The sequence below is a fragment of the Patella vulgata genome, chromosome 5 (assembly GCF_932274485.2).
Source record: "Patella vulgata chromosome 5, xgPatVulg1.2, whole genome shotgun sequence".
Lineage (NCBI taxonomy): Eukaryota > Metazoa > Mollusca > Gastropoda > Patellidae > Patella > Patella vulgata.
Genome location: NC_065883.2, coordinates 6,015,962 through 6,088,050, shown reverse-complemented (window position 1 = coordinate 6,088,050; position 72,089 = coordinate 6,015,962). Strand labels below are relative to the sequence as shown.

Genomic DNA, 72,089 nt, shown 5'->3' with positions numbered 1-72,089 from the left:
TCATTTCATATCATACTTCTACCTGCAAATCACCTGTTCTTGAATTCATTTTTAAAAAAATTGCTTAACTCATGCAATCCCTTCTCGTTAACGCATTTCATTAATTTCAACTAAAATTCTGTTAATTGTAGTTTGATACTGTAAAATAATATCTCTGTTACAAATAATATTTTTATGCCTACAGGCGAAGAACTTATATTTTCAGATAATAATCGGTAAGACATGTCACCAAGAGAAATCAACACAGTAGGTCAAAATATAAATTAGTAAACAGGTCAACTTAAAGGAGCTGAATCACTTAAATTTGGGACCTAGAAATTGACACAAATCGGTCGTAATGCATATAATAGTGTAATATGAATGTATATAAATTAATCGTTTCTGTTTTTACTCTATTTTCAAATCAGTTATGTTCAGCGAAATACGCCAGTAGTCTCAACCGAATGGCAATCTCTAGTGTCTGGTTATTCCAGTCTACACCGATAGTATTTGTTGTGCATGCTCTCCAGATAAGAATATGGCGTCAACGTTTGACATGACTTGTGGAATATGTCTAGCCTCATTCTTCAAGTCCTTTGTTACAAATGGCGCTGAAAATGCATTATGGTATACGATTCGTGTACCAATTGTAAAATGTTTATTTTGTCTTAAATATTGGATATCAAAAGCACATCTTTTCCCGGTAAGATCACAACATCAATGTTGATTTAAATTGACAAATAATTTGTGTTTTCAATGTCGAAGACTTTGGATGATATTGAGTTAGAGACTTGGCTACTTTAAGTTTAATTCTTAGAATTAGAATCAAAATTTGAATTCTTTAGACTTGACCCGACACTAATCAAAACAAAACATCAGATCAACAAACTTCCTGGTTTTGGATCGGGGGAAAACCCAAGATCGCGTGCACAAATTTACATTTGCATATAGCAACCCTTGACAGTTGCAGTTTTACTTATAGTTGAGGAAACACTGCTATGAGGTGAAAAACCAAGATCGCGTGTAACATTGGCATATGCATAAAGCAACCCTTGACAGTTGCAATTTTACTGATAGTTGGTTGAGGAAACACGCTATGGGGTGAAAACCAAGATCGCATGCACACGTTGGCATATGCATAAAGGAACCCATGACAGTTGCAGTTTAATTGATAGTTGAGGAAACACACTATGGGGTGAAAAAACAAAAGATCGCATGCACACGTTGGTATACACATAAAAGAACTTTTGATAGTTGAGGAAATATGACTATCCCAACGACTATCCCGGCATAATATTTGCTTCACTGCACAATGCAATGCATATACACATGTTTATTAACTTGGTCCATACAGAATTGTAAGACATTAGATCCTATTTCATTTTATTTCATTTCTAATAAAATCCCACGTTTTTTTTATAAGCACTGCATAATTTTCTTTTTATCAAGATCATAAACTAAAATTATTAATTTTATGCTTTTGTTCACCACGTTTTAAAATGCATTTTTAGGTTATTTTGGGGGATAATTGAGATGAAAAGATTGACATATGATAAGATTTATTCAAGGAAATATCCAAATTTACCTGAAATACGAAATAAAGTATAATATATCTGTAGGTAGATATAGATTTAATAGATTTATTGCAATATTTCACCTGTTGCTCAACCAGGTATCTATATTAAAATCGCACGGTGTTAATGGGTTAAGTTTATGATATCATCTATTAATATAGACTTGACCTAGTTACATGAGGAAATAACAATCTGATTAAAACACAGATCCTATTTCGTTTCTTTGATCCCTGCATTGGCTGAGAAAGTTCATCCCAATTTTCTGGCGTGGTTTCCTTGTCAGTGATGCAGGATGGATGGCCTGACACGGACAGCTGTCTAGTCATTCGGATGGGACGAAAAACCGAGGTTCTGTGTACACATTGGCATGCACGTAAAAGATCCCTTGACAGTTGGAATTCGATATAAGAGTAGGCCATAGTGCCACTGTCCGGCCAAATTTCCCTCATAGCACACTGTATGGCGGATGCCCGTCTTCATTAGCCCAGTTCGGAGCAGAACAGTAGGACGTTAAACCCCATTTCATTTCATTTCATTTCCTATTTCGTTTCATTTTTTATAGTTCAAAATTTTGTTTTACTTGCCTTCACTACACTAGGATGATGTGAGGGATTAGCAAATGAAACGATCTGTTGTGGTGAGTTGTTGACCTCATGGGTTTTCTCTGGGTCCATCGGTTTCCTCCCACTGCTATAGACCCCTATGCACAAGCGAATTATTGAAATAAATTTGAACCATGTGTTATTCCCAAAATGACCTAGTTTGTGTTGAATGGATGTTAAGCCCTATCTCTCTATCTCTCTGTGTCTGTGGTGCAAGATGGTGAGTATAAAGATAAGTGTCTAGTCCTTCAAATGGGAAGAAAAACCAAGTTCTTGTGTTTATCAGTTGAAAATAAGAGCAGACTGAAGCGCCGCTGTCTGGGTTAAATGTCCATCATTGCACACTACATGGTGCATGGTCGTCTTAATTACCCTTCCACCTGTCCAACCTCGTGGGTTTTCTCTGGGTTCTCCGGTTCCATTCCACTGCTAAAGACCCCTCCGCGCAAGCAAATTATTGAAATAACATTGAACCATATGTTAGTCTCGAAATTACCTAGTTTGTGTCGAGTGAAAGTTAAACCTCATTTCTCTCTCTCTCTCTCTCTCTCTCTCTCTCTCTCATATTAGCCTAGTTGCTGCAGAACAGTAGGATAGAAAACTACATTTTATTTAATTTCATATAAGACATTCATAGACAAGTTATGGTAAATTTTAATAGTACCCCTCCCCCTCCCCCTATACCAGCACCTCCTCCCCATCCCTTCCCAATCTATATCTTTTTAAGAAGCCACAAGCTTTTCAAGATTAGTGTAAATCTGATAATATACCAAAGATTTCGTCAAGATATTGTCATTAATTCCTTCGTTTAATTAAGGGCTGTTAATTAGTAGGACCATTGTTTGTCAATTAACAGGACCTGATGTCATCTTAGCCTCCTAGGGGCACAGATTTACAGAAATATTAATCTGATTAGGGACCTGTTGTCATATAACGCAACCAATCAACCCTTTCATATCAATAGATTTTTTTGTCACATCTTTAACACAGGATTTAGGTGGTCCTGCCAAAGTTTAATTAAAGCACAGTTAGTTATTTAACAAATCCATTGACTTTTCATTTGTGCTTTTATTGAAGAACAATGGACTAATAATGTCGCCCTGTCAAACTCCACAGGGAAAAACACACACTTCTCTAATGAATTAAAACCCACTCGCTGTCCTTAATAACGAAAATGACATTTTGAAGAGGGTGCCATTTTGGGCTATTCTTTTCTTACAAAATATTTAATGAAAAAAATTCATATCGTTCTGAAAGCATGTTAGTTTTTCATTTATGGCAACAAAAGTTTTCGTTAGTTTTACAAATTGAACAATTTATGTCAGTTTTTCATTTTATTCATGAAATAATTTGCGTTGCCCATAGTTATATTTAAATTAAAACTTAAGAATTTGTAAGAGTTTACATTGTAGATCTATGGGAGCTTCTCGTTTTTATTCACAAAAACTCAAGAATTGATAAAAAGTTTTTAATTTGTTGCAGAAAAGTTTACATTGTGTAGGTTTCTCATTTTTGTTCATAAAATAATGTTTAAATTGAGCTCAAGAATTGATAAAAGTTTTTAATTTGTTACAGAAAAGTTTGCATTGTATACCTATGTAGGTTTCTCATTGTTGTTCATGAAATAATGTTTAAAATACAACGAATTAATAAAAATTTTTAATTTTTTTGTGAAAAGTTTAATTTGTAAATCTGTGAGTTTCACTTTTTTATCTATAAAATAATGTTTAAATTAAAACTCCAGATTGATAAACATTTTTAATTTGCTTGCGAAAGGTTATATTGTAAATCTATGTGAGTTTCTTATTTGTATCCATAAAGTAATTTGTTTAAGTGGCATTTAGTAACTGAGAGAGAGAGAGAGAGAGAGAGAGAGAGAGAGAGAGAGAGAGAGAGGGAGAGAGAGAGAGAGTAGAGAGAGAGAGGGAGAGAGAGAGAGATAAAGAGAGAGAGAGTGTAGAGAGAGAGAGTGGAGAGAGAGAGAGAGAGAGAGAGGGAGAGAGAGAGAGAGAGAGAGAAGAGAGAGAGAGAGAACCAGAGGAACCAGAGAAAACCCATGAGGTTGAACAGTCGACCCTACTCCTTATCACATACAACTGTGGAATCGAAACCACGTCAGTCGACTCAATGAAAGACCTTATAATTAAACTGCTAAAGACTCCTAAGCGCAAGCAAATTATTGAAATAAAATTGAACCATATGTTAGTCCCAAAATGACCTAGTTTGTGTCGAGTAGAGGGGTTAAACCCTCTCTCTCTCTCTCTCTCTCTCTCCCTCTCTCTCTTCTCTCTCTCTCTCTCTCTCTCTCTCTCTCTCTCTAACTTTACCAAAGTTTTTAATATTGTCTACAAATTTATGTAATAAATCTTATTTTTTCATTGTACAGTTTATGTATAAAATAATGTCCATATTAAAACTTAAGAATTTATGTTAGTTTTTCCATAAAAATAGATGTTTAATTTAGAACACAAGATAATGTCAGATTTTTGCATTTATTTCGACATGTATAAACTCTCTGTTTTTGATTTAGTTTGACAAAAGCCGCGCATTTTTCAGATAGATATGTTAATTTATCCAGCTGAGTGTTTGTGATTTGTCTCATGAATATTCATCCAATGACAGGACGATTAAGTTGATGGATGGCGATATTTAAAAAATTTGTACGCATAAATATATATATATATATCTATAGGCAATATTAAATATATATATATATATTACTGTGGCAACCTGTAGGTGTCTCTACCTCCGGCCATGGAACAGTGTCTTACACATCAATTGAAATAGGGTCGAAAGGTGCGTTATATAAGATTTAGATAAACAGCTTGCCGTTCTTGATATAATAGGATAAAAATATATAAAGAATATATATTGAAAATTTCATTCAAATTATTTTATTCTGAGCGAAGTTATCACCGTTTGTAGTTTTGACAAGATGTATGCATTGTGGTAACCAGGGCACTGATATATTCAAGACTTTGACTTGCTTCCCCATTTTTAAATTAAATCATTAAATGGCCAAACCTTTCTAATTTAGTTAAAATCTTGAGTATCCAATGGCATCGAGAGGATCTGGAAAAGTTAATTAATGTGTAATTAATAATTTAGATATCATTTCAGGCCTAGAAAAAGACCTGCAGTAGGCAGCAGATTAAACGCTTGAATAATGTAGGTTTAATAATCTTTATTTTTAGCACCGACTGGGCTAATGAAGACGGGCATATACCAGGTAATGTGCTATTACCGACTGGGCTAATGAAGACAGTGCAGCTCAGCGCCATCGAGTAGAACAGTTCTAGATGAGAGGCGCTATACAAATTCATTATTATTATTATTATTAAGTGAGAGAGAGAGAGAAATGGGGTTTAACGTCCACTCGACACAAACTAGGTCATTTCGGAATTAACATATGGTTTTTAAATTTTATTTCAATAATTCGCTTGCACGTAGGGGTCTTTAGCAGTGGGAGGAAACCAGAGGACCCGGAGAATACCCACGAGGTTGGACAGGCGACCCTACTCCTTGTCACGTACAACCGGGGATTTGAAACCACGCCAGTTGACTCAATGACAGGCTTTATGATACAGCGCGCACGTGCTAACCAATCGGCCATCCAACCCCCCTTATTAGTAAGTAATGTGCTATTAGCGACTGGGCAAATGAAGATTGTAAAAACTTATGATTGTAAATTAAAAATGAGAATTAGGCATAAAGAACGATATATTATCAAATATCGATATAAATAATAATAATTGATTTATATAGCATCAACAATTCAACTCAGCGAGCTGCTCTCGGGCTCTTTACGTAAGTACAACTAATATAAAATTACAACAATCACAACACATTAATCCTTAAAAAAGACATAAACAGAAAAACCGAGGAACATTATTTAGTACACATGGCAAAGTTTGACACAAACACAGCTAGCACCGTATTCAATCAGTTGTATATTTGATTAAATAATTTGGTTTTAAGATACCATTTAAAACCTTTAATAGAATTATTGTCTTGTAAGCTGAAATAATGGTGGATTTGGGTAAATCATGCTACCCGCCATTTTCTTACTTTCCTACCCCATTGACAAAGCAAAATCACATTAAAAAAAAACATTGCTTATCTTTTTTTTCCTTAGAATACCGTCTTATTGAAATGTTTGTCGTAATAGAGGAAAAGTATGTATTTTGGGTGATTTGGGTAAATCATGCTACCGGCCATTTTCTTACTTTCCTACCCCATTGACAAAGCAAAATGTGTTAAAAAAAAACTTTGCCTATCTTTTTTTTTTCCTTAGAATATCGTCTTATTTAAATATTTGTCGTAATAGAAGAAAAGTATGTATTTTGTATTTATTTAAGATGGGTTTCTATTCGAATATTCATCCAATTATACAGAAAAAATAAATCTTATATTTATTCATGAATGTAAATACCGACAGTGGAAGATTCCTTATTAAAAAAAAGATTATAGTTAAAAACAAAATAAAACAAGAAATGTAGAAATGAATGAAAGTATATTTCTTTCAATAAAGCTATGTAAACACGAACAGGTACGATTCATTCAGATGTTCGCTTTTCAAATTTGATCTTTTGATCTTCTGCTAATCTTCAGGTATGTCATTTTTCATGTTTTAATTCAATACAGGTAACACATCTTTTCATGTAACACATCTTTTCAGGTATATTTTGCATTAGACAAAGAAAATGAAAATGAAATGGGATTTAACATTCTACTTGTCTGCACTAACCAAGATAATAAAGGGCATGGATCATAGGATGTGCTATGGTGGGAGGGGGGGGGGAATTCTGGCCGTACAGCGACACTATATGGGCCATCGGTACTCTTATTCTAGACGGAGGGCCTGATAAGGACAGCTGTCTAGTCGTTCAGATGGGATGAAAAACCGAGGTCCTGTGTACACATTGGTGTACACGTCAAAGATCCCTTGACAGATGGAATTCAATATAAGTAAGAGTAGAACAGTAGGGCGTTAAACCCCATTTTATTTCAAATTCCAACATTCAAGGGTTCTTTTACATGGATGTCTACATGTACACAGGACTTCTTTTTTTGTCCCAACCGAATGACTACACTATGTAACCTGCCGGGGTGTGGATGGCCAAATGGTTTGTGCATGCACGTTGTATCATAAGGTCTGTCATTGAGTCAGCTGGCGTTGGTTTCGATTACCCGGTTGTACATGACAAGGGGAAACCACCCTGGAAAATTCTGGGGAACTTTCCCGGGGATTGAACCCCAAACCTTCTGGCTAGTGAGCCAGCACATTACTCACTGAGCCATCGCGGCTCCCATAGTAAAAGGAACCTCTGTCTCGAGAAGACTTCAATCAATTCCATGGGATTGCATCCTATTTCCCATTTAAATACCACTGAAACAAGTTAATTGATATATAGTGGCCACATAAAATCAATAAAAATATGAAATGAAAGTGAAAAACCGTAAAAGTTTATATCCGTTGGTCACCGTCCAAAGAAAGATGTCTGCTGATCTGATTGATATTAAAGTTTTATTACGTACTGCCGAAATTTTTTATTTAAATTCTAATAAACCATGTTTAACTTTGTCCCCTTAGACCTGAGCCCCTCCCCAACAAACGTTCATGGCAAAGGGTCTGGGTTGGACCCTAAAACTTCATTTGTGAGAGAAATTTATTAATGTGCCCTCCTAAGACCTGGGCCCCTCTCCTTCAAACATTCCTGGCAACGGGTCTGGCTAGGACCTTAAAATTCCATTTGTGCTCTCTGCCTTGTAGAACATCCCCCCCCCCACACACCCACCCAGAAATGAATAAAAACCACAGGATGATTGGTGTGAAATGTCATTTATTAAGTGACAATTAAAGCATGAATTAACATATTTTAAATCGGATGGAAGTTTGAAATCAGAGAGTGAAGAGTACATATTCAAGGGATGAGTGGTAATCAGAACAATTTTTTTTCGCATCCCCAAGTAATTTGACCAAATCTCTCAATAGAAAAAACAATTTTGTTAATGGAATGCTGCACAGATTATTGGCAAATGAACATAATATAACACAACACAGCAGAGAGGAAGGGAGAGATGGAGGAAGGGAGACAGAGACAGAGAACCATATGTTAGTCCCGAAACGTCCTAGCTTGTGTTGAGTGGACGCTAAACCCCATTTCTCTCTCTTTCTCTATAAACCCCATTTCATTTCATTTTATTCGAAATTGTCAGACATAAGTTTCATTGTTTAATTTTAACATAATCATTTATAGTCTCTCATTTTAAAAAAAATATATATTAATGTTTTATGTAGATATAAATGAAATGAAATCGGGTTTAGTATAGTTATTGTGTTCCATATTATGTATTTGGTGTGACTAGGCCTAATAATATAGTGTTGGGTTATATTATGTAATATCAATGTCATTTTAAAAACAAAATACCAAGAATTTTAAACACCATGATAAAAACAATATTATTCTACTCACCTACTGATATTAATTAAAATATTAATTATCAGTGGACGGCCATATTGTACTAATTAAGACAACTCTTAATTGTTTTTAGTTCATTATCATATTTCATCATCTCATCTATAAACATTTTGTATTAATTTGGACGACTCTTAGTTCATTGTCATCTATAAACAGCAGGAGTTTGACACCTGAAAAACCTTTAATTAACTTATTTCTTAATTGGCATATAAAAGAAAATGATTTAATTAGACAATCAAGGTAACACCTACAAGTTACAAGTACCTGCTACATATATTATTGATTTAATTTACCTGTAAAATAAAATGATTTAATTATGAAGTCAAGGTATTAATGGTACCTGTAATTTCATAATGAATAACATGCATATATTTTTACTTGATTAACAAATAAAAACCACAATAATTCTATGAGAGGAAGCTCTGCAGGCTTATGCTTGTTCTCCACGGGGGTTGGGTGGCTGAATGGTTAATTCATGCATGTTCAATTATAAAGTCTGTCATTGAGTCAACTCCCGTGGTTTTGATTCCCTGATTGTACGTGACAAGGAGTAGGGTCGCTTGTCCAACCTCCTGGGTTTTCTCTGGGTCCTACGGTTTCCCCCCACTGCTAAAGACCCCTACACGCAAGCGAATTATTGAAATGAAATTTAACCATGTGTTAGTCCCAAAATGACTTAGTTTGTGTTGAGTGGACATTAAACCCATCTCTCTCTCTTTCTCTCCCCACTGTCCCTCATTCTCTCTCTCTCCTCACTGTCCGCCTTCTCCCTCCCCTCTCATTCTCTCCCACTGTCCCTCATTCTCTCTCTCTCTCTCCTCACTGTCCGCCTTCTCCCTCCCCTCTCATTCTCTCCCACTGTCCCTCCCTCTTTCTGTCTCATTCTTCCTCTCCCTTGCTCTTTCTCTCCCACTGTCCCTCCATTTTTCTCCCTCTTTCTATCTCTCTCTCTTTCTCTTTCTCTCTCTAATTCTTCAATACAGTGTGGAGACAAAGTTTATTATGTCATAGATAATAAAATAACAGGAAACAGACAGAAATGTCAGGAAATGAATTCTTTAAACATAATTTGAAATAGAACTGTAAGGAAAAATTTAAACAAAGTTTTCATTAAAATTGACAGAATTTAAAGACTATTTTTATCACTTAACCTATTAATTAAATTTCCATTTGATTATATATAAATATATATACTTTTATGACTTTTGAATTTATGACATCTTTTATCGCTAAATCTATTTGTTAAGGCCCGCTCAAGTTTTGTTAAGGTCGCTGAGATGTAAATAAGGTTAGGGCACGTGATTGTTGGCGAGATTGTAGGTTACGGTTAGGGTAGAGTACGCATTGGGGCTAGGTCCAGGGTTAGGGTTAGAGTTAGGATTAATGCTAGCCCTGTTTACATCTCATGACCTATGACGAAAAAATTGAGCTGGCCTTATCATTTACCACTAACCCATCTTTTATTGGCAATGATTATGTAATATCATGCCATTGTTAATCAACGTACAGCTCCTTCACATTGTTAGTGGACAGTCCCTTATTAAGCTTTACATCCAGAATCCGACATTTTATTAATTTTACCCTGACATAAAAATTGATAATTTTAATGTTTCTAATCTATGACATGGTTTATTGATGAAGATTATATAACTTCATGTCCGAGGACAGCCTTTTATTGACCCTTATATTACCATAATTAATTCTCCCGATATAAAAATATAAAACTTTATGTCGCTAATCTAAATATGACATGTTTTATTGTCCGCATTATGTCATGTCAGTGTTACTAGACAGCCCCTTTTAGTCCCTTATAGGTCCTTTGTGTACTATTAATACTAATGAAGTAATAAAATTTACTAAAGAGGGGGGTCGTAAAGATGGTTGTTGTGCAAGGATGAGGTAACTCCGGATATAAAACTGTCGTAAAGTTATAATGAAATCAGTATGGTTATAGTGGCTGACATGTTTATGGTTTATTATGATGGTGTTAATTATTAATTAGATTTTAATACACTCAATGTTTAAATAAACAATACTTGTTCCCCCCCCCCTCCCTCCTTGAATAATATTATAGAAGTTTAGTATGGGAAGACAACTGTTCTAACCTGTCACCGGTTTCCTCCCACTGCTAAAGCCCCCAACGCGCAAGCGAATTATTGAAATAAAATTAAAACCATATGTTAGTCCTGAAATGACCTAATTTGTGTCGAGTGGACATTAAACTCCATTTCTCTCTCTCTCTCTCTCTCTCTCTCTCTCTCTCTCTCTAACCTGTCAGGTTGTTTACGTTCTGGGGAGTTAGGTGGCCGAACGGTTTAGCGCATGCATGTTAGATCATAAGATTTATCATGGAGTCAGTTGCCATGGTTTCGATTCCCTGCTTGTATGTGACAAGGAGTAAGGTCGCCTGTCCAACCTCGTGGGTTTTCTCCACGTCCTCTAAAGACTCCTATGTGCAAGTGAATTATTGAAATATAATTAAACCGTATGTTAGTCCCGAAATGACCTAGTTTATGTTGAGTGGTCATTAAACCACATCTCTCTATCTCTCTCCCTCCCATTTCATTTTATTCGAATTTGTCACATGTAAATTTCATTGTTTAATTTAACCTGAATAATTCAAAGTCTCTCATTTTAAAATAAATATTAATGTTTTAATTGGATATAAATGAAATAGGGTTTAGAGTCCCACATTTCTGCACCAACTGGCCTAATGAAGATGGGTATTTTTGATATGTGAAGGCTATTCAATAATTAATTTGTATATAATACAGCAAGTGAGTGGTACAGAACCCATCTATCTGTCCGCAATAATGAAAACAATCTTTGAGATGCATTTAGTAACTGGATAGAGCAATAAACTATGGAAAAACAGCTACTTCTTTATTTGGGCGACGTTTCGAAGAGTATTCGTTAATGAAAACAGCTTTAGACAAACTGATCAAGTTGTTGTTGAGAGAACCTATAGTTAGGACTATTATTATTATAATATGTCCATATTTCATGTTTTCGCTACTTGTGGTGACATGATGTTTAGTTATTGGTGAGGAGACAACAAGTGTCATACTGTCAGTACGTTTAGTTAGGACTATATTAATAATTTGTCCATTTTTCATCCATGACAACCACTTGTCAGTTCATTTCACCTAAAACAAGTTGGCAACGTTTGGTGCAGGACGGAGGGACTGACAAGGACAGCTGTCTAGTGGTTGGGATAGGACAAAAAAATGAGGTCCTGTGTATACATTGGTGTGCATGTAAAAGATCCCTTGGCAGTTTGAATTTTATATAAGAGTAACCTGTAGGTTAGGGGATGGGGTAGGTGTGTGGTCTAGTGGTTTAACGAGTGCACATGTAACCAAAAGGACTGTCATTGAGTCAACTGGCATGGTTTCGATTCCCTGCTTGTATGTGACACCTCCAACTTTTCCCCAAATTTTCATTGGGCTGAATGCTTTTCACTACAGACAGAGGAACAAATGGTAATGTCTTTGCACTAAAATTTTTATGATATTGACCACCAAAATTTTGAGATACACAAACTTGAAGAAGCATACTAAAAACATGTAACTACTTGCCGTATGTATCACCGCAGCCAACCTGATAACCCCATTACCCTCCCGCCTCAAAATCTGGAATATTTACCTAAACCTGGCAGAAAATGTTAATTCAAACCCTCTTCATCCATTCTAGACCAAAAAATCACCAAAAAATAGGCATGCAAAAGGGGAGAAAAGAGACAGAGAGAGAATTGCTATAAATAGACGAACTACAATTTGTGGGTACCAAGATGGTCTGCCTCTGTAAGATCTGAGGTACTTCCTCTTGTCTACGATATCACCCCAGGTGGAAGTCGACGTAAAACTCTAGGAACGAACGAAGGTACTTTCTCGGCCAGCACTGGGATCGAACCTGGGACATCCACCTCTTTACTCACTGATTCACAGTGGCTCCATGACACTGATTGAAAACATTATTAATTTATTTTATTACATTTCTAAATGATATTTTAATCGTGTTTCGATTTGAATCCTTAATGTGATGTATTTTTCTCCAATGAATATATTTAAAGAACATAAAAGCTTTATTATTCATACATTAAGTTAATGAAATCATTCAACCAGTTTCCTGTTTTCATAAATATTTATGAAATAAGCTATTAATCCTGGCCAAGATGTTTAGCCATCCTCATCATGTCCTGATAAACATCCACATGCCAGAAAGAAATGCATGTCAATTAATGGACCAGTAGAGAGAAATAAATAGAGAGAGAAAGAGAGAGAGAGAGAGAGAGAGAGAGAGAGAGAGAGAGAGAGAGAGAGAGAAAAAAAAAGAGAGAGAGAGAGAAAAAAAACAGAGAGAGAGAGAAAAAAAGAGAGAGAGAGAGAGAAAGAGAGAAAGAGAGAGATGAGATTTAGCATCCACTCCACACAAACCATGTCATTTTGGCACTAAGATATGGTTTAATTTTATTTCAATAATTTGGTTGCGCATAGGGGTCTTTAGCAGTGGGAGGAAACCGGAGAACCCGGAGAAAACCCACGAGGTTGGACAGGCGACCCTACTCCTTGTCATGTACAACCAGGGATTTGAAACCACGCCAGTTGACTCAATGACAGACTTAATGATACAGCACGCACGTGCTAACCACTAAGCCACCCAACCCCCAGAGAGAGAGAGGACTAACATGGTTTAATTTTATTTCAATAATTCGCTGGCGCATAGGGGTCTTTAGCAGTGGGAGGAAACCAGAGGACCCGCAGAAAACCCACGAGGTTGGACAGGCAACCCTACTCCTTGTCATGTACAACCAAATCAGTTGACTCAACGACAGACCTTATGATCCAACGCATGGAAAGTAGACAGTAAATGAAATATTTATGATTTGTGGGAGGTTTGGATGACCAAATAGTTAACGGTTGTACGTGAAAAGGAGTAGGGTCACTTGTCTAACCACGTGGGTTTTCTCTGGGTTCTCCAGTTTCCTCCCACTGATAAAGACCCCTATGCACAAGCAAATTATTGAAATAAAATTGTACAATATGTTAGTCCCGAAATGATGTAGTTTGTGGAAAGCAAAGTCCCTCTCCCTCCTTCCCTCCCTCTCTCTCCTCTCTCCACTCTCTCTCTCTCTCTCTAATGGGGTTGTTTGGATTCCCTGCTTGTTGTGAGCCTGTCCAACCTTGTTGGGTTTCTCGCTTCCTCCCTCCCTCCCATTAAAATTGGTGGTAATAATCAAAAATCTATCAACCAGAAAATAAATTATATTTAGGTCTGTAGATATTGTTAACATATTTATCCTAACGATAATCTTTAACACTAACAGGTCTGTTTCCACAAAATTTACAAGTTAATGAAGCAAGAGACACAGGCTCTTTTTCTCATCAATATACCATATCTTAATATCATTTCTATCAAATCACCGTCGTGTTCAGCTTCTGTGGTTTTCTCGTTTTACATATTTTTTACGCATCCCAGATTGTTTTGTTGTGTAAATCCCTGGTGGTACTTAAAACACGACCATCATCAGTAGGACTATAATCCTCTATTGTTGATGAAGTTTCATGGACCGCCGAGTTGATTTCTCAAATTGTGATGTTTGATAAATCCCACCTCACTAAAAAAAAAATAATAAATAATAATAAATAATAATAAATAATAATAAAAATCTATGCTCTCATGTTATTTAAATTTTTACCGTGATGAGTTGAGTTTCAAAATACTCGTAAAATAACAGGGTGGAAAAAGTAAACTGTTTTTTTTATCCCTAAAAACATAAAAAAAACATGTTATTATCGTAAAATGATTCAAATTGGTGTGATGGTACGCAGACCACAAGAACCACACAATAGTTTGTTTGTGTTTTCGGGTTTGTTATTAATTTAATGGAAATGATGTTCATTCTACAACAAAAAGGACAATACGCTATTAGATGGGATAATAGTTATTTGGACATTTCACAAAGTAAAATGTGTTTTTTTGTTATTCATTTTATTTTAGATAAGGGGTGTTGAGAGAAATGAAATAAAATAGGGATTTAACATCATACTGAAGACAGGCGAGGGGTTGGTTAGCCAAATGGTTAGCATGTCTGTCAATGAGTCAACTGGCATGGTTTCAATTCCCTGGTTTTACGTGACAAGGAGTAGGGTTGCCTGTCCAATCTTGTGGGTTGTGCCTGGGTCCTCGTACTGCTAAAGTGCTAAATACCCCTACCCACAAGCCAATTATTGAAATAAAATTGAACCATATGACTCCATTTCTCTCTCTCTCTCTCTCTCTCTTGCTCTCTGTCTGTCTCTCTCTCTCTCTCTTGCTCTCTCTCTCTCTCTCTCTCTCTCTCTCTCTCTCTTGCTCTCTGTCTGTCTCTCTCTCTCTCTCTTGCTCTCTCTCTCTCTCTCTCTCTCTCTCTCTTGCTCTCTGTCTGTCTCTCTCTCTCTCTCTTGCTCTCTCTCTCTCTCTCTCTCTCTCTCTCTCTCTCTCTCTCTCTTGCTCTCTGTCTGTCTCTCTCTCTCTCTCTTGCTCTCTCTCTCTCTCTCTCTTGCTCTCTGTCTGTCTCTCTCTCTCTCTCTTGCTCTCTCTCTCTTGCTCTCTCTCTCTCTCTCTCTCTCTCTCTCTTGCTCTCTGTCTGTCTCTCTCTCTCTCTCTTGCTCTCTCTCTCTCTCTCTCTCTTGCTCTCTGTCTGTCTCTCTCTCTCTCTCTTGCTCTCTCTCTCTTGCTCTCTCTCTCTCTCTCTCTCTCTCTCTCTCTTGCTCTCTGTCTGTCTGTCTCTCTCTCCATATATTATTACATCCCATAATTTATAACAGTTAATCATTTTGTTGACAAAACACCAACATTTCTTTTATACAAGTGCATCTTTTGAGTCAGAATTAAATATGCAGAACATTTTCTAGAAATAAAAACAGTTCATGTAAAAGACCATGATGTCGCATTCAATATATGAAATCTTTTCCATCAAGTTTTCATTATTCATAAAACCATTGTATATATTTTTTCTCTTGTTAATACAGAGATGAAATTGTGTGACGATGTTTACTCAGACATAAAAAGTCTTAGTAAAGAAATTGCGATAGCTTCTTTACGTCTCTCGATAGAATCACAGCAGGGATACGCAGCATAATAGATCTGTAAAAGCTTTTGAAATATGAAACAACGTGAAATACAAAGACGGTGTATTCGTGTTTCAATTCAATAGTCTTTCTCTTCATCCACAATAACTCTTCTTCTTGTCATAGGTATGTGGTTATTAAATTGGATGTAGAGTGACTCTCCCTCGTAGCTTCTATATAATTACAACCTGTAGATCCAGAGGTGTGCTCAGGAATTTGATGAGGAGAGGGGGGAGGGGTGGTCTGGGATGGAGGGGGAGGTGGCGGTCTGAGGGGGGGGAATACCTGAGACAATATTTCTGCGGATTTAGATGGATACATGAATAGGATTAGAATGGATTGAGGCCAATGCGGTGGCAAAGCTTCTCGCGTTTGTATGATGTTATTTCAATGAATGAAGGAGAATAAAATTCGCTCTGCACTAGCAGGTGGGGGAGGTGCTGGTAGGAGGGGGTCGACCCCTCGGAATCGCTCTCTTGTCATCCTGTGGTTGGTGGCGGAAACAGGAGGGGGTCCGGAGAACTTGGCTTTCCTTCTTCGAGAACATCTTGAGTAATCAAAGATTTAATTATGATTTGTAGTGCAGTTTCATCAGCTACAACCCCCCCCCCCCTCAACCAACAAAGAGATCAAATTTACACATTTCATATTAACAGATGAATAAGTGATTTTTTTATACTTTTATTTAGAGGTCCCTGGTCCCTAAGGTCCCTACCTGGATATGCTAATTTTCTTTATACTTTTATTTAGAGGGGTCCTGGGTCCCTAGGGCCCCTACCTGGGGATGCTACTGTATGCGGTAATTTTCTTTATACTTTCATAGAGGTGTCCTGGATCCCTAAGGCCCCTACCTGGATATGCTACTGTATGCGGTAATTGAATTGGATATTGAAAGTCTATCCTACTAGCTTCTATATAATTAAAACCTGTAGTTCTTCTGTATACATAAATATAATAAAAAGGTTTTTTATCCATTGTGTTCGTGCCGTGTAGATATACCCGTACGTTTTACGAGAGGAGTGTAGGCTTTCAGTTAACAGTACGTTAAAGAAAAGAGTTGCCTCCGAGGCATTCGTCCAATCACTGTCAAAAATATAAACCTGAACGAAAAAATATAAAAAAAAAATGGTGATGAGCAGGCAGACTATATAATGGTGTGGAGGTTTTGTGGAGCAGAAATAATCTAATCTACTTTCGTTTCATCAGAGGCAAATAAAATCAGTGAAGCGTGTTGCAGTCTACTTGTGATGTCACCTAAAATACGGGTTAAAGTGGGAGTAAGTAGTAAAATGAAGTTTGTTATGAGGAGGATGTTGCCCAGGCAGCAGCTACTTGTTGATTTTCAACTGCCAGGGGTTCTTTTGCATCTAAAATAAAACGCAATGGATTTAACGTCCTAATTTTCTATTTTATCTAGGCTAATGAAGACGGGCCTACTCCATACAGTGTTCTATTATTTCAAATTCCAACTGTCAAGGGTTCTTTTACGTGCACAGCAATTGATTTTTTGTCCTATCCTACTGACTAGACACTGTCCTTTGTCCTGTACTATGACACACAAGCAAGTTAAAGTAGAATGAAATGAAATAGAGTCCTGTACCAATAAGACTAATGAAGCGTGCATTGAAGGAAATTTTGGCCAGGCAGAAACTACTCCTTGTTAAAATCCAACTGCCAAAGGGCAATAAGCTTAATGCCAGTCGGAATAGTTTGTCGGAATAATTTAAGAGTTGGGGTTCTGGGTATACCCCCCTCCCCACTCCTCCGCCCAACCCCTTAAAAACATAATTTAATGAATGGCATTGTTATCGAAGGATTCTAACCTTGAACATGTTGATCTGAACAGTTAGATTGATTTATGATCAAAATAAAAAATAAATTATCGACATTTTTTTTTATCAAAAAATACCCCATAATTCAATATGTTTTGGTATGTCACCTGTAATCAATGGGATCAATAACAGGTATTTTATGATATATCAGTTTCCTGATTTATTGAACCCCGACTCTTTCAAATTTCTATTTTATGGTATTTTTTTGTAAAAGGGGGGAACATTGGTTGGAGGTAACTTGAGTAAAATGTAAAGAAGTTCTAATGATACGGTACACACAGGGGGGTTCATAGTTCGTACATCTTCTTTTGAAATACGATCTACCTGTGATTTACCTGTGTTCTACCTGTGTTCTACATGTACTATCATAACATGTTTATCAGTGGCTATCTCTCGCTTCGTCCAACCTGTCCATTACATCCCTCCCCAGTATATTAAAAAGGGATAAATTTTTAATGGATCTATAATCCCTGAAGATTTACAGGTGTTTTTGTACAGGTAGATTGTTTATTGTATGTACATCACACAGCAGTGATACCTGCGTCATGGTCACATCATATCATTTTAACCAATCTCCAAATGACCAACCTCACTCTTTTCTTTTTATTCTTCATCCAGGGTGCAAAAAGTCAGGCAATAATAGGTTTCATATGTCCATCAAAAATGTTGTTCGTTATTAATGGCCTAACCTCGTCCAAGACATAAAAACTTGAACAGATAAAGGCTGAACAATGGGGATAAAGAAGTAATTGTCTTGGGCCGTTATCAACGATATTACATCAAATTCACTGAGAGAGTCAGTGGTCATAGTTATCTTGAAATCTGGCCAGCGATACCTGCGGTAGATGGTGATTTGTCACCTTTAGCCATTACACAAGTTCACTTATTGCCAATTTTCGTTAACCCTACGATGAGACAATACACATTCAGTTAGGTCCATCAGAAAGTAAATGATGTCTTGTCAAAAGTGACCAGGTCAAATATTAGCCAATGGTCAGATGAACCTTTTTGAAGATGACACACAAAAGATGCCTCCTTTCTCCTTCCTAATTCCTTACGAACAATGCATTTCTTAAATATAAAAGGTAATGGCTTTATGTTGCAAATTGCATTCGTCCTATTGTCCGACCTTCATTAGGCTTCCACCATTTTTTTTCTGATCACCAACACTTAAAGGACAAAAAACTCTTTTGATGTGCATCAATGGGGGGCCATGATGGATTCAGAGTTTTATGTGGTCCAACTCAGTGATTCATTTTCCAAGTGACTTCATTAGAAAACTGGTGTCAAGATGACGAAGTTGAATATCTTTGAAGGTGGATTATAATGCAATTATTAGCTATTCTATAAATCTCTAGACATCGGACCAGCCCCTATTGCGACTCAGTAACTCCCTATATTTGATTTTACGCCTGCCAAAATTTTAAAAAAGACATTGGTTATGTAAACAGAATAAGTGTCGCAATTTGATCAGTGGCCACCTTGGAGCAAGGTAATGACATGAGGTTCATCCTTTGGCAATAATTACACCCAATATTAAATGAACTTGTAACCTATAATTAAATGAAATCACCTGTTCAGATTGAACTGTGTGTTATACGATTCTCGTAAAGTAGTAATAATATTATTAATTTATAAAAATCGAACATGTCCAGTTTTAGCATGGAATTATGGCTAACTATAAACATATTTGAATTACCAAGTATAATAATAATATGTACATTCCATGCTAGTATGCTTGCTCAAGGCACTAAGTATAACATTTGAAAACTCTTATTCTTAAATTAGTAGACTAGTACCACAATAATAACTGTCGGTTTCTAATTTAATATGCTTATTAATCGATTAAAGCTAATTTATGAGAGAGAGAGAGAGAGAAATGGGGTTTAACGTCTACTCTCGACACAAACTAGGTCATTTCGGGACTAACACATGGTTTAATTTTATTTCAATAATTCACTTGCGCGTAGGGGTCTTTAGCGGTGGGAGGAAACCAGAGGACCCGGAGAAAACCCACGAGGTTGGACAGGCGACCCTACTCCTTGCCACGTACAACCGGGGATTCGAAACAACGCCAGTTGACTCAATGACAGACTTTATGGTACAGCGCACACGTGCTAACCATTCAGCCACCCCCCCCTGATTTATGAGGACAAATTATAGCATGAGTGGCATTCCCATCTAGTATTTGTTGAATTGTGACATGAGGAAAATTTAGCATGAACGCAGTCATGCTCTTTAAAAGATGTTCTTGCTGTTTTAAATCAAATTAACAGTATGCTATAGCGCCACTGCTGTGCCCGAATTCCCCTTATCTGTGTATTTGATAATTCTAAATAAGAGAGAGAGAGAAATGGGGTTTAACGTCCACTCGACACAAACTAGGTCATTTCGGGATTAACATATGGTTTAATTTTATTTACATAATTTGCTTGCGCGTAGGGGTCTTTAGCAGTGGGAGGAAACCAGATTCTAAATAAGTCTGGTTGAAACCTTGTTTAACATAAACAATATCGTAATTTGTCAGTTATTTGGGCGGATTTATTTAGCCCAACAATTAATAGTTAGTTTATCATCATTAAAAATTCTTGTATGCATGTATGTTTTTATTTATCTTGTATACATGTATGTTTTTATTTATCATGTATGTGTCTTTTACCTACGTGACAAGGAGTAGGGTCGCCTGTCCAACCTCATGGGTTTTCTCCGGGTCCTCCGCTTTCCTCCCACTGCAAAAGACTCCTACGCTCAAGCAAATTATTGAAATGAAATTGAACCATGTGTTATCCCGAAATGACCTAGTCTGTGTCGAGTGGACGTTAAAACCCATTTCTCTCTCTCTTTGTATATTCTAGTAGTTATTGGGATAGGGAACACTAAATTTATTCTTATTACCAAGATGAAAGGTAGTCATAAACACAGTGCTGCCTTGTCAAAAACCCTGTATATTGCAAACCTAACCATACAATATGTTAGTCTTAGAATGTCCATAGATTTGTTTTAATTAAATACACCATATGTTAGTCTCATGTATATCACATACCTAGCTATACAATAAAACACTATATGTTAGTCTCATCTATATCACATACCTAGCTGTACAATAAACACTATATGTTAGTCTCATCTATATCACATAACTAGCTATACAATAAAACACTATATGTTAGTCTCATCTATATCACATAACTAGCTGTACAATAAAACACCATATGTTAGTCTCATCTATATCACATACCTAGCTGTACAATAAAACACCATATGTTAGTCTCATCTATATCGCATACCTAGCTATACAATAAAACACTATATGTTAGTCTCATCTATATCACATAACTAGCTATACAATAAAACACTATATGTTAGTCTCATCTATATCACATACCTAGCTGTACAATAAAACACTATATGTTAGTCTCATCTATATCACATACCTAGCTGTACAATAAAACACTATATGTTAGTCTCATCTATCTCACATACCTAGCTATACAATAAAACACTATATGTTAGTCTCATCTATATCGAATAACTAGCTGTACAATAAAACACCATATGTTAGTCTCAGATTTTACGAGCCGCAGTGGCTATGTGAGTAAGACGCTGGCTCGCTTGCCTGGAGGTTGCGTGTTCGACGTGGTTTCCCCTTGTCAGTGGTGCAGGACGGATGGCCTGAGAAGGACAGCTGTCTAGTCCTTCAGATGGGATATAAAACCGAGGTCCTGTGTATACATTGGTGTGCACGTAAAAGATGCCTTGACAGTTGAAATTCGATATAAGAGTAGGCCATAGTGCCACTACCCAGGCAAAATTCCCTCATAGCACACTGTATGGTAGGAGCATAATAGTAGGACGTTAAACCCCATTTCATTTCATTTCTCTTCTATATTGTATACCTAACCATACAATAAAAGGCACCATATGTTAATCTCAGATAACTTATTAGTCAAGCTACTTTTAATGACTATATAGCATTACTAACATTTCTTTTTTAATTTTTTAGTCCCGAAATGAGCTAGTCTGTGTCGAGTGGACGTTAAACCCCATTTCTCTCTCTTTTCTTTTAATTCGTAGCATTCTGACTCAATCGCATTTTAATTGGTGATGGGCCGATGCTTCGTCTAATTTAATCGTCAAGAGGCCGATACTTCCTCGAATCTCTAATCATGTATTTCACATAATCATCGTGAGAAACTGGATCAACTAAACATAAAAATAATGTGTCAAATATTAAAACGTTTTTCTGCGTTAACGGCCTGTCGTCACCATTTTGATTTATGATTCATGGTGATACAATAATTTGATTACGGAGTAGAATACGAGGAAAGGTGTCGGTTCCTGCTGATTAAACATCTCCGACACAAAGCTGGGAACAGACTTGCCTCCCCTTTCTCTGACCTTCTGTTTTAGATGTTACGAAAATAATCAGTCAAATTACAACATGTAAATGAGATAATAATTCCTTTATCTAATTATGCAAGTTTACATGGATGAACGATATTAAATTAAACAGTCGAGCCCCCTTTTCTTAAACATTATACAGTGCTGGTGGAAAATTGGCCCATATGGGCCGCAATATAGAATTCATTTAAGATTAGCCTGTTTAATTAACAGCAATTAACACGATCCAATTAAGCTTTGAAATTGAGACGGTTGATATCTGGGTCCTGGAGAACAGTTTAAAGATAACTGGAAGGTTATAAAATGTATCCAGTCTTTCCTCTTTCATAGTTGTTAATTAACCCCCTTAATGAAGCTCTTCAGTTTCTGCTACCACCTCTTTGAGGTTGAAGTTTTGTTTTGTTTTTTTTTCTCTTCTGGGTGCTGGGTTCTATATCATCAACCACCTGTCCACATTAAAATGAATTCAACAAATCTGTTCCTTTCCGAGACCTGCTTTTTATCTTCTCTCCATGTTTGATAATTCTTGTGTGTTTGCCTCTCTGCTATTGTCACACATTTCATGCTCGCTTATTGAAGCCCTTAAGTGATCATGAAAACGGGTTTTCAAGGACAACAATAGAACACCAAACCTTTCTCAATAACTGCATAATTTATTTTACCGCAAGCCACTTGAGGATAGAAATGTGGGCTATTACCACCAAATGTCTTCTCGTCTTAATTAAACGTCCGCGATGTAAATCATTTATATTAAAATTTTAAATTTTAAAGCGAGTGATGTAGGGAGAGAGAGAAATGGGGTTTAACGTCCACTCGACACAAACTAGGTCATTTCAGGACTAACACACGGCTCAATTTTATTTCAATATTTCGCATGCGCGTAGGAATCTTTAGCAGTGGGAGGAAACCGGAGGACCCGGAGAAAACCCATTAATATAAAAATGTTAAACTTTAAAGGGGATGGTGTAGCGCTATCACTTCAAAATTTGAAAATAGACTGATATAGTGAATTTTAAACTTGACACACATAAAACCGGGGAATTGAAACCACGCCAGTTGACTCAGTGACAGACATTATGATACAACACTTACCATTCGGCCATCCATCCCCTTGACAGTTAAAAAGAGTTTAATAAAAAATAGGCAAAAATGCCACTGTCTGGGCAAAATTCCCCTCATAGCCCAGTCCATGGTATATACCCGTCTCCGTAAACCCGAGTGTGCAGAAAAGTAGGACTTTAAAACCCCAAAATTTTGGTGCATTCAAAATTCCCCTCATAGCCCAGTCCATGGTATAAACCCGTCTCCATAAACCTGAATGGTGCAGAAAAGTAGGACTTTAAACCACAAAACATTCACACAATGTTTGAAGAAAGTTTATTTAATTTCCATCATAATTCAATTACTGGTGAGTCTGAATAGTTTGCTTGACTTCTGACCTTTTAAAATAAAATTATTCACACTTGCTTGACCTTCTCAACAGAGCCTTTGATACATTCAGAACGTTCACGGAAAGTATTGCCGGTAAATAAAGAAATGCATTCATCTTGATTTAAATTCAGAGAGAAAAACTTCTATGGACAAAAATCATCTTTTGATTCAAGATTTGCCTTTTAGAATCAAAAAAAAAAAGCGAATCTTTAAATTCAACAACATATTTTTTTATTCAAATTCACAGAGAAAATAAAATGAATATTGCTAGAAAACTATATTTAATTCATTTGAATAGTAAGTCATCTTTTAATTCAGCTCATTCGTTCTAAAGACCAAAAAGAGAAATTTCGAAAGTATCCATTTGCTTAAATCAATTCCAATATTTTACTTAAAGTAACAATGCATGATTTGCAATTTTCAAAAAATATCAAAATTCTGACAGCTTAATCCAGGCTAATATGAAATCAGATTGATTATTTAACAATTAATTAAGAAAACACTAATTAATGTCCCGGCTTGGATTTAATCAGTGTTAAACAGGTCCATCAATTTTTTCACAAACAACAAAATGAGCAGCATGGATCAATGGATTTTCAATTCAATATATCTTTGTAAATTTAACATCCACTCAATTCAAACTAGGTTATTTCGGGACTAACATATGGTTCAATTTTATTTCAATAATTCACTAGCGCGTAGGGGTCTTTAGCAGTGGGAGGAAACTGGATGACCCGGAGAAAACCCATGAGGATGGACAGGCGACCCTGCTCCTTGTAGATTGCATGGAATTATATACATGTAGTGTTAAAATTATGCATTGAATCGAGTAAGAGCTAAATCTGCCTATTGCAGGTCTTTTGTCTGTCTTCAAATCTTATATAATAAACTATTATTAAGGCATTTATTTACATGACAAGCCAATCATCCACTCTCTTTAATTTTTAAATATTGAGCTTAGCAAATAATCCATTAACAGGCAACTCTACTTGAGGTAACAACATACAAAGCCACAAGAAGATTTACTTTTTTTAATATGAAAAGCGATGTTACATTTGTATGATGTTTTGTAATAACAAGTACAGGTGAGCACAGGTGAGTACAGGTGTATGTAAATTTCATGTAAATCTGGGATGTATCAGCGAATTTAACATTTCTAAAAAAACCTGTGAGTTTGTCATTTCTGTTGATTTACAAATGTGACTAGCTGGGTTGTTCAATGAATGAATGATTGATAGAATAAATGAATGAATGAATGAATGAATGAGAGATAAAATAAATGAATGAATGAAAAATGAACAAATGAGAGATAAAATGAATAAATGGATGAATGAATGAATGAAACAATTAGGATCCCCCTATATTATGCATATTCCAATAGAGGTTTGTGTTGTATGAATGAATAAATAAAGGATGGAAGAATAAAGGAATGAAAGATTGAAGTAATGAAAGGAATGAATGAAAAGATTTGGATCCCCACAAAGCCATAAATTTTACATTTCTAAAAACTATAAGATGTCTTTTCTTTTGATTTAAATTTCTGACTGACTCAGTGTTTGAATGAAATGAAATGAAATGAAATGAAGGAAGGAAGGAAGGAGGAAAGGAACAAATGGGTGAATGAATGAATGGGTGAATGAATGAATGGGTGAATGAATGAATGATGATGGAAGGAAGGAACAAATGAATGAAATAAAATGAATGAATGAATGAATGATGAATGAATGAGTGATGAATGAAGGAACAAATGAATGAAGGAAGGAACAAATGAATGAATGGTGAAGGAAGGAAAGAATGAATGAAAGAAGGAACAAATAAATGAAGGAAGGAACAGGAAGGAACAAATGAATGAAGGAAGGAAGGGACAAATGAATGAATGAATGAAGGAAGGGACAAATGAATGAAGGAAGGAACAAATGAAATGAATGAAATGAATGAAAATGAATGAAATGAATGAAAATGAATGAATGAACAAATGAATGAACCACTGACTGACCAATGAATGAATGAATGAATGACAAATGAATGAATGAATGAATGAATGAATTAGAATCTGGTTATATTATGTTTATTCCAGTAGAATTAATCTAATAAAAGAAAGTTTATCTGTTAGAATGAAATGCCGGTGGTGGTAGTTATTCTCTACTATAACTGGTTGAATTAAATTCTAGAGTACATATTTACATAAGTTAACTGTATACTTTATCATATAACACCTGTATGTAAAAATACACATTTCTATACACTGTTTTTATTTTATTTTGTCAACTTGCCCCCACACTTTTGAATAAATTTTCACCTTGAGATAAAGTAGCAAACTTTATTTGTTAATTATGTAAAATGAAATGGGGTTTAAGGTAAGCATCTTGATCCATTTTCAAACAGGTGTGTTATAAGGCACCCCTAAATATTTGTAAAATGGGGGGCACATTCAAAGAATTGGGCATCTGAATTTGTTACCCTCCAAATTTGAATATCCCATTTTGGAGAGCAAACTGTGTTATGGAGCACCCCTAAATATTTGTAAAATGGGAGTTGGGGAGTTGGGTGGGGGTTGAGGGGGCAAATTCAAACAAGTGGCCATCTGAACTTGTGACCCTCCAAATTCGGATATTCCATTTTGAAACAAACAGTTGGATCACTCCTAAATATTTGAGTGCCCACACTTTTTTTTACATTGAAGACTTTTTGTAAAATGGATGGGACGGAGAGTGGCAGGGGTCAAATTCAAACGATTGGGCATCTGAACTTGTGACCCTCCAAATTTGAATATTCCTGTACGCCTATAAATTTGTTGTCGATATCACCACCGTGGAAACTATTTGCCAAGTACATATTAAGACGATCCAGCAAACGAATTACATCCAGTGACGATACATGAACAGAATCACACGTAGTTAGTCCGTCTGCCCACTCAGTTCATATTTAGTTTTAAAAAAGATTTAAAATCAAAAAGGTATTTCTGTACTTTAAGTGACGAGATTTTCTTTGATCCTCATTGAGAAGTGGAGAAGACGTGAATCCATTGGGCATGAAGTCAAACTTGACGAAACAGAACTGGACTCCTGTTCGCTAATGATAAACAAACATTACAAATGGCCGTCCTGCTAATTACATATTTACAGAAAATGCCAAAATATTGATTTAGCCAGTTGACTAATGTTGGTATCGTTAGTTTTAAGTCGTGACGTTATTTTTCTTTAAATTCGTGAAAGCTGTGAATCTGATTTGTTAGGTTTGTTAGGTTTTTTATTGGTTGGTTAAATCGCTAATATTTGGGACCCAGAAATTGACACAAATGGGTCCCAATGCATATAATAATGTAATATGAATGTATATAAACTGATTTACATTCAATTGTTTCTGTTTTTAATCAGTTATGTGCCGTTAACCTCAGTTAGCATATGCGTGCTGTATGATAAGGTCTGACAAGGAGTAGGGTTGCCTGTCCAACCTCGAGGGTTTTTCTCCGGGTTCACCACTTCCCTCCCACTGCTAAAGACCCCTGACATGCAAGCAAATTATTGAAAAAAAATTGAACCATATGTTAGTCCCAAAATGAGATTGAGTGGAGGTTAAACCCCATCTCTCTCTCTCCTGCTTGATGTGTTTCTATGTCTTGAGATTATTGACGCAGCACTGTTACAGAGTGTACTGTCCGGCTCGGCCCTGACACCAGACAAATTGTTTTTCAGTGCTAGTTATTCTATTTTAGCAGATTGTTAACAAGTGCAATGAGTAAAATTTAACAACTATTACACCTGTAACAGACCAACGACTACACCTATAATGTTACACCTGTAACGATACACCTGTAACGATACACCTGTAACAGACCAACATATTTTATTATCATGAATACTTATTACTTTATGATTATCAAATATTCAAACTTTCACAAGGGGCCTTCAAATTTAACCATAGCCCGAGTGTAACGGCAAAGTTTACATACCCTTGTGTGCCGATTGGCATGCACTTAAAAGAAGCCTTGACAGTTGAAATTTGATAAAGAGTAGACGGTAAACACATTGTCCGGGCAAAATTTCCTTCCTTGAACACTGCCCGTCTTCCTTAGTCCATGTCCATCTGGTGCAGAAAAGAAGGGAGAGAGAGAAATGGGGTTTAACGCCCACTCGAAACAAACCAAGTCATTTCGGAACTAATGAATTTGGAGCTAAAAGCTCTTGAACAGCACAACTAAGTTCTTTAGTTTCTTCTCCCAAATGAAAAGGAAAATTTTAACAGGTTTTCCCAAGAAAGAGAGAGAGAGAAATGATGTTTAAGTTTGACATCCACTCGACACAAACTAGATCATTTCGGGACTAGCATATGGTTCAATTTTATTTCAGTAATTCGCTTGCGCGTATGGGTCTTTAGCAGTGGGAGGAAACTGGAGGGTCCGGAGAAAACCAACAAGGTTGGACAGGCGAACCTACTCCTTGTCACGTACAACCAGGGAATCGAAAACCACGCCAGTTGACCTAATGACAGACCTTATGATACAACGCGAACCATTCACGGCCACCTACCCCCTCTCAGAAAAGAAGCACATAGCACACTGTAGGACATTATATCTTATAACAAATTCCAACATGCACGCCAATGTTTACACAGGACCTTGGTTTTTCATCCCATCCGAACGACTAGACAGCTGTCCTTGTCAGGATCTCCGTCCTGCACCACTGACAAGGGCAAACCACGTCGGAAAATCCTGATCAACTTTCTCGGGCCAATGCAGTGGTTTGTATGCCCGTCTTCATTAGCCCATCTGGTTCAGAAAAGTAGGACGTTAAACCCCATATCATTTTATTTTATTTTATCAATGTGTTTACTGCAGCTGTTATATAAACTATAATGACATACAGTATTGGGTAGTGTTGTATAATATATACTGTTCAATATTATAAATTTATTATCTATTAGGTCTTATCTACAAAATATACATTGATAAGTAACCATATATAAAATATGATGAACTGTTTTAAAAGGCCTTATCTATAATTATATTTATACTTTACGATAAGACAGGTAAACAGGTAAGACAGGTAATCAGGGGTTTACTTTTCCGTACTAAACAGGGATAATGAAAACATGCCAGGTAGTGTCTGCTAGGGTATATCTGTTCTCCAAGCATATTTCATAGCGGACACCAGGGCCGTAACTAGTTCAGGGGTGCTGTAAAATTGACGGAAATTGTATATCTAGAGGGTCTTTATGGTCGACCCCTCCCCCCCCCCCTTAGTTATGGGCCTGGCATACACCCATCTTCATTAGCCTGGTATGGGTCTTCCTTAGCCCAGTACCCATCTTCATTAGCCCGGTACCCTTCTTCATTAGCCCAGTACCCATCTTCATTAGCCCGGTACCCTTCTTCATTAGCCTGGTCCCCTTCTTCATAAGTCTGGTACCCATCTTCGTTAGCCTGGTACCTGTCCTCATTAGCCCGGTATGCGTCTTCATTAGCCCGGTACCCTTCATCATTAGCCCGGTACCCTTCATCATTAGCCCGGTACCCTTCTTCATTAGCCCGGTCCCCTTCTTTATTAGCCCGGTCCCCTTCTTCATTAGCCCAGTACCCTTCTTCATTAGCCCGGTACCCTTCTTCATTAGCCCGGTACCCTTCTTCATAAGCCCGGTCCCCATCTTTATTAGCCCGGTCCCCTTCTTTATTAGCCCGGTCCCCTTCTTCATTAGCCCGGTACCCTTCATCATTAGCCCGGTACCCTTCTTCATTAGCCCGGTCCCCTTCTTTATTAGCCCGGTCCCCTTCTTCATTAGCCCAGTACCCTTCTTCATTAGCCCGGTACCCTTCTTCATAAGCCCGGTCCCCATCTTAATTAGCCCAGTTAGTGTGGAAAAGTAAGACATTAATGTGACATGGCGTAGGGTCGCGTGTCCATCCTTGTGGGTTTTTCTCTGGGTTTTCCTGTTTCCTACGGAAGACCCTCCCCTTCCCCCCCCCCCCCCCATAGGTAAGCAAATTATTGAAATAAAATTGATCAATATCTTAGTGACGAAATGAATAGTTTGTGTGAGTGGACATTAACACCCCACCCTCTCTCTCTCTCTCTTTCTTTCTCTCTCACCTGCTTTATGTTTTTCTATGTCTTGGGATTATTGACGCAGCACTGTTACATGGTGCAGCTCCGCCTTGACACCAGTCAAATTCTCTCCCTCTCTCTCTCTCCCCCTCTCTCCTTCTCTCTCTCCCCTCTCTCCTCTCTCCCTCTCTCCTCTCTCCCTCTCTCTCTCTTCTCCAATATATCTCCAGACTTTAGCTCATTCATCATCTACAAATTAAACAGTAAAAATAAGAAGAAAACACTTCTGGTAGACATGTGGACATTTATAATTTATATAAAAAAACATAATTTGATGTGTTTGTTTAACAGGGTTATATTAGTCATGTGACCTGTTTTTATGTTTATTTCTATCGCATATAAATCTGACAGACGACAAGATGAGAGAGAAAGCGTAGGTCGTTTAACATCGCTTTTAATTGCTCATTTTTCAACAATGACGGAATATTGTGACTCAAGTTCATGAATTTACATTTTTTGAAGGATTTCATTTTAACAGTTTTATCTCTTCACTAAAATGTCTAGATCTAATGCAAATTTCTCAACAATTATTATTTTGTAATTTTCACGAGACAACATACCTTATGCTGGGTCATACATATTTCAACATGGAAATGAAATGAAATGAAATGGGGTTTAACATGCTACTGTTCTGCTCCTAAACTGGGCTAATGAAGACGGGCATACGCCATGCAGTGTGCTATGAGGGAAGTTTTGCCCAGGCAGAAAAACCGAGGTCCTGTGTACATATTGTCGTGCACCTAAAAGATACCTTGAGAGTTGGAATTCAATATAAGAGTAGGCCTTAGTGCCGCTGTATGGGCAAAATTTTCCTCATAGCACACTGTATGGCATATGCCCGTCTTCATTAGCCCAGTTGGAGCAGAAAAGTAGGATGTTAAACCCCATTTCACTTCAGTTTATTACAATAATGACTCTTCCCTAATTTATTTTTTGTCATTTTTCCGAGAATTATATATACATGTACGTCATTGTCAATAAACTGAATCACAAATTATTTTTTTTTATGACCTTGGAGTGAGTTGAAATTGCTTCAAGGCTTTAGTCACAAGATGGGGAATTGCCACAAGGCAAATATATATTATCATTAGAAATTTTCAAAGTTTAGTGGACAAGTGATGAAAGGAGGGATAGTACAATATTCTCAAGGATAAGTGAGTAGAAGGGAGAGGGGGGAAGGAAAAATATTCAAAGTTGTGTGGGCAAGTGAGTGAAGGGAAGAAGGAGGGGAGGGGAAGAAGGGAAGGAGGGACGGTAAAATATTTTCAAGGTCATGTGGGCACGTGAGTGAAAGGAAGAAGGAGAGGAGGGGAGGGGAAGGGGGGGGGGGGTCAATATTCTCAAGGTTGTGTGGACAAGTGAGTGAAAGGAGAGGAGGGGGGTAGGAACAATATTCAAGGTTATGTGAACAAATGAGTGAAAGGACAGATGGGGGGTTGGGGGGAACAATATTTAAGGTTGTGTGGGCAAGTGAGTGAAAGCTTGGAGAAGGGGGAACAATATTCAAGGTTAATAGTAAGTGCAGGAGGACCGCACCACACACAACAACTACACAAGAAATCCTAGAACAGGACACAATATACAGAAATCATTCAAGGTTGAGTGGACAAGTCAGTGAAAGGACGAAAGGGAGATTGGAACAATATCCACCTCGCTAATGACAGCAATCAGAATTCACGAATCTGGACAATCTTACACCTGTTCAATAGTAATATCACTCTCGGTTACAGCCAATTATAGACGAGGTTGAGCAGACGCGGACAGAGCCATCCATTAAAATACCCCACACAAAAGACATGCCTCCGATGACATGCCTGAAAATGCCTGCAATGTAGTGTAAATTTATGATGATCCCTGGTACAATGGCTGGGTGTTGAATCTGTGGATATAATGAGTGTGATGGTATGCACTTCGTCCACGCCCCACTGAACTCGAAGGCCATCAAGGTACCAAAAGTTAATATAAATTGCAACAACAAATTACCCACTAATCTCTCGAACTCATTCTACCATATTTATAACTTCAAAAATTAATTGGTCTTGAAATGAAAATGAAATGAAATAAAATGGTTTTGAAATGAAATGAAATGAAATGAGGTTTAACGTCCTACTATTCTGCTCTGACTGGGCTAATGAAGACAGGGGTTTGAAATGAATTCATACGTTTTTGTGATTGATGACAAAGATAGATCACCAATTGAAATTTAAATTGAATCATTTCTGTGCGGCCTCAATCCAAGAATCAACTAAAACATGTTGATATAGTTTAAAATGTCATTTATTAATAATAAAACAAATAAATTACTGTAATAAAATTACAATAAAAACATTAATCAAAATGAGCATCAGCAATAATTAAGATACATCCCCCCTCCCCCACCCCCACCCCCGCGCCCACCCCCACCCCTATTAGAGGGGAATTATTGGAGATTAGATAGAGAGTTGACAGTTCTCACTATAATACATAGTTCAAAAATAGATAACGCAAATTTCAGTCAAATTTCTCCACTCTGAACCAAAATATTAGCGATTGAATATCATCATTATTAAAGTCGGTACGATAAAAACACAAAGTCTCGATTATCCATTTTTACATTTAATTATTTTTTAAAAAATGTATTCCAATCCGTTAAATATCGCAGACTAGCGATGGCATCGAGAGTTAATTATGGTCTGGACATGTTAATGAATGTCTAATTAATAATTTTGATAACATTTCAGGCCTAAAGAAAGACCTACAATAGGCAGATTTAGCTCTTGCATGATACATGTTTAATCATGTTGGGCTAAATTAGTTTGTGTCAAGTGGACATTAAACCCCATCGCTCTCTCTCTCTCTCTCAGAGAAAAAGGGGTGGGCTAAATTAGTTTGTGTCAAGTGGATGTTAAACCCCCTCTCTCTCTCTCTCTCTCTCTTTCTCTCTCTCTCTCTCTCTCTCTCTCAAACCTATTTTAAAATGAGAAGGATGTTTAGAGTACTTTGTGTTTATTATATTTAAACCGGATTAAGGTGAAAGGACGAACTTGTTAAATAAGATAAGTCTGAGCTAATTAATACACATACCACTGTTGATGAGTATTTTCTTAAGACAAACTTGTTGTAATCTACTGGTACATATAGCTCCCTCCACTAATACGCATAATTGCCAAGGAACCACATAAAACTAACAATATTCCTACTGAAAACGACGATAAATACTGGATAAACAAGAACCAACGACTCCAAATCGTAAAAAAAAATACACGTGCAAGAAGTGGAAAGTGGAACGTTGAAAAAAATAAAAAAAATGGACAAATAATGAGTGTGTGTCATGTCCGTACACTTGGTGTTAAACGGCAAAAGTGACAAAGTCATCATTCGGACATCATGTAGTCCATGTTAACTTTACTAGAAGCGGGTAAACAACTCGACGTTTACCGACCAAGGACATTTGTCAACAAAAGATTTGAATATGCAGATCACGACAGGTAAACCTTCTCTTTATGATGTGGTCGACTGTTTGTAGGTATAACACCTGGACTTGACATACGTGGCCGATTAAACGCGACAGGTTCCTGGAATTGACAAGTGGCCAAGGCATCAAGTGTAATGAATAAAAAAACACTGGCCATTATTTAATAATAATAATAATAATAATAAAAACTTTATTTAATGGGGCAACTTATTTAGTTGGCAAAAAAACTAATCATCTTACATAAGTCCCTCCTAAGCTACAAAGACATATATACAAATGAAATGAAATGAAATGGGGTTTAACGTCCTACTGTTGTGCTCCTATACTGGGCTAATGAAGACGGGCATACGCCATACAGTGTGCATTCCAATATATACACGGGACCTCGGTTTTTCGTCTCATCCGAACGACTAGACAGCTGTCCATGTCAGGCCCTCCGTTCTGCACCACTGACAAGGGGAAACCACGTCGGAAAATCCCGATGAACTTTCTCGGCCAATGCAGGGATTGAACACCCGACCTCCAGGCTAGCGAGCGTCTTACCCAACTAGCCACCGTGGCTCCCAGACATATATACATGTAACATCAGGATAAATTCAAAATCAATTGAAATTTTTTTTCTAGCTAGGAGTTATCTGCCATTGTCTTCTTAATGATATGGGACGAGGTGGGGTGGTCTGCGCTTTAGATCATAAGGTCTGTCGTTGAGTCAACACTTGGACGTGACAAGGAGTAGGGCCCACAGCTAAAGACCCATAAAACCGAATCAAATATTAGTCTCAAAATAACCTACTTAATGAAACTGAATACATTTTAGTATGCATTAAGCCATTTAAAAATTAGATATTGCTTGTTCAGATTGGACGAAAAATCAAATCCCAGTGATGCAGGATGGAGGGCCTGACAAGGACAGCTGACTAGTCCTTCGGATGGGACAAAAAACCGAGGTCCTGTGTACACAATGGTGTGCACGTAAAAGATCCCCTGGCAGTTGGAATTCAATTTAAGAGTATGTCATTCGTTAGCCGAGTTGGCTAATGAAGACAGAAAGACGTCATACAGTGTACTACGAGGGAAATTTTGTCTACTCTAATATTGAATTCCAACTGCCAAGGGATCTTTATCTCACTGAGCCACAGTAATGAAAAAACCACCGGCCATAATTCACAAACTGTTGATGACGAATATTTTGGCAACCTATGTCTTCTGGTTGTGGTATATTTTACGCAGTTTGAATTAATTTGTGACAAAGTGAATTAATTGGGTTATTTACCACAATGTGTGTTTGTGTGTTTAACAGGTATATATTCAAGGTCGAAGGTCATTGACTTTTATCGCTATGTAGATTATGTCAACTAACAGGAGGACTATATATACAGTTATTTCAAATTACAACTGTCAAGGTTTTTTATTGTACCTGTACATCAACGTGTTTAGGGGACTTCAGTTTTTTTTGTCCCATCCAAATGACTAAATCACTGATAAGGGGAACCATGCTGTAATATCTTAAGGAACTTTCTCCACTAACACCGTGAGCAATTATTGAAATCAAATTGTACTAATGTGTTCAGAGGACCTCAGTTTGTTTTTTTTTGTCCCATCTAAACAACTAGACACTGTTCTTGTCAGGTCCTCCATCCTACACCAAGGTTAAGGGGAAACCATACTTGAATATATTGAGGAACACCAGGAGCAATTATTGAAATCAGTTTTTTTTGTCCCATCCAAACAACTAGACAGGACTTCCATCCTACACCACTGATAAGGAGGAACCATCATGAGGAACTTCCTCCACTAACACCCATTGTACCAATGTGTTCAGGGGACCTCAGTTTTTTTGTCCCATCCAAATGACTAGACACTGTTCTTATCAGGACCTCCATCCTACATCACTGATAAGGAGGAACCATACTGGAAAATCCTGAGGAACTTCCTCCACTAACACCCATTGTACCAATGTGTTCAGGGAACCTCAGTTTTTTTGTCCCATCCAAATGACTAGACACTGCTTTTTTCTGGTCCTCCATTCTTTATCACTAATAAGGAGGAACCATACTGGAAAATCCTGAGGAACTTCTTCCACTAACACCAGGATCAAACCAGAGACTTCTTGGTTAGTGAGCAAGCATGTTATTCACTGTGCCACTATGTGCCCTTGAGTTATTATATTGATTATACACACAAAGATGATTAAAGCTTAACAAGAGAGCAGTTTGGGTTTGGGGAATGGATCAGAAGGTCTGTCATTGAGTCAAGTGGTGTGGTCTTGATTCCCTGTTTGTACGTGACAAGGTGTAGGTTCTACGGGTCCTGCGGTTTGCTCTCATTGCTAAAGACCCCTATGCGTAAGTGAATTATTGAAATAAAATTGAACCATGTGTTATGTTAGTCCCGAAATGACCTAATGTTGAGTGGACGTTAAACCCCATCTTTCTCTCTCGGTCCAGTGAAATTATTATTAAGGGACAAATACATCTGATATTTTGTGCAGCCAATCCACGAAATTAAGGAAACAAATAGCTCCAATGAGCCACCTCCCCTTCACCACCCCTTCACCCCACTTCACCACCCCGACCACAAGCCCTAGAGTTACATTGATCAAGAATTAAATTTTAACCGATCTAGAGTTATTATAATATTGGCTGTACACACAGAGATCTGTGACCAAGCCTGGAAATAAGGCACCTGTCACAGACAATGTCAGGCACAGATTCAGGCTTTGTGAGGCACAAAACCTCGGATGTCTGTCATTTTGTCCGGCACTAATTTGTCTTTTTTATTGATATTATTAATACATGTCGGGCACTAAGTTGAAAATGTCAGGTACTATTTCATTAGTGCCTGACATTTTGTCAGGTACATCAAAAATCGTTATTTCCAGGCCTGTCTGTGACAATATAAAATAAATAACCTTACGATCACCAACATTCGTAAATACAATAACAACTTTATGAATCTGCCCGGGGCTACTTTCATTTTCTCAATTAGAGATATTTATTGTTGCTCAAGGTTGATATAAATATTAAAAACGATGACATCACAAGTCAGAGTTGAGATTAAAGTAAAACCTTGATTACAGGTAAGTTCAATGTGAGGTGAGAATAAACCGTTCAAAAGTTCATTTATTTCATTGTTTACCTGGAATAACAAAAACTGTAGAAATTAAAAATTTGGTGAGATTAATTTCTTGAGTTAAATGAAAGGAAATGAAATGAAATGAAATGGGGTTTAACGTCCTACTGTTCTACTCCTATGCTGGGCTAATGAAGACAGGCATACGCCATACAGTGTGCTATGAGGGAAATTTTGCCCGGGCAGCGGCACTATCGCCTACTCTTATATCGAATTCCAACTGCCAAGGGATCTTTTAAGTGCATTCCAATGTATTCACAGGGCCTCAGTTTTTCGTCTCATCCGAAGGACTAAACAGCTGTCCTTGTCAGGCCCTCCGTCCTGCATCATTGACAAGGGGGAACCACGCCAGAAAATCTGGATGAACTTTCTCGGCCAATGCAGGGATCGAACAATCGACCTCCAGGCTAGTTACGGTAGTGTGTAGAAGTTTTATGATGCCCAAGGACAACTCGTTGATTGTAAGCCCCAAAGACGCAAGTATAAGGCCTAGTATTATGCTAAATCTATTTCTTAAGGCCAGCTCAATTTTTGTCAAGGTCGCTGAGACGTAAATAAGGTTAGGGCACATGATTGATGGCGAGGACAACTGTCTAGTCGTTTGGATGGTCCGAAAAACCGAGGTCAAGATCCCATGACAGTTGGAATTCGACATAAGAGTAGTGCCGCTGTCAAGGCAAAATTTCCCTCATAGCCCGTCTTCATTAGCCCAGTTCGGAGCAGAACAGTATGATGTTAAACCCCATTTCATTTCATGTCATTTCATTTCATTAATTTAATGAGCTTTTTTTTTCGCTTGTGAACTATTAATTTTAGTATTTTCCGAAAAATGCAAATGACTCCTTAATAGAATGTTGAACTGATCATGGGTTTAATAGTTCGGTGGTCTAGCGCATGTACTTAAGAACCCAAATGGCTTGACTTCGATCCCACATTTGTATTTGCAACGGGGAGGGTTGGAATTCCCTCCCACTGCTATAGACCCCTACGTCCAAGCGAATTATTGAAATAAAATTGTACCATACATTATATATGATTTCCTCCCACTGTCAAAGACCCCTGCCTCCAAGTGAATTATTGAAATAAAATTGTACCATATATGTTAGTACCATATGTGTGGAGTGGATGTTAAACCCTCCTCTCTCTCTCTCTCTCTCTAAAATAGGCCCAGATAGAAAACCTGAAATTAAATGAGGCATAGCACTTTACCTTTCTGTACTAACTGTACTAGGCATGCATACCTCATATTTTCTGCACTATGACACAGTTTCTGTCCCCCGATCTCTCTCTCTCTCCTGCCTGACATAGATCTACAGGCAATATCAAATACTAATTAATTTTTTTTCACCTAATTAAAGTAAATTTTAATTTAACATGGAATATCGACTGATTAGTAAGATGATTGATGGATCGTGTGGGAGATTTTTGTCATCTTGTATTCAATCATCAAGAGATTTGGTATCAATACTAGGCCACACCAATATAATCTTCTGTTCTTCCGGGCTCTTTGGATGTATTTAGAAGAGAGACAGAGAGAGAGAGATGGGGTTTAATGTCCACTCGACACAAACTATGTCATTTCGGGACTAACATATGGTTAAATTTTATTTCAGTAATTTGTTTGCGCGTAGGGGTCTTTAACAGTAGGAGGAAACCAGAGGACCCAGAGAAAACCAACTCATTGTCAGGTACAACCGGGGAATTGAAACCACGCCAGTTGACTCAATGACAGACCTTATGATACAGCACGCATGTGCTAACCATTCGGCCATCCATCAACCAAAAGTTGTCGACCAGTGTTCCTAAAGAACAGAAAATTGAATTGGTGTGGCCTAACTCAAACATTTTTTTTATATATTTTGACATATTATAACTCAAGATGAAATATTATGAGTGATTATAACAAATGCTTCTTCAACATCTGTAATAAAACATGGTCGATCTGTGTAGCAGAGAAGCAATGTTGGGTGGGACTTGAAACGGCCCAAGAATTGAAATAACCTAAATTTGGGACAGCCTTGAAACAGCCTTGAAATGGCCCAATTTTAAGTAAGAATTGAAATGGCACAACTTTGGGACAGCCTTTAAACATCATTACTTTATGGTGAGACTTGAATCAGCACAACTCTGGGGAGACTTGAAACAACTTCACTTTTGGACAGCCTTGAAACAGCACACTTTTGAGACAGACTTGAAACAGCTTTACTTTATGGAGAGACTTGAAACAGCCGTGAAACAGCCCAATTTTGAGACAGACTTAAAACAGTCCAATTTTGCAGGAGACATGAAACAGCCCAATTTTGCAGGAGACATGAAACATCCTCACTTTGGGGCAGCCTTGAAACAGTCCAACTTTGGGGGAGACTTGAAACAGCCGTGAAACAGCCTCACTTTAGGACAGCCTTAAAACAGCCCAATTTTGAGACAGACTTGAAACAGCCCAACTTCGCAGGTGACATGAAACAGCCATAAAACAGCCTCACTTTGCGACAGCCTTGAAACAGCACAATTTTGAGACAGACTTGAAATAGCCCAACTTATAGGAAAGCCTTGAAACAGCATTCCACATATTATGACCTTCAGAGACACACGAAAGGTGATTGTCGAAAAGATGAATTTGGGTAGGGTTCGCTAAAGCTAAGCCAGTATCTGACAAACTTACACTTTAAAAGCATTTATCAGTACAGTTTTCTAACACAATAAATGTCGTAGTTTTTTTTATGTAAAAACCAGTTGAAATGAATAAAGACAATAGAAAAAGTGATGATGATATAATATATATAAAACATGCCACGAGCTAGGGTGTTGTTAGTTTTATATAAACATTACATGAACAATGAGGGATTGTTTAAAACTTGATTAATATCACCGCTATACTTCCTACTTCACTTGTTATTTACATAGGTACAGGATAATTTGTCCCAGGACAACTCGTCCCAGACAGTTCACTCCCCCGGTCTATTCCCAGACAATTCACTCCCCCGGACAATTCACTCCCCTGGACAATTCATTCCCTAAGACTATTCCACTAGGATTATTCGACCTCGGATAATTTTTCCCCAAGGATAATTTGTCTCCGGACAACTCATCTCCTGACAATTTGTCCAAGGACAACTCGTCCCAGGACAACTCGTTCCCAGGAAGTTCGCACCTGGACAATTCATCCCTAAGACTATTCTTCCACTAGGATTATTCGACCCCGGATAATTCTTCCCCAAGGACAAGTTCTCCCCAAACAATTCGTCCCCTAGGTCTATTCGCCTCTAGGACTATTCATCCTATATGAAGGCCAAATGGAGGAAGAAATTAAGTAGTCCCCCCCCTCTTCCTGCCTGATTAATTATGATCAACAGTTAACTGATGTCTGGTCGACATTGTTTTGTCATGCACAATAATGCAGTGATTAATAACTCACTGAACAATACTCATAGTGAAGGAATAAATAGACGAAAAACTAGCATCAAAACTGAGATTTGTCTAGGGACAAACTGTCCTAGGGGGTGAATTTATCTGGGTGACGAATAGTCATGGGAAGAATTATCTAGAGATGAAATGTCTATATGGACGAGTTGTCTGGGGACAAATATCCCTACGGGACTAATAATCCTATGGGACTAATAGTCCTGGGACGAATTGTCCGAATATGAATAGTCCTGGGACGAATTGTCCGGATATGAATAGTCCTGGGACGAATTGTCCGGATATGAATAGTCCTGGGACAAATTGTCCGGGGATGAATAGTCCATATAGACAAGTTGTCCGGGGACTAATAGCCCTACAGGATGAATAGTCCTATGTGACTAAAAGTCCTGGGATGAATTGTCCGGGAACAAATTGTCTGGAGATGAACTGTCTGAGGATGAATTGTTCGGGGCCGAATTGTCCTAGAGCACATTTAAACATCCACTGTTTTAATTTCCATTTTCTACCAGGTTTTGGTGTGAGAGAGGGGGAGGGGGGAGGGGGAGGTCTAACAGGGATTCTCAAATTCTCAAGATGGTGCACATAGTGGTTGAATTATGAGGGGCTATTTGAATATAAAATAGTGGTGGGAGGGGGGGGGCAAGATCAGGGTTTTGAAACAAGAATGTCCTGAGTTGAGATTTAAAATACAAAGATATGTGCACGGAAACACATAGACGAGTCACCTTTAAAAAATAAAATGACCTTCTTACACATGTAAACAAGATCTGTTCGTCATTCAATGCAAGATCATGCAATGTGATTAATTCAGATATGCAGCAGTCCATTAATGTAAAACGTTATAAATATATAGACATAGTGTCTAATCTATACTTACTATCAGACGTTTCATGATTGTGAATATAGACTTCAAGATAAGTATTATCAGATCTGTAAACCAATATTTTAATATATATATTTATATACTTTCAGCATGTTTCGTGGTTCAAGGTGCCTGTCTTCATTAGCCCAGTCGGAGAGAGAGAGTGAAAGATGGGGTTTAACGTCCACTCGACAAAAACTAGGTCATTTCGGGACTAACATATGGTTTAATTTTTTATTTCAATAATTCGCTTGCGCATAGGGGTCTTTAGCAGTGAGAGGAAACCGGATGACCCAGAGAAAACCCACGAGGTTGGACATGCGACCCTACTCTTTGTCAAGTACAACCGGAGAATTGAAACCACGGCAGTTGACTCAATGACAGAACTTATGATACACTAACCATTCGGCCATTTATGGTATTTTCTGTCAAACGTAATTAGAGAGCCACTGAGCAGTCAAATGGGGGGGGGGGGTGGCCATATGGTCTAATGCATGCATCTTACATTATAAAGTCTGTAAAGTGACAAGGAGTACAGTCACCTGTCTAACCTCGTGGGTTTCCTCTGGGTCCTCCAGTTTTCTTCTACAGCTAAAGACCCCTAAACTAGTAGCCTACAGTCACTTGTCCAACCTCGTGGGTTCTCCTCCGGGTCCTCCAGTTTTCCTCTACAAATAACGACCCACTAAACCCTATTTCTCTCCCATCCACCCCACCCCACCTCACCCCATCCCAATTGGCTACAAACAGCCTGGATATTACTATAGTAAAGGAAGTAGTCTTTATTGACCAAGTACAACAACAGGTGTATACGAGAAGGGGAATATACTACAACGGTATCAATTTATACACCCTTCTTTCCTTATAAATAAACATAACTCCATTACCGCCATATCATCACGGGCTTAAAACATACAATAGCTGACACGCTGACCGCCAGATTCCAAAAGGTCAAACCATACTGACCTTGAAAATAAACAAGAGTTTCTGCAGCCTTTTCGCGCGTCCCAAACGTCAATGATAACTCCCTCCCTCCATTCATTCATTCACTATATCTATCCCATCACTCATCGGGCGCAGAGAAAACAAATTTTCATGGAAGGTTGGGATTGATTTAAAATCGCTGAAGCACTTATCTTCAAAGACAGACGAGGAACGGGTTTCGTTTATTCAAAATCGGCCAAGCAATTCCCAAAATGGCTACCGTTGGAGATACGGAAAAGATAATATTTGATAGCAATGTGAATAATTATCGGGAACATTGTTTGAGGTATAATTAGGGTTGGGGACGAATTGTCTATTTTTAATATATATTGCAAACAAACACCGTGATAAAATCACGGTTTTTACATTCTGATGTATACCAATTACATTTTTTTTTTTTTTGTAAAACGTACAAGATACAAGTGTTGGTTTTTTTTGTATTTTTTGGGGGTTTTTTTTGTTTGTATTTTTAAGTTGCGATTCAAGATGATAAAGTAGCTCTTGTGGGTATGGATCTATGTTTCCCTGAAATCATCCTTCCATACCGATGACTTTCAAACAGAAAGTACAACTTTGTAAACATAGATCTTAGTTTGATAAATAGATGCGTGTGTGATACATAAGTTATTTTTTAAATCGGAGTTAGTCGTTCAGGTGGACGAAAAACCGATGTCACAGAGTTAAAACTTAATTGATCTATTTAAACAACCGATTGCGTCACATGTGTCACCATCCTCACTTGGTAGAGGTCTAGGCAGTAGAAGAGAGAGAAAGAGAGAGAGAGAGTTTAACGTCCACTCGACACAAACTATGTTATTTCGGGACTAACACATGGTTCAATTTTATCTCAATAATCCGCTTGCTCTTAGGGGTCTTTAGCAGCTTAGAAGAAGAGAGTGAAGAAGAAGACGAAAAAAAGAAGAAACTTTATTGCTTAAAAAACACATACAAGAGATCGTCCCACGAAATGGGATTGATCATCGCATTTACGCAACAGCAACCGGGCAAATGAAGATGGAGAGGGAGAGAGAGAGAGAGAGAGAGAGAGAGAGATGGGATTTAACATCCACTTTGCCCAGACATCGGCACTACAGCCAACTCTTACATCGAAGTCCAACTACCCAGGGATCTTTATGTGTACACCAATGTGTACAGGGGACCTCTGTTTAATGTCGGAAAGTGGGGAAGCCAAGCTGGGAGTTCCATGTGTGTGTTGAATAATGAGAGAGGGAGAGAGAGAGAGAGAGAGAGAGAGAGAGAGAGTGTGTGTGCAAGAGAGAGAGTTTAACGTCCACTCAACACAAACTATGTCATTTCGGGACCAACACATGGTTCAATTTTATTTCAATAATTCGCTTGCGTGTAGGGGTCTTTAGCAGTGGGAGGAAACCTGAGGGCCCGGAGAAAACCCACGAGGTTGTGCAGTAGAAAAGGAGCAATTTGAAAGTTATAATTGAGTGTACACATTTGCGTGCACGTAAAAGAACCCATGGCCGTTGGAATTTGATATAAGAGTAGGCCATATCGCTGCTATCCGGGCAAAAGTTCCCTCATAGCAAACCGTATGGCGGTGTGCGTCTGTCGGAGCTATAGGAGGTTAAACCCCATTTCATTTCATGTAAACGGGAGTCACTGTGGTTCGGGGTGTAAGACACTGGTTCACTAGCCAGAAGGGTGCCGGGGGGTCTTCAGCATTTCAGCATAGGCTCCGCTTTGTCAGTGGGGAAGGACAGGGTGGCGGGATGACAAGAACAGTGTCTAGTAGTTTGGAAGGAACAAAAACCCGAGTTCCCATGTACACATTGGCAGATTTTAACGTCTTACTCTTGTAGACAAACGGGCTAATAAAAAAGGCCATACAGTGTGATAAAAGGGAATTTTGCCAAGGACAGCGGCGGTTTCCGGACACGCCTCATTGAATTTCGACTGTCAACTGTTGTTTTACGGTTTTTGTCTCATACGAACGACTAGACACTCTTTCATTTGTTATTTGTTCAATATGTATGAGGACGCATTTAGCCCAGGCAGCGGATTACATCTGCTGGGGAGGATTTTTATACGGCTTCCTTAAGAGTGTGTATCTTCGGAATAACTAGATCTTTTTACTGGACTCTGCTCTCTCTCCCTCTCTCTCTCTCTCTCTCGGGGTGTGGGGGGGGGGGGGTGGTCTAGTGTTTCGATTCCCCACTTGTACGTGATAAGGAGTAGGGTTGCCTGTCCAACATCATGGGTTTTCTCCGGGTCCTCCGGTTTCCTCCCACTGCTAAAGACCCCTACGCGTAAGCGAATTATTTAAAATAGAATTGAACAATATGTTAGTCCCTGTAAACCACATCTCTCTCCCTCTCTCTCTCTCTCTCCCTCTCACGGGGGTGGTGGGTGGTCTCGTGTTTCGATTCCCCACTTGTACGTGATAAGGAGTAGGGTTGCCTGTCCAACCTCGTGGGTTTTCTCCGGGTCCTCCGCTTTCTCCCCACTACTAAATACCTCTATCGCGCAAGCGAATTATTGAAATAATTTGTTTCGAGTGTAAGTTAAAACCCATTTCTCTCTCTGTCAGACAGACTTGCAACAACGTCGTTTTTCTGGCGCCACGACCGACCTGCAATACTTGAACATCAAAAAATACTTGTACTTTTAAAATAGGGTGTTACCCCCGAAAATAAACGGAACTTCCTAATGAAGAAACCGCGTTTTATATCTATTTATTAATAGTTTCTTCATGTTTTAAATTTAATTTATTATTTGTGAATAAATGAATAAATAAAGTCGGCATGATTTATATATTGCGATATGGATATTATATTAACCTTTTCTTTCAAAAGAAACGTCCGGGTTTTTTTGTTAACAGTTACATAAAAAAAAACTTCATGTATTATATAGGCTACAACCGGTCTATTTTTATACAAATGAATGAATGGGGAAAGGATATACGTAGGTCTATATACCCGCAGTAATTCGGTCAATGCGTAGTTTGGTCAGCTGATCTTTCCGAGATGAAGTTCCGATGTTCTGTCGACTGAGTCAACTCTAACGTTTTATGTTATGTTGTGTTGTTTGAGTAATAATCCGATTTCCCATACATTTTCCCGCCTTTTGACTCATCGAAATGAAACAAAGACATTATTGATTATTTCCAAATTTATCCCGGATTTTTTAAAAAATACGAGGCATTTACTACAAACATCATCGATTTTTGTCAAACTGGCGAAAGGTCGCATAACAACTCGTTTTCTCCTTACAACAAAGGAAAACCCCTCGAGCTAAAGAAAATTGTTGCCATATATGGAAACAAAGATGACGTGGTTTGTTTTGATAATACGTCACAAGTCACGCGCCAGAAATGACGAGTCGGTGTTTACACCTGAAGTAATGTTTGTCATAGAAAAAAAAACAACCGTCGGATAATCTTTTTGAAGATGTTCCGTCGTCAGGTTGAAAAGTGTGAGTCAATAACAGATATTTATAACTGTTTAGAATAAAAAAAATCACGGCCTGGCCTATATAATTATATAATATAATTAAGAAAATTAATATTAACATTGCCTATTATGAATAGGCCTATATAGCCTAAAGGAGAGAGAGGGAGAGAGAGAGAGAGAGAGAGAGAAATGGGGTTTAACGTCCACTCAACACAAAGTAGGTAATTTCAGGATTAACACATGATTCAATTTTATTTCAATAATTCGCTTGCGCGTCGGTGTCTTTAGTAGTGGGAGGAATCCGGAGGACCGGGAGAAAAACCCACGACTCAATGACAGATCTTATGATACAGCGCGCACGTGCTAACCATTTGGTCATCCAACCCCCCGCATTAATGCAAACGAAGAAAAATATTAGAGCGCTATTTTTAAAAGCAAATGGCCCAGGGGCTTTTGATGTTTTTCTTAATGAATTGTGTTTATATGGCCGAAGGTTGATCAATATAAATCTCACGATATTATCGTGGGTCTATTTTGTAGTGTTTTTACACTACTATTGTCGTGGGTCACTTAGGCTGGTTATAATTGTCGTGGGTCACTTTGATTATAAAAAAAAAGCGTTTTAAAATGGTCGCTGTCAGCCACCATTCTGTAGGCTATAGTAAATGAAACAAAATAGGGTTTAACGTCCTGCTGTTCAGCCCCGACTGAGCTAATGAAAACGACCATACAGTGTGCTATTTATAAGGGAAATTTTGCCCGGACAGCGATGCTACGGCCTACTCTTATATCGAATTCCAAGTACCAACGGTTCTTTTACGTGCACGTCAATGTGTACACAGGACCTCGGTTTTTCGTCCCACCCTAAACGTTGTCCCTTGCCAGGCCCTCTGTCCTGCACCACTGACAAGGGGGAACGACATCGGAAAATTCCGATGAACTTTCTCGGTCAACACCTTGTTATATTCATATCGCGTGGGTCCAACACTAATTTATTATGTCCCTCACGAGACGTAAAACAAGTAGGCCAACGTCAGGAAACGACCATTATGGTCCACATGACGTCATCGTAGAAAACTAGCATGGAAATATATTCTATTTATATATTTCTATGAAAACTAGGAATTGTGACGCAATATTGGAAATGCAGTGAAAAGCTTTCTCGAGGACACGTACCTTCTAGGCTATAGCAGATTTAGGTTTCTACAGCTAGGTCATTTTGAGACTAACATATGGTCACTGTTGGAGTGGGGAATTTGCCCTGTCGTAGGCCAATCTGAGAGTAGGAGACCTTTCGTCTTTCTGTCCATTCCGAACGACTACACAGGCGAAAAGTGTTGTGGAAAAGCTTAGCGTATATTCTATAGCCTACTAAAACCCCAACTGCTTGTTATACAGTTTTTTGGAGGAAAATAGTAACAATAATTTACTGAAATTAATGATTCTAAAACACTAAAGGTGACGTCAATCAAAACATTTGATGTGCTTTCTTGAAGAGCACATTTCCGGAAATTCCCGATGATGCAAAGCTGTTAGACCTATTAATTTAGTCTACGGACTGGAATAGAAAGGTGCAATAAATGACGTCACGCTTGTTCCTTCACATGTCAGAAAAGGGGTCACGTATTCGTGGGTCTGACGTAGGACAGACTGTTCAATCTACGGACTCGACATTCTCCCGGAAATATAAAATCACGATCGAGAGGAAGCTGTTCTCGCTATTAAAAGAATGCCGGATATAAGCATGGCCCTTTTTATGATTAGCCTAAAACTACACTGTGACGTTGTCTTGTGACAGTCAGTCCTTTATTATTTTGAATATGAAACTCAGCGGGAATTCCTGTCGGCGTCATAAAGAAATGTAGTCGAATAAGTATGTCTTCCTTGTTAAATATAGATTTTGATGACCGGTGTTAAGTTTACATTACTGAATGTCACATGGCTGGATTTAAAATAGGGCCGGTCTATTGTTAGATTTTTATAAATAGCAACCAAACGCGGAATTTGTTCATTTTGAAATGAAAAGAAATGGGGTTCAACATCCTACTTTTCTGCAACGGGGATAATAAATCGGGGGTTGGATGGTTAGCACGTGCGTGCTTTATCATAAGGCCTGTCATTGCTTTGACTCGAATCCCCGGTTATACGTGGCAATGAGTAGGGTCGCCTGTCCAACCTCGTGGGTTTTCTCCGGTTTCCTCCCACTGCTAAAGACCCCTAGTTTGTGTCGAGTGGACGTTAAACCCATCTCTCTCTCTCTCTCTCTCGCTAATAAAGGCGGTGACACGGTGTGCTATGAATAAAATTTTGCCCGGACACCGGCGTTTTTGCCTACTCTTCCGCCGTTTCCATGTTCTGCTAAGGGTTCTTTTACGTTCACGCCAACGTGTAGGCGGAATCTCATTATTTTTGGTACTATCTGAATGACTAGACACTGCCCATTGCCAGATACCCCCCCCCCCCCCATGGTGCACGTCTGACGAGGGAGGGGAAGCCATACTGTTCCATTCGTCAGCTTCGATATTTTATTTTGTAAATGACGAAAACCGGACGAAGTAAGCTAAATGAAATGAAATGAAAGGGAGTTTAACGTCCTACTGTTCCGCTCCGAACTGGGCTAATGAAGACGGCATACGTCATACTCTCATATCGAATTCCAACTGTACACAGGATCTCGGTTTTTCGTCCTATCCGAACGACTAGAGAGTTATCCTTGTCAGACCCTCCGCCCTGCATCACTGACAAGCGAGAACGAAGTAAGCTAATAATACTACTAATAATAGGTTAGGTTTAATACTTTATCATATCCAGTATGTATGCATGTATGTATGTATGTATGTGTCTTTTTATTACTCTGAAAATTCAATATTTTTTTTTTTTTAGAACGAGCACATTTTTATTTTCCCACAACTACGATTATTTGTAATCAGCCGTTGAAGAATTGAAGAGACACTGTGACATCAAGAGCTTTTCCAATCTGGTTTCACTCGATCAGTGGTCAGGCCCGTAACTAGGCAAAAAGTTTCGCCATCCCCTGTGAAAAAGTTTTCGACCATAAAAACAATAGATATATATTGTCCGTCAATTTTACAGCACTCCTGAGAACACCCCCCCCCCCCCCCCGTTGCTCTGAGCTATATTTACAGCCCTGTCAGTGGTGCAGGAAAGGCGTCTTGTAGATAGTCGTTGAGATGGGACAAAAGGCAAGTTGGGAGCCACGGTGGAACAGTGAGTAAGACGCTGACTCGTTAACCAGGACCCAAGTTCACAAAGCATTCTCAGACTCAAGTTAAGAATTTACTCATCTTTCAATCACTGTTTATGAGAAATATCTTTGATCCAGAAAAACAAAACTTTGCACATAGTTTCTTATTGGTGTATTTGATACATTAAAACAACAAAAGTTTTCTAAAGGGCTATATTTTAGTTTAACTTAATTTTCAGACTTTAGTTAAGAATTTAGTCAACTTTCAATCACTGTTTATGAGAAATATCTTTGATTCAGAAACACGAAACTTTGCACATATTTTCTTATTGATGTATTTGATACATTAAAACAACAAAAGTTTATAAAGGTTTATATTTTAGTTCAAATAAGACGAACAATTTTGAGTAAATTCTTAACTTAAGTCTGAGAAATCAGGGCCAGGGTCCAGTTTCACGAAATTTTAGCTAAAGATAATATCCAAATTTTTAGTAGATACTTCAATTTTGATTGGCTAAGCACTACAATCAGTCTAATATTATCCAATCAAATTACTAAAATTTGGTTTTTATCTTAGTTAAAATTTCGTGAAACATGCCCCAGGTCTCGGAACTCGGATTCGCTCCTGCCGTTGCCCAGCGTGGTTTCGCCTTGTCAGTGGTACAGGAAGTGTTGTCTTACAAGGAACAGTGTCGTGTCGTTCGGATGGGACAATAAGCCAACTTTCCGTGGGTACCTAGAGTGTCACGTTAAAGATACCTTGACAGTTGTAAATCTAAATAAGAGTAGGCCGAAGTGTAGCTGCATGGGCAAAATTACCCTCATAGCACACTAGTATGCCCATCTTCATTTTCCCGGTTGATGTTGCGAAAATGCGATGATCAATCCCATTTCCTCTTATGTCCCCAACCTCGTGGGGCGATCTCTTGTATGTGTTTTTTAAGCAATAAAGTTTCTTCTTTTTTTCGTCTTCTTCTTCACTCTCTTCTTCTAAGCTGGACTTTTCCCATTTTGAAATGAGGTTCCACGAAACGACAAGAACCGTATACATACAAACAAGTCACCCGCCCACGTTTTTTTCTGTCATTTATGCTGCAGAAATTCCATATAAACATTTTAAATGGCACAGCAATTCTGCTGGACAAAAATGCAGACAGAACGGGATATTGCTTGCACGTGTTGTGCCATAATGATGTAATATTGCATAACGAGCTCCTTAACTGGTTCCAGTCTTTACAACAGTCAGAGTTATGCCCCTTGTTTACAAATGTCTTGGGAGTGTGCCAAAAAAACCAGCGCGTTGACAATGAAGTAATTGCCCTGTTTGACAAAAGCGAACCAAATACAATTCCTGTTCGGTTGGATTTATTTAGAATAGTTTTAAAACCCAGCCCTATGTGGGTATTAGGTTTAAAAAGGCACACACAAGCCCGAATTGGTGTAATTCTACGACCGTTCTTCATAGTGTTCGTAGTGGGGAAGTTTGCAAGCATCATATTGGCGCCGTGAGCTGTGCAGACGACTTGGGCGTAACAACTGAAGGATGGGCCTTTTGTCAAAATACAGAATTAATCATTAAATACGGGTAAATCTGGAAGAATGAAACTCTTATCCAGGTTAAGACCAAATTGTCTGATAATGCATTTCTGTCCTATACGGGTGGTGGACTTTCAGACGTTGCTCTTCTCTGAGCAAACGGACGGCTTTTATCAAGGTCTATCATTGAGTTAAGTGACGTGGTCTCTCTCTCTTTCTCTCTCTCTCTCCGTCTTCATTAGCCCAGTTCGGAGCAAAACAGTAGGACGTTAAACCCAATTTCATTTCATTTCTCGCTCTCTCTGAGCAATCTCAGTTGTTGAGACCGATTTATTTTATATATATAGATAGTCCAAAAAGTCTGATTGTCACAGGGTTAACATACTAAACTAATACTGTCTGTCTACACGAAGCTGGATGGCCGACATTTTAAGTACTAAATCAACGATTGTAGTCGAAAACATGAAGTATACTCCGAGAATTTTGAGATGTATTCATTCCTCATATTAATAAAATAATTGAAAGGGTTTATTTGGTCTTTGTGTGTATGACAGATGTAAAACGAAGTAGAGCCGCATTACAAAACATTTTACTAATTTTTGGAGATGGCGGCCATTTAGGGCAGAGATCTATTCTCAAGGAATGAAGTAGATAGCCCTCTGTGTGCAAAAATGAAATGAAATGAAATGAAATGGGGTTTAACGTCCTACTGTTCTGCTCCTAAACTGGGCTAATGAAGACGGGCATACGCCATACCGTGTGCTATGAGGGAAATGTTGCCCGGGCACCGGCGCTACGGTCTACTCTTATATCGAATTTCAACTGCCAGGGGATCTTTTACGTGCATGCCAATATGTACACGGGACCTCGGTTTTTCGTCCCATCCGAACGACTAGACATCTGTCCTTATCCAGAATGCAGTCCCATAGGTATCAATGAATGTTGTGATGTATATCTAATTTCTACCCAAGGCTGGGTCATTTCGGATAAGGTCAAATAAAGACATACTTTCTGGACATTTGCTTTGGGGGTCCATATCTTATCTTCATGTCTAACCGCAGTAATAATCCTATAGGGCTTTTCAGATTAGGTATAATTGCCTTCAGATCTATTTCTACATAAAACTTTCTTATTTCTCTTGTGTGGGCCGTGGTGGCTCAGTGGGTAAGGGTGTGACTCACTAACCGACGGATCTGGGGCTCGAGAGAGAGAGAGAGAGAGAGAGAGAGAGGGGAAGTTTAACGGGACTAAAATATAGTTGAATTTTATTTCAATTATAATTCGCTTACGCGTAGGGGTCTTCAGCAGTGGAAGGAAACCGGAGGACCCGAAGAAAACCCACGAGGTTGGACAGGCGACGTACAACCGGCGAATCTAAACAACGCCAGTTGACTCAATGACAGACCTTATGATACAACGCACACGCGATAACCATTCGGCCACCCAACCCCCTGTTGGCCGAGAATGGTCCTTGGTGTCCCTTTACCAGCGGTACAGAATGGGGTGGGGGTGAGGAACAGTGTCTAGTCGTTCGGATGAGATAAAAAACCGGACTAACATATATATGTAGTTTTATTTGATTTCAATAATTCGCTGGCGCGTAGGGATCTTTAGCAGTGGGAGGAAACCGAGGACTATGAGAAAACCCACGAGGTTAGACAGGCGACCCTCCTCCTTGTCACGTACAACCGGGAATTCGAAACCAAAATAAAACGTAATAGACGTATTATATAAATGTATATTGCTGCACCCGTTAAATTACATTTTCTCTTCTCGCTAACTTGAAATATCCTCTAAAGAGTACTTGCAAGCTAACTTAAATATTTGCTTTGTAATGTTTATGACACTTTTATCTCCATATTATACTGGTATATATATATTATATCGTCCCGTGTTTCTCCGTCATAGCTTGACAGAGGTTTCACAACTCGCGTAGGAAGTGAATTGAAATGGGGTTTAACGTCCTATTTTCTGTCGGCGTCAACTGGACTAATGTAGACGGCATATTATACCATACAGGGAAATTGTTATCCCGACAGCGGCACGACGGCATAATTTTCTATTCCAAATTCCACCTGTCAAAGGTTCTTTTTTACATGCAGACTAATGTGTACACGGGACCTCGATTTTCGTCCCATCCGAACGACTAGACAGCGTTCATTGTCAGGCACTCCGTCCTGCACCACTGACATGGGTAAAATTACGTAAGACCAGGTGCAAACCCGAGGCCCGGGACCTGGTTAGCGAGTAAACGTCTTACTTACTGAGCCACCGCGGCTCCCAACTAACATGGTCCCACCTTGTCGGTGGTGGGACCAAAAACCGAGGTCCTGTTTACGCATTCGCATGCACATGAAAGATCCCTTGACAGTTGGAATTCGATATAATAATAGGCCATAGCGCCCTCATAGCACACTGTATGGCGTATGCCCGTCTTCATTAACCCAGTCGGAGCAGAACAGTAGGACGTTAAACCCCATTTCATTTCTCTCCCTCTCCCTCTCTCTCTCTCTCTCTCTCTCTCTCTCTCAAATTCAGTAGGAGTGAGTGGAACAGCCTACAGGTTCGGATAAGTTATATCTATATGCATATGACTACTCCTTTGCTATTACACCACACTAAGTCTATACTTGTGAACAACACCGAATTCACTCGGCTCAAGTCATTGTGATAGACAATAATATTACGTCAAACAACCGTCTTTTATCACTCTTGCTAAAGGCCAACTGAATTGACGGTCGATACTATTCTAAATCGGAGAGGCGAGTCGAGTTTTAACAACAATTTTATTGCACCTCACTCACTGTAAGTTAGTCGAATGCATTTGAGTTAATGAACCGGTCTAATCGGAGGATGAACAAATAAATCTAGAACACTAAAAAAAAAGTTAACCCAATTAAGAAACACAATACAAATTTAATGTCAGTTTTAATTCACACGCTGCATAGCTAGTTGTTGTATCATGTTTCGAAGACCTCTGACATTTTGACGACAGTAATGGCGTTTTAATATTTAATATTCATAAATAACTTTTTGCCCTTGCCTGTTTTGCCGAGGGCTAAAATGAGTATATTGTGACGTCACATATTGCACACATGGCGCAAGGGACTTGTCTTTGATGACACAAACACGACGAGCCGTGTCAATTTGACGGATATTTTTGTAAACGGCAAGTAAAATATACAGAGAGTTTGACATAACCACCTTTCTCTCTCACAAACAGGTTTTTTAAAACAAAAATATTTTAAACCGTAATGCATTATAGGATTTTGTGAACCATTTTCATTTTGAATTAAACAGATTTTTTGGGGGGTGGTGTGTGTGTGTGTGTGGGGGGGGGGGGGGGGTTAAAATCAAATAATTCATAAATATTTTGTTATATATTCTTTGTTTTTTTAAAACAACAATTTTTTTAAAACCTTAATTCGTCATAAGATTTTGAGAAACCATTTTGATTTTTAATTAAAACAAGATTTTGTGGGGGTTATTTTAAAATCAAATGATTCAGTAATATTTAGTCTTATAGTCATGTGTCCTAGCTATTAGAGAAATTTACACTACAGGCAAGTCGTTGGTATATGACACTACTTAATGTGTTGGCTATGTGGGTTATATTACAAGCCGTGACCTAGATTTTGTCCATTTAAATTTAACATCACGCTGTTGTGTTGTGTGTTGAATAACTGTTGAATAATAGCGCTGAATATATATAACGTTTAACGTCCATTCGACACAAACTAGGTCATTTCGGGACTAACATATGGATCAATCGGTTTTTAATATTAATTCGCTTACGCGTAGGGGTCTTGAGAAGTGAGAGTAAATCGTGGGAGCCGGGGTAAACCCACGAGGCTGGAAAAGTGGCCCTACTCCTTGTGCGCAGGGGTTATTAGCAGTGGGAGGAGGCAAACATACTGGTAATACTTTTAAACCAACTCCCATAAAAGTGGGAATTATAAATGGATATTCCCTAATGAATGTTACACCGACTGAAACCTCCGTTGTTATTCCGATTCCATAATTTCTGTATATACAACGGTAGGACGTTTAACCCCATTTCATTTCATTTTACTGCCCAGCTGTATTGGATATTACACTGTATGGCGTATGTCCGTCTTCATTATCCCAGTCGGAGCAGAACAGTAGGACGTTAAACCCTTTGCATTTTATTTCAGAGCTTGGTTGAATTGGATAGCACATTGTGGTAGGACCGACAATGAACAGTTTCTAGCCTTCGTGTGGGACAAAGAAACAAGGTTCTGTGAAAATGTAATTTGGCAAAAATTCCCCCCAGAACACACTGCAATGTGTACGATATGCACGTCTACATTCGCCCGCCCTCGTCGGTACTGAACAATAGGACGTTAAACCCTATTTCAATTCATTTGATTTCAGGGTTTGGTTGAATTGGTTAATATTTAGACTGATGCTTGACGTGATTAGTACAGTACAAGTACGGAAGCAAGTGTTATCTACCGGAGAACAATTTTAACTTTATATCCGTCCAGGGTTATTCCTACTGATTAGTTATACTATAGTCATGGCGACACAGCTAAAACAAGTCATTTCTTCTTAATTATACACTAATCGGGCTTTTTGTCCTTACTAATTTAATTATAGACTGGAAATTAAAATTATCACTTTGGAAAACTGTTGCTAGGTTTCAACGTAGCGAAATATCGGGGTTTGGAGGGGTGGGCAACATGTAGGGCTATGGATTGAGATGCGTCGATGAGGTACTTTCGTATTTACTAATTTAGTTATGGACTGGAAATTAAAATTATCACTTTGGAAAATGGTTGCTACGTTTCATCGTAGCAAAATATCTGGGTTTGGAGGGGGGCAACGTGTAGGCCTATGGATAGAGATGCGTCGATGAGGGATTTTTGTCTGGAAATTAAAATTATGACTTAGGAAATCTGTGGCTACGTTCATCGTAGCAAGATATCGGGGTGGGGGGCTATGAACAGAGATGCGTCGATGAGGTATTTTGGTATTTTTGTCTTTACTAATTTAATTATGGACTGGAAATGAAAATTATCTCTTTGGAAAGCTGTTGCTACGTTCATCGTAGCAAAGTATCGGGGGGGGGGGGGGGGCATGCGTCGATGAGGGATTCACTCGAATGAATTAAGGAAGTCACTTGCCTTTATTAAATGTATTCATGGGTTGAAAATAGATTACCTATTTGGAAATACATGGCTGAGTTCATCTGTTAGTAATATATCAACATAAAATAGGTTAATATTAAATGTGACGAAATGGCGGTGGACAGTATATATTTGTCATATGGCTAAGTTCATCTTTCCGTAATAAATCAACGAAAAATTGTTCAGTTTTTTCTGATAAATGTATGATAAAAAAAACGGGATCGACAGATTCTGTCTCACACTGCAAGTGATACATCTCTCGACTCCATAGCTGACAAAAGGTGGTGATCATTATCACTAATTATTATAATGAAGTTGACAGAGTCCATATTTATAAAACGTATAATATAGAGTCGAGTGTATGAATTATCGTTCATATCTCCCTCTCTGTATACGGCGTAGAGTATTCTATAGACTTATATACAATACCCCACTCTTCTCCGGTCGATATGAAGGTCGTTTGTCTGAACCGGTTTCTCTATTATTATCTGTTTAAACAAACACAACGTGATCCGATCACAGAGATATGCGAGTCGAGGGAAACCGACAGGTGTTTTTCAAACAGGTACATTTAACGGTCGTCCTATACACGGTTAATTTCAAACACCGTTGAACAGTGATTGCGCAGAGTGTGTGCAGTTATATACGCCTCTCAGCCACAACAACTTGGGAATTCGCGCATCGCAATAAGACGCGGGTGAATCAAAATGTGTTCATATCCTGTCATGGGACTATGGCGCATTTCAAAAACATAGGGCATTGATTGTATTAATATCACTACTTAGCGGGTCAATGCACTCGACGACTGAGGAACTAAAAGGGGTGTTGACGCTAGAATTTACAACAATGTTGTTAGTTGTAAACGTTGACCACAACAACGTTGCGATTTCTAAATTCGACTAAAATTACATTTAGTTCATCTCCTTGACATCTATTAAATAATCCTTTGTCAGATATCAAAATGTTCCCAGATCCCTTTCACTGGATAATTAATTCTTGTTTCACAAGCTGTATTACATGACATTGACAACCCGAACGCCATGTTATGCATCTTCTTGACAAATAATACGTTAAATAGTTTTATTTAACGTCCGCTTCTACCTTGGTGATATCGCAGATCATCCCAGATAATAGTTTAAATCAAGGCAATATAATCCCTCGCTCACTAAAAACAGTCTAAGGCCCAGTAGTGGAAAATGGACCCCACGACACAAAAATTGCGCAATATGCTGGATCGTCATTGCTATTACAATAGGAGATAATGCGTGCTATTCAGAAAGGAATTTCTTACATTTTAACCCACTAGTTGCACTCCCCATGATCTATTATAGTCTACAGTATAAATTAGAACAGACAAGATTGTTTCATTTTTTCATTATTTTAATCATACGGTTCTTTAAAATTGTATTAAATACAAAATGGTGATATCATACAAGTGAAAGCATGTATTGAAAAAAAAAAAGTTTGAAAAAAATGATATAAAAAGTTTCACGCATCTTTGGTGACATCATAATTTAGAACATATATATAATAATAATAATAATAAAATCTTACTGAAAAATACGAAATTTTAATGGCCAAATATTGGTCAATGCCATTATATTATCTATTATTGCTGTATTGAAATGCATAGTTATTTTAATAAATATATAAAATTATGATAAATAATGATCGTGAAGGAGGTGTTTGAGTTATGAAGATATTTAAATACTAGTATTTGCATAATTTACGTTATATAAATAAAGGAGACCTGATCATATCTTAAATAATAAATGTTAAGGCACAATGAATTATGTATATTATACTCAAAATAATACTTAATATTCCAGTGGAATAAAATTATGGTCCTTAAAAACCACCACGTCGTGGCAATGAAAGCATTAAGGGCGACATTTTAAAAATAAATACGTACATATATAGGAATGAAATAAAATCGATTTACACATATAATATAATAATTATTATTAGTAATGACATTAAATAGTATTAAGTGAATATGATCTTCGAAATGAATTTAAGAGAGTAGCCTAACGAACACTACTAAAAAAGTTTGAATGAACCAAGAGAACGTAGGAGTTTTATTGTGGCCCTCGCCCGGAGAGCTTTAAAAAAAATCTTACGAGATTTATAGTTATACTAACCTAAGATCTTTTAAAAACATAATTTGGCAGTATCAAAAACATCGAACATCAATAGAAAGAAAAAAATAGTTAATAAAAACAAGAAGTCACATTAATTAATAACAAAAGCTATACACAACAGTTTACTCACATGAGTCTCAGAGATTGTTTTTTTAATAAAGTTTTTCGTTCGTTTCGTTGTATCAAAACTTTTCGTCGAATATACACAAAACCAATATGTAAATTGGCAGAAAATATAATATATATCCATTGTAATCGCGAAGGCACAAGTTTTTTTTAAAGTTTTTGTTTACAATTCCTGAGACAACCGGTTGAAGATTGGTAATCGCATACCTCGGCTTACTTCCATAGGAGAATTGCATGTACCAAATCCACTGCCACTGCTTGAAGAAGATGAACCAACACTTAATCCAGAAACCGATTCAACCGGTGATGATGACGGGGCGGCGTCGTTGAAGGTTTGACTTTCTCGGAAGACTTGGGTGAGGAAACTATCGTCGAACACGTTATGGTTGATGTTGTTGTTTTCGTATGCTGTTCTCTGGGTGTTCAAGTTCAAGGAGGAATTGAACTGATTCTGTAGAGCTGACATATCGGTGAGGTTGGCATTATTCATCTGCGTCTGAACTTTAAGGGGTGTCATCCAGTCGAGCTCGGCGGCACTGCTGAATACGGGACTGGATCGGGAACTGCCGGAGCTTACACTCTGTTGGTTAGGTGAGAAGTTGGCCATGTTGGCACTGGAGAAGATATCGTCACCGGATCCGAAGAAGGAAGGACTGAGTGTGGTGGGGCTGGCGTTGACACTGGAAGAAGGTGAATCTAAAGATGAACCAAGTGAAGACAAACTGGTGAATTTGATAGAGCTGGGTCTCTGGATGGGCTGAGGAGGTTGAATAACACCTGGATGTTGTTGTTGCTGCATCTGCATGGCCTGTTGTTGTTTCAACAAGTTCAATTTTCTTTCTTCTTCACTGTGGATGAAGTGACATCGAGGTCCATAGGGGCAGAAACCAATGGTGTGGAATGTTCGGCATAAATCGGTCTTGTATTTGGGATGGCGGGCCAAGTTCTGGAGCTCATGTTTCCCGTGGGCAAACTGACACTTATCACCGTATTTACAATGTCCATTTTCTTCGAAAGGTCGGCAAAGTTCGGTCTTGTAGCGGGTTGAATTCACGGTAGCACTGGTGTTAGCAGCGACAGCAGTATTCCTCATTGATTTGTCACAGGGCTCACTCCAGCTATGTTCCAATTTACGATGAACTTGTGTGTTGAGGTGGCTCTCTGTTGCAGACATGATGTTCAATGTTGAAGGAGGGACTATATTGGAGGAATAGCCTGAGTTGGATGTCACCGGTACAAAGGCACTGCCGTTTCCAAAAGTACCCATAGGAAGATTTCTGTTCTGTGAAAAGTTATTGACAGGGGCACCAACTGCTAAATGCTCTGTGTTCTTATTTAGTCGATTCTGAAATTAGAAAAAAAACAATCATAAATATCATGTCTGACTAGACTGATGTTTCAATCAAATATCAAAATCTAAAATCCAAATCATTTTAAATTCCAGTGAGTCTTTTAAAAGACCCAAATAAGACTCCAAAAAATACTGTCATATTAATGACCGGCAATTCGACAACAATCAACAGCGATTAACACTCCGACCGTATTAAATATTCAAACTTTGAATGGATCAGAATAGCGCCGCTTGCAAATGTCGTTTGTTTTGAGTAACAAATTTAACAGTTCAAACACGAAACTTTTACATACCTGAACATTTGTAATATCAAAATCATATAACTGTGAATACTGAGAAACAAGTGTAGTAGACATATTGAAAATCTTTCTGTTGTAATTGCACTCCTAATGTTATCCTGAAGAAGTCACAAACTGTACTATCGAAATGCTGTCGGCGTCGGCTAATATGTGATTTCACCAAAAGTGGGAGGAGCTATCACCTCAATAGAGTTGACAGCCAGCTAAGCCACTCGGAGTTCCGTTGTACTCATTAGGCCCCGCCCTCGATTCTGATTGGCTGTTCTATTCAAAACAACAAAGGGTTTGACTAGCTTCTCGAAGCGCACTTGTTAGCTGTATTATCCCTGCCGTATAGGAATTTTTGGTATGGGCCGTACGTTCCAATACACTAAACACCGCGCGTTAATCAAAGCGTGAAGAAGATATTCTGATTGGACGTTCAAATTAGACTGCCTTGGCATGGAATTCTCCGAGAAGGCGTGTCTTAAAATAATCCCCAATTTTTATTCTTTTGGCAAAGAATAATGCAATAAACAGAAAAAAAAACCTAGAATTGAAAACAAGAATTAAAAGTCAATGATATGTCTCCGTAACCCCCTTTTTTAAAAAAAATTCTTTCATTTTATTCCTTCTACCCCTCTTGAAATTCAACTCTTTGCCCTGTTGCTGGACATCATTTTCGACTTCGGTGTCTCGCTCGAATTGCGTAGGCCACAAAACATTTGTAACAGTAGGTTTATGCAGTCACCCTATAGTTGAAAGCGGACATCAATATCTAGCACTATTAGAATCAAACCTTGGTAGGCCATATTCAATAGTGCTATTTTTGATTTCATATTCATAAATAAGTTTTATTAAATGCAATGTCGTATAATAATAAAATTGTACTTCAGTGTGCATCATAATAGGTAGACCACTTCACTGTACACACAGTGAGCGGTGTATACCGAGTGACTCACGTGTTTTTTCCCGCGTTTTCTGGTTAAAGCGCGCCAAGTGAGAGAGAGATAGGAGTGAAGTAAACAAGTTTCTATCGCTCGACACATGTTAGAATTACACAAAGCCACGACACGACAGACACAGAGAACAACTTTATTTTTAACAAATTCGCCTTAATAAACACTAAATATAATTTGTCGACCATTACAAAAAGATTCATACCTCAATAGAAAGAATAAATAGGAGTACATTTTTTTTTTATTATATTATCTTATGATGCAATCCAGGGACGAGAGAGATAACCTAGAATGACGAGACAAGAAATATAAGATTAGGCCTACATAGGTGACAAACGATGACATGACCACCTACTAATAATAAAAACATGAATTACAATTCATCTACGTAATAGGTCAAAATAGAATAAAATGTTTATATGTATTCAATAAACAAAGGCCGTCTGAATGGTTTGTGTCACATAAGTGTTTTGCTTTTACTTATACGTAAAAGAACATGAATTAAAATTCATATACGTAATTGACTGAATTAAATGTCGAGGTCTCAAATACATTTCTATCAAAGATAAAATAAAAGAGGGGTATCATAATCGTTTTGTTTTTAATGAATGTAGCTCATTCATTCATATTCTGAATAAATCGTACAAATTGATTTCCATATGGAAAATTACCATGGAGCTGTTTAGTTATTCAATAACCGAGGTGAAAGTTGGCCGCTGATAAATTTATGTCATGAAATAGAATATAAATCTCCGAGTCAATTTGTGAATAAATCAGATGAACTTATTTTAATATACGAATTTATTATTTACGTCTATTTACGACGACTGTTATTGACAAGTATGTTTATTTATCGATTCGGGTTAACCTTTTAGCTTTTTAGCCCGAGTAATTCACTCTATGATTACTGTAGGCCTACGATAAACATATTCGTCACTTGCCTTGTTACCCAATTACCGCGATATGAACTCGTGAATCGATCGATAGCTGACCTAATCCTACGGTCAAATTTTGTGTTCATTACTTATATCTGTTCCTAGTTTGGTTTTGATTGATGTTTGCAGTTATACTTTATTTTTAAACTTATATTATACCCAATGGCTATTTTGTTCCTTATTGACATGCAATAAGTTACAAATATACACTATAGGGGTTATGGCCTTATATTTCCCGACTACATAACTCATGGTTCATTCATGAACTTGATGTAATAAAGATATATACCGGTACGTAAAGAGGAAGTCGGCTGATTTTTAAATTTGAATCGATTTACAATGGGAAAGGCCACATTCTATAAAAAGAAAATAAAACTGGCAAGTTTATGTGGATACATATACACAAATAAAATATTTCACATCACTTATTATTTATTTGTTGGTGCGGAGAAAAAAACAATTCGCCTACATGATAATATTGGCTCTTATTTCATATTTCATATTTCGTATTTCTTTATTGCTTTGTCACGTATGATGTAGGAGTGAAAAAACGTTATTTGGGTTAGTGAAGTGTCTCCCTGCTCGAAACAAGATGCCAGATTCGTGTCAGCTCTCGTAACTTAACGGGGTATATTTACATTTATAATTAACAAATTGTTAATTAAGACACACAAGGAGATTTGATTAATTTAATCTAGCTATATATGAAACAGACATTGGTCAAGTGAATCTGTCAGTCAAAGTAGTGGTATATATCACTGTCATATAGCTGTTAACACCGCCATAAACATCATACTCTGAACTATAGATAGATCCAACAAGCATCGCTTACGGCTCATTCCTTCATCCATTCATTCATTCATTCATTCACGCTATGGATCCACAACACCAAACGGAGACCCTCACTGAACTTCATTCATTTATTTTTCCAAGGCAGTGGTTCCAACCTCGTGGGTTTCTCCAGGTCCTCTGGTTTCCTCCCACTGCTAAAGACCCCTACGCGCAAGCGAATTATTGAAATAAAATTGAATCATATGTTAGTCCCGACATGACCTAGTTTGTATCGAGTGGACGTTAACACCCCCTCTCTCTCCCTTTCTCGCCCCCCTCCCTCTCTCTCTCTCTCTCTCACCAAGGCAGTGGGAATTGAGCAATTCAGTCTTGGTATCTAATAGCTCTACGACTTATCCCCCGCTTGCATTTCCGTGGACGTTAGGCTACTTACTAGTGAGTTTTACACCCGATTTCGTGTATCTCGTTCTCTTACCTGTTCCAGAGAATGAATATTGAATGACATTATTATTTTATGGAATATATACTAGGTTTAATATTAACAAGAGTGAAATAGACACGCAGATCGATATTCACTCAATTTAAAATCAATCAAGAATAATTTTAAAAAAAAAACAATCAATAGATACAACCCAATAATAATTCGATCTCTCAAAGTTTATTGATTGAATATGTCACAAATGTTAGGAGAACTGTGTTAAATGCGTTCTGCCAAAATAATTTCGTGTAAATTAGAAAATGATAGTCCGTGAATGGATTGTAGTAATTTAAACAGAATGTGTAGAAATTAGTTGGGGGATACGAGGAGATTAATGAATGGAAATCTCTCACGTGCATCTATCTGACGTAATTAGGTAAACAAAGTGGGCTAATCAAGGCTTTCTCACTGGTGTATAGGTGAAGATTGAAGAAACATGCACTGACCTCCCCACGATGTTAAGACGTGGCTTGTTACCCCCCTTACCCCCCACTACCCCGTATATGTGAATTATCTATTATTCTCCCGACTGACACGAGATACTGTGACAAACAAATAATTTGTAGTGAAAGGGTTTTGATAATTGCAAGGATTAGGTGAATGGAGGAAGGATGGGGGTTTAACGAGATGTTGACACGTAACAAGAACAAATTCATTCATTATCTTATATTATACATCACAGCAGCCTAGTCGTTCGGATGGGACGAAAACCCGAGCCCCGTGTTCACATGCACGAAAAAGAGCCCTTGACCATTGGAATTTAACTGCTGTCCGGGCAAAATGTCCCTCATAGCAAACTCTTTCCCGTTTGGTGCACAAAAGTAGGACGTTAAACCCCATATCATTCATTCATTCGTTTCAAATTGTATTATTTTGCTCCACGAACGAATTGTATTATTCGTTTTGTATTTAGAAAAATTCAAGCGATTTAACCGGGGTATAGACGGTTTTGGGGTTTATTATAGTTTTGCACCTAAATGTAAAAAGCTATCTTAAATCGACTAATACTACTACTATTTCTTTATGGTTTGTCCTATCTATGCTGTATTGGGCAGTTATCATAAATTTGATATTAAATTATGTAATTGGCTTATATCTAGTATGCCGTCTTCATTAGCCCAGTTCGGAGTAGAACAGTAGGACGTTAAACCCCCATTTCATTTCATTTTTATCCAGTATCATTTCTTCAGCTCTTTTTACGAGGAGCGAAAAATGTGAGTGTGCGTGGGTCTTTTTTTTTAAAAAAAAAAACCTGTTTGCGGGTTATAATTGCGTCATGATATTATTACGCCATATTTCATTGATATAGTAAATAATGAAATTGTTATATAAATATGCCATGTTTATTTATTTTCCCGCCATAAATAGTAAATAATATGTGGTATATTCAATATATCATAGGAGAATAAGTACCGTTATATTACATTCATGTGATATAAGTTTTATTAAGTCCGAGTCGTTTGTTTTTTGTGCACGAATGCATCGATAGTGTAAGCATGCTGGGGTGTGGAGGGGGGGGGGGACCAGTCAGCCCCTACCTACACCTTAATACGACCCTGAAGGTGTTTAATATGTAACACGTGCTATAATACGAACTTAATTATTTTCATATTAAAAATTTCATATTGAAGCAAATGGAAGCGGTCTGCCAAATTGGACAAATGAATAACTGTACGTACAAAACATACATGGGCTAGGATACAGCTCACATAGCGTGCCTCGATTATTGCTAAAACTGATTATGTGCAACGCCATGTCATAAATCGCTACCTTTTCTTTATCATGTACAACACAGGCCGTGTTCGAGCACCTGAGGGGGCCGGAAATCTATTCAACTGTATGAATGGACTTCGGCTACGTGATGCGAGACCTTTATAAAGACTTCATAAAAGCATCCTATAGCGTTACAGTTTTCAAGTTGTTATAGGGGGTGCGGAAAGTGTCAGATTTTTTTTTTTTCTTCTCTCGATCTGTGTAAGCCACAACGGTCACATCTCAATGGCCAGATCAACTAACAGAAAAACCTTTCTTTTAGTTTAAAAACCAGCGTGACATGCGCCCTTGACCGTTGCTAAATGTAAACAATCATAAAACTGTCATACGTTCTTCATAAGAAAGACAACAGAAATTCAGATTTTGTTACGTCATATTCGGATTTTGTTATGTCATATTTCATCTACCCCGGGCAGAAGCTATTCTCCAAAGAATTAAGAAAAATAAAGAAATAAATTTGTCGATTTATCGAGAAAAAGATGGGTTATTAAGCAAACCGTTTACTTGGTTCTCATGGCGTCCAACATTTCCTTTTTTTTTTCTTTTACATAAATGTTACATATGTTTCTTTCATTTTATAATAAGTTTATATTTCCTCAAAAATATATTTAAATAAAAAAAGATATTACTTATAGGGTCACATTGCCCCCCGGTAGTGGATTTGACATAGCGAGGGCATGGGAAAGGTCACAAATTGGAATATAAGACAAAACAAACGGAGAACGGCTGCTTTCTCACTATCAATGTAGATTCTCTCTCTCACGAGCTAGCGGCCGATAACTCTATGATGAGAAGCAGATGTAATTGAACACGGTGTTTCAAGGGGACCAAAGTTTGTATTTCTGTGACTTTTACTACAATGTGAATCGTTAGATTGGATGGGAAGTAAGTGGCGGAAGATAGGATGACAAGAGGAGGTTTAATTGTAAAACAGGTCGTCGTACCGTGGGGGTTTAAAATGTAGTTCGTTTACCGTTGGTGCCCAGTATTATATCGACATTTCTCATTATTCAGCCAGGCTCTGGCATTCGGGATACCGTGTAGATTTTGGTATAATTTTGGATTTTGGATATTGCGTTAGTGCATGTTTATAACATAGTCAGCTTAATGTGAATATTGTAAATTAAAAAAAATTACAAAAATGGACGAAACCAGGATGGATTACAGATGAATTTACTCGTTGTTTCACGAGTGTAAGCCATTGTTAAACTTCGAGTACTCAAACAACTGATCAGATACGGTATCTCCGTTCACGTATTTCTGTTTGAATGATGCAATCCCATTATTTAGTGGTCATTAAGGCAGTCCATCGGAAAGAGATAGGCCCTATCGTGATGGACCTTGTTTACGGACATGAGTAAAGGGAAGTAACTCCGTGTTGTCAAATTTATAAACCCACGATTGAACACGTTGACCATTCGACAGGAAGAAATCAAACAGTAGTTAATCAAATGACCCAAATAAAGTTTTAAAATCTATGTAACTTTTTTTATTCTGCTTCTAACTATGAAGTTATTAATGCCGTTTCTAAATTATTAATTAAAAAATCCTTTTTAGTGTCTAAACATGTTTATTTGTGTTAAGGACAATTGAAAGATTGCTTAACGGCCTCTACCTGATAATGGCTTCTGCTTTTAACAAGCAATTTGTGGCTTCTATAAGACCTTGAAATAATACATTATCGATACATTAGAACACGGGAGCTTGGTGAAACCGTTAAAAATAGGGGAGTTAAGCTTTTTGTATGGCGTGTATAAACACCTATTGTAGGACTTGCACACCCCTATCTCTCGCTCCCCCTATTACTAACACCTCTCTTTATTTACGTGGTTTTACAATAAAAACAAAGCTCGCGCTTTTCTTTGATAATATATTGATAAGAAAACTACCCAGATAAATTTATTATCGATAAATTTGTTATAACATGGCTTCTGTTGTACAGAGGTAAAATTAAGTAGCACGTGCCTATCATCAAGTTTAAAACTCAGAGAAATTGCACTAAAAACTCATTTCTGATAGATTTCACTTTCGACTAGCTTAACTAGTTGATTTCCTATAATTATTGTTATCTGTTTGACAGCTAACGTAAATCGCAATAAAAACTCAAATTAAATGAAACAATTTATACTGAAAATAAAATTCCCAATTGGTAATGCAATATAGATATGTTTATTCGTTTCGCTTGTTTAATGACACAGTTTAAAATCTGTGTATATGCACACATATAAAACAATAATATATAATTATACATACACAAATATATAGTTACAATAACTATATTTGCTTGATAACGATATCTGTATGTGTATCGAAACGTATCAGGTTAATAAATTCAGAAGTAGTATAAGTGTTTTAATTAGTTACAATAACATTTTATTAGTAAAATTATATTCTAATCTCTCTGTATTTGAAATTTAGTCCTTCGGATGAGACGAAAACCCCAGGTCCCGTGTATACATTGGAATGCACGCAAAAGATCCCTTGGCAGTTGGAATTCGATATAAGAGTAGGCGATAGTGCCGCTGCCCGGGCAAAATTTCCCTCATAGCACACTGTATGGCGTATGTCTGTCTTCATTAGCCCAGTTTGGGAACAGAACAGTAGGACGTTAAACCCCATTTCATTTGTATCTAAAATTATAACCCTTTGTCTACGATATCATCCTTGGTAGAAGTGGACGTAAAACTCCAGGAACGCACGAACGAACCATCATCCCGGCAGACGAGGACATTAAATAGACAAATTTCACACAATTTGACATTTTATGCTAGGTATGTCTAAGCGATTTGAATTCTATTATAGCCATTCTGTATCTAAATGTAAGGTTTAACAAACTGTTTAAATGAATGAAAATATAAGTTTAAATGAGTTTAAATGAATGAAAATATGAAGACTTATAATATGTCGACTTTAATTGAATGAAAATATGTCGACTTTAAATGAAGAAAGAAAATATGTCGACTTTAAATGAAGAAAGAAAATATGACTTTAAATGAAGAAATGAAGAAAGAAAATATGACTTTAAATGAAGGAAATATGACTTTAAATGAAGGAAATATGACTTTAAATGAAGGAAATATGACTTTAAATGAAGGAAATATGACTTTAAATGAAGGAAATATGACTTTAAATGAAGCGATATGGGGATTAACGTTCTACTCCAAATGGATTAATGAAAAGGGGTTTAAGGGCAGAAAACACGAATTATCAGACCGTCTGACTAAAATTAAAATTTTAAGAAAATATTTTTTTATCGGGACTTTTGTGTGAAAGAAAGTAAGGAATATTAATCAGCCACTTAAGACTTTAAGAAAATATGCTTTCAAAAAGATTTAATGCAAAAAATCAAGAAATAGCATGTCCGATAATTTGATTCGATTTATGAACCGCGACATGGATAGTCTTCTTATTAACGTTGATCTGCATGTTGTTGATATGATATGGAATTAAGGATATTTTGGATTATCGATTATCGATTTTATCTGACGTTACGATTATAGATAAGGCTAATGCCCAGGTAGATATGGTATACGCGTTACAACATGGCCTGTTGCCACTAAGTTACCTACAAGATAAGGATAAGTTTTGTTTCAGAAATTTGATTAAGCGGCTCATTGTATTAAGGAATGGTTTATTAATTATTAATATGAAATATGATTAATAATCTTTGCTTATATAACAAGCTCAAAATAAAGCTACAATTAATGCCTTTTATATTAAATGGTAAACCCGAGTCCTTAATGTCCTTGCTAAGACTGTTATTGCTTGTCCTTAGGGATAAGGGTAAAGCTTTTTTACTTATCTAAAATATAGACGAGGATTTGTAATACACACACTTTAACATGTAGATAATGGGTCAAAGTTGGAATATCCCCGACCGTAAATACGTAATACCCATATCTTTTAATAGATCGCAAATAAACATACATTATCATTTGTAGTGGACCGCTAGTTCCCACACGGGAATAAACACGGTTTGTACAGGGTTTTAAAACTATGGGTATTAGGTAATTCACACCAATTATCCCCGACCTATTGTTTTATTGAAAGAACCTTGATCACTACATGTTACCGCGCATTTGATGTCCACCGCCGTGTGTATACGAGATAAGTAAAAGTGTAGTTGTAGCCATTGTTTGCTGATGATTAACAGTAAGAATTGTCTTATGTCCACACCCTTCCGAAACCATTTACATTTACGTTATGATAATAACTTTTTAACTAAAATGAAGAATTAAATGGAAAGCCTTTAAGGCCTAAATTCGTACTATAACAACATTGTATACAACTATACACCCTTCTGAAACCACTTTATTCTGTGAAAACAATGTTTAACAAACATGGAGATTTAAATGAAAAGCCTCCAAGGCCTGTTTTTATACTAAAACAACATTTTGTATATATATTTCTACCATGTCGAAGCCATTTTGACTCACAAGAAAGTCCTCTTAATCGGTAACATGCCAAATTTTTGAGTAAAAAGTTGTGCCTGATAACGATATGAAATGAAATGAAATAGGGTTTAACGTCCTACTGTTCTGCTCCGAACTGGGCTAAGGAAGACGAGCATAAGCCATACAGTGTGCTATGAGGGAAATTTTGCCCGGGCAGCGGTGCTATGGCCTACTCTTATATCTAATTCCTACTGCCAAGGGATCTTTCACGTACACGCCAATGTGTTACTTGAGCCTGTGTGAATTCGTAGTGGTTGACTCATGTCTTCTTCGAGATTCAGGAAGACGAAAGAAATAATTTACGAAGGCATAACTGAGAGAGAAAGAAATGGGGTTTAACGTCCACCGACACATTGTTCAATCTTGGAATAAGTGTAATTTTTGGGCTAAATTAACTATCCAGTTTAATCTTGACGATGTAAATGATACCACGAGTGAATATATAACCATCAGGAGATCTTTAGCTTCTGTAGTGTCACTCGTGTAAATTGTAATTTGATTGACGTTGACCGAAGGATACAATAATAATACCTACCTACATATACCAGCATATAACATTGTATACATTTATACTTTATACGTCATCAATTACGTCATCATATCTTTATTTTATAATATTGACGGGAAAAAAATGTTCCCTCACCCTCTCTTGCTCTCTCCCCGACCTTGCTTCCTCCCAACCCTTGCTTCTCTCCCCCACATTACGTCCCTTTCCTTATCGCCCCCATTACTACACCACTCTCTCTTTTTCCACCGAATCCGTAAGAATGAAATGAAATGGGGTATAACGTCCAACTGTTCTCCTAAAGTGGGCTAATGCTCCTAAACTGGGCTACAGTGTGTTATGAGGGAAATTTTGCCCGGACAGCGGCACTACGGCCAACTCTTATATCGAATTCTAACTGCCAAGGGATCTTTTACGTGCACGCCAATGTGTACACAGGACCTCGGTTTTTCGTCCCATCCGAACGACAAGACAGCTGTTCTTGTCCGGCCCTCCATCCTGCATCACTGACAAGGGGAAACCACGCCGGAAAATCTGGATGACGAATCCGTAAGTATGTATAGTTAAAATAAATAAATGACGTTCTAATTGAACCACTTTATATGTGACCAAAATAACTTCTTGAAGATGGACGCCAACGACATATAGTGGGGGGTTGGATGGCCGAATGGTTAGCACGTCCGCGTTGTGTCATAACGTCTGTCACTGAGTCAACTGGCGTGGTTTCGATTTCCCACTTGTACATGACAAGTTGTAGGGTTGCCTGTCCAACCTTGTGGGTTTTCTCAGGCTAGGCCTACCCCGATATCCTACCATTGCAAGCGAATTATTGAAATAAAATTGAATGTTAGTCCCGTAATGGCATAGTTTGTGACGAGTGGACGTTACCCCCTCCCCACCTCTCTCTCACAAACACTTCCATTCCTTTTCTTCTAAATTTCTAATTTTAATCACATTTCACATCAAGAAAGAGAAAGGCTGTTTGGCTGGAATTGGAAGAAACTTAGCCGGAAACTCTACTTGTTTTTCGTCTCATAATTTTAAAAGCACATTTGGGTAAGATATTGTCGAAGTGGGGTGGGGGAGAAGGGTAGTTAACAGGGAGTTTCCAGTGCGGGGGGTTGTTGGGGTGGTGGGGTGGGTCAGGGGGCACTTCCTACAATCCGAAGAACCGAGAACAAAGATGGAAGTGTGAAAGATTGTCCGACACTAAAACTGTGATTCTATCAAAGTGGAGATATAAATGACATCCAAAACTCAATTTCTAAATCAACTCTAAACAGATGAGATTTGTCATGGAGTACTAATATCACCAACTAAAACAATTTCTAAAATCAACTCCAAATAGACGAGATTTGTCATTGAGTACTAATATCACGCAATAAATAGATGGTTTAATAATCAAACCAAAGGGAAAATGGAAAGAAATACATTATTGTTAAGATTGACATTAAAATACGATTCTATCAATATCCTATATAAATGTGATGGATAAATTAATTTATAAGTTAATGGTTTTTACTTGTGAAAGGTTTATATAAGAAAACTATTGCTCATGATATATTGCTGTATAAACCTCTCGTGCTTGCTCTCCGGTCATTAATGAAATTGAGTAAAATTGATTTTAACGAAAAACCGAAACGAAACAAAAATTGTCTTAATGATTTTCCCCAACTATTTTTTTTTTTTTTTTTTTTTTGGACACTATTTATTCAATAAATATTTGCATATTATAAAAGTACACTATATGATTGTGTGATCTGAAAACAAGCCGGGTCTTATATAAATTCATCTCCCGAGGACATTATCTATACTAATATTTGTGACTGTCGTTTGTCTGTCTGTTTGTCTGTCTGTTCGGGGTTGGCGGCTACACTAGGTCTGCCCCGAGTCTGAAATTTGGGGTATAGGGGTAGCTCGGACCGGTTTCGGGGTTATGACCCCCGAGCGAAGCCGGACATTCTTCTAGTTTACAATAAAATATAAAGTACATTGTATAAGATTGTAATTATAAATAACAAAACTGGTATAAAATTACAAGGTAAAAGTGTTTACTCTCATTTAATTAATCAAAACGTTATATTGGTTTATAATATAAATTAGTTAAAGGCTCAATACCACTCTTGTTGTAACTGAATAATATGTCCCAATCTTTATTCTGGTCAACAAATTGCACTATTTTACTATATTCCAATTAATTGATGATACAACATCCATCTTAACACATGCACCTTATTTAAAAAATTGGAAAAATTCACCTAAATGATTTGAAAAGCCTGACTTAAAGCTTTTCAAATGTGACTTGGATTTAAAAATATTTTTGAACCCTCTGGACAAGTAAAATAGGATTTAATGGATAATTTACACAACAGGTAAGACACTAACACATCTAGTACTTAGAATAAGTCTATTTTTTTATTTTCTGGAGTTGTCAAGCCAGCAAGAGTAATTGTCCCTTTAAAGTACGGAAAGTAGTAGAAACTATTTTTGAGCTATTGCTAAAATTATCCGTGAATTTTGTTTGATTTGGAGTTAAACGATAGGTTATTAGTTGAAGCGGATCTGACAATAAATGATTTCGTTTGATTTGGATTTGGAAGCGGATCTGACAATATATGAAATGAAATGAAATATGAGGTTTCACGTCCTGCTGTTCTGCTCCGAACTGGGTTAATGAAGACGGGCAATACGCCATGTAGTGTGCTATGGGTTGGATGGGGTGGGGGGGCGGACAGCGGCACTACGGCATACTCTTATTTCGAAATCCAACTGTCAAGTGTTCTTTTACGTGCACGCCAATTTGTACACGAGATCTCGGGTTTTCGTCTCAACCGAACAACTATATACGTTATCCCTTGCCAAGCCCCTGTCCTGCACCACTGACAAGGTGGAACCACGCCGGAAAAATCCCAATGTACCTTCTCGCACAACACCGGGATCGAACACATGACCTTTAGGTTAGGGAGCCAACGTCTTACTCACTGAGCAACCGTGGCTTATAGTTGTTTTAAACAATATTTTATTTCTATTATATCATAATTATTTACAATACTCATATTGTGGATCTGAAAACAAGCCATAGCTTTATATATAAATTCATCTCCACGTAAATTATACATTTCAATACAATTACTAAAAAGTACATAATGTACAAGTGTATATATTTACATACACAAATAAATAAATAAATATATAAATAAATAAGTCATCATTATCATCGTCATCATCATCGTGATTTATCATTAATCACCATCGCCTGCTAATTCTTATTTATTCAAAGCGTTTAGTTAGTTTAAAATACTTTTGATCTTGACTAAAAATGATTTCGTTGTACGAGATACTTTCGCTGGGATCCCCATAAAGAAAAGTTTTTAAGTATTTAGATTTAAGTAGTAGGGTATTTAATGTTGTGTTACGCTGAGTGGCATAGTTGGGACAATGGAGAAAATAGTGATCGCTGTCTTCTTGGATATGACCACATCTGCATGTCGGATTATCAGAAATATGCATTAAAAATCTATGGAAATTTAGAGCACTTTTTACAGTTGAAGCGGATTTAACAACAAATCTAACGGATAATAGGAAGAAATAAATAATAACGGAGAAATGTTACTT

General features: G+C 37.7%; 1 protein-coding gene and 1 long non-coding RNA gene across 2 annotated transcripts; both read right to left on the bottom strand.

Moving 5' to 3' along the window:
* Positions 1 to 13,763: 13,763 nt before the first annotated feature.
* LOC126822166 (uncharacterized) lies at positions 13,764 to 32,723 on the bottom strand. Its single transcript, XR_007680700.2, has 3 exons — positions 32,578 to 32,723; positions 29,500 to 29,703; positions 13,764 to 14,254 (listed from the first exon to the last, which is right to left on the bottom strand). It is a non-coding gene; the product is annotated as an uncharacterized LOC126822166 (long non-coding RNA).
* Positions 32,724 to 56,142: 23,419 nt separating this feature from the next.
* On the bottom strand, positions 56,143 to 58,751 carry LOC126822118 (mRNA decay activator protein ZFP36L2-B). The gene is made up of 2 exons (XM_050550878.2): positions 58,594 to 58,751; positions 56,143 to 58,294 (listed from the first exon to the last, which is right to left on the bottom strand). Exons 1-2 carry the CDS (start codon positions 58,654 to 58,656, stop codon positions 57,113 to 57,115), a joined length of 1,245 nt encoding a protein of 414 aa, XP_050406835.1. The 5' UTR covers positions 58,657 to 58,751; the 3' UTR covers positions 56,143 to 57,112.
* Positions 58,752 to 72,089: the final 13,338 nt, after the last annotated feature.

What these genes read in the sequence shown, in the direction of transcription:
- LOC126822118 (XM_050550878.2), bottom strand. Translation starts at nt 58,656, where the DNA reads ATGTCTACTACACTTGTTTCTCAGTATTCACAGTTATATGATTTTGAT. An exon ending in TTGATATTACAAATGTTCAG is followed by an intron (nt 58,295 to 58,593) that starts GTATGTAAAAGT and finishes TTCTAATTTCAG; the next exon opens with AATCGACTAAATAAGAACAC.